The sequence below is a fragment of the Poecilia mexicana genome, unplaced genomic scaffold (assembly GCF_051168715.1).
Source record: "Poecilia mexicana isolate PSO_F unplaced genomic scaffold, ASM5116871v1 scaffold_9, whole genome shotgun sequence".
Lineage (NCBI taxonomy): Eukaryota > Metazoa > Chordata > Actinopteri > Cyprinodontiformes > Poeciliidae > Poecilia > Poecilia mexicana.
Genome location: NW_028263378.1, coordinates 33,195,650 through 33,267,738, shown reverse-complemented (window position 1 = coordinate 33,267,738; position 72,089 = coordinate 33,195,650). Strand labels below are relative to the sequence as shown.

The 72,089-nt window shown below is 40.0% G+C and overlaps 3 protein-coding genes, 1 long non-coding RNA gene and 1 pseudogene across 5 annotated transcripts; 3 read left to right on the top strand and 2 right to left on the bottom strand.

Annotated features, from left to right (window-relative positions):
- Nucleotides 1-521: 521 nt before the first annotated feature.
- On the bottom strand, nucleotides 522-29,365 carry fam151b (family with sequence similarity 151 member B). 2 transcript variants are annotated; one of them, XM_088009168.1, is made up of 6 exons: nucleotides 28,678-29,362; nucleotides 28,476-28,601; nucleotides 27,589-27,748; nucleotides 27,285-27,502; nucleotides 1,581-1,716; nucleotides 522-1,346 (listed from the first exon to the last, which is right to left on the bottom strand). In XM_088009168.1, the coding sequence occupies exons 1-6, from the start codon at nucleotides 28,838-28,840 to the stop codon at nucleotides 1,205-1,207; spliced, it is 945 nt and encodes a 314-aa protein (XP_087865294.1). In that variant the 5' UTR covers nucleotides 28,841-29,362; the 3' UTR covers nucleotides 522-1,204. The 2 variants fall into 2 exon arrangements, with proteins under 2 accessions (XP_087865294.1, XP_087865295.1); XM_088009169.1 differs by lacking the exon at nucleotides 522-1,346 and having other exon boundaries at nucleotides 1,577-1,716; nucleotides 28,678-29,365.
- Nucleotides 29,366-40,193: 10,828 nt separating this feature from the next.
- LOC148157786 (uncharacterized) lies at nucleotides 40,194-41,471 on the top strand (annotated as a pseudogene).
- Nucleotides 41,472-43,626: 2,155 nt separating this feature from the next.
- LOC106911916 (perforin-1-like) lies at nucleotides 43,627-44,752 on the top strand. Its single transcript, XM_014978739.2, has 2 exons — nucleotides 43,627-43,689; nucleotides 44,120-44,752. The coding sequence occupies exon 2, from the start codon at nucleotides 44,133-44,135 to the stop codon at nucleotides 44,517-44,519; it is 387 nt and encodes a 128-aa protein (XP_014834225.1). The 5' UTR covers nucleotides 43,627-43,689; nucleotides 44,120-44,132; the 3' UTR covers nucleotides 44,520-44,752.
- Nucleotides 44,753-49,834: 5,082 nt separating this feature from the next.
- On the bottom strand, nucleotides 49,835-52,464 carry LOC106911918 (uncharacterized). The gene is made up of 2 exons (XR_015764203.1): nucleotides 51,276-52,464; nucleotides 49,835-51,172 (listed from the first exon to the last, which is right to left on the bottom strand). It is a non-coding gene; the product is annotated as an uncharacterized LOC106911918 (long non-coding RNA).
- Nucleotides 52,465-55,753: 3,289 nt separating this feature from the next.
- On the top strand, nucleotides 55,754-59,191 carry LOC106906343 (uncharacterized). The gene is made up of 4 exons (XM_088008489.1): nucleotides 55,754-56,060; nucleotides 56,234-56,388; nucleotides 57,236-57,434; nucleotides 57,597-59,191. The coding sequence occupies exons 1-4, from the start codon at nucleotides 55,754-55,756 to the stop codon at nucleotides 59,189-59,191; spliced, it is 2,256 nt and encodes a 751-aa protein (XP_087864615.1).
- Nucleotides 59,192-72,089: the final 12,898 nt, after the last annotated feature.

The following is a 72,089-nucleotide window of genomic DNA, read 5'->3' as shown; positions in this document are numbered from 1 at the left end:
AGTATATGAGGAGAGCATACTACCAAGTGTGAATAATGTATTGTATTGTACTATATTTCTAACAGGCTGAAAAACGCAATAAAATTGTATTGCATTACTGAAAGTAATCAAAAAGAATCTCAAAATGAGGAAAACTGGCACCATTTCTCTTATGAGTGCCTGCAATTAAAATAGTCTTCTCTAAAATAAATCACATTTTCTCCATGATCCCAGGTAATCTACTCCAGACTTGGATAAAAGTTTGACTGAAGCATCTCAAGACTTTTAGGGACATACAAATCTTCAAGCACGAGTTTTAAAAAAGTACAGTAGTCTTTTTATCTTGCAATAACATATGTGGACAAAAAAAACAAACCATCTATGTTAACAGAAGACACGAACCAGATAAATCTTTTAGCATCATTCAAAAATTCAAATGAGAATATATGCTCTCTGAAAAACATTATCTTCTCTGGTGACCTTCACATTCTGGCAGCCAGGCTCACTGTGAGAAGGTTTGTTCAGCCAGATAAACGAAGAACTGACACTATTTAAAAAAGTTTTATTCACAAGAATAAAACAAAGTTTTACATAAACACTTTTACAGATGTCATCCATATTAGTAAAGTTTATTTGTACAGTATGTTTCAGCAACAGGAATTGCAAAGTACATTACATGATAAAACATGACACAACACTAACTGTAATGTGAATTTTACCCAACTCAGAACAAAAAAAAATTTAACTATTGAGCAGATGTAGTGGGTGGGTTAGTGCTTACGAAAAACTTCAGCTTAGAATAAGGTAGGAGCATCTTCATATCAATTATGGGAAAGCAGCCAGAATGAGCAGCAATAGTTCTTCCTCTGTGCTCCGGAAAACTTTGTTTCATTTTGAAATTTTAATGAAAAATTATTATTATTATTATATATTTATAAATTATTATTATTATTATTTTAATGAAAAAAATAATTAGGAGGATTATGCAACACCTTTTCCAGAGCAAAACGGGATTTGCTCTGGAAAAAGGCTGACATATATCCCTGTGTAACTAGTTTAATAATGCTTCTTTCTACAACAATCTAATGTTGTAGATTGCCCTTCAACACTACAGTGTTGTCCATAAATTTTATTTCATATAATGTGAGCAAAGACAAATGTATCTTCCCTCTCCCAATCTGTACAGAGCAGCAGGCAGTCTGTTGTGAGATTTAGGAAACGGCAGTCATGACATCACCAATAGTTCTGCTATTTGAGAGTTCGGCAGGTCATAATAGATTCTGCTCACATCAAAACTTTTTCTGTATAGCTTTAAGTCCTGTGGAGCAAATTCATCATGTTGGCCTGTCCACACTGTGAGCGTGTACCTGTGCAGGAAAGATGGGTCTTAGCAACATCAGGTGAAGAGTAGCTGGCAGGATTTCTAATGATGTGCAAATAATGAAGATGTTTAAGAAATTTTGTCAGACAAACTTCAGCCACTTTTCCTCCAACTCCTCAGAGCAGAACTTCAGCCTCTGCTTTCAGGCAGACAGCGACAGGTGTACTGGCCAGACTAACCACCAGCTTACCATGTTCTTTGTGTGCGTGCGTGTAGTCACCTGTCTGACTGTTGCAGCAGCCATGATAGCTGGGAGAAGGACTGAGCCAGCAGCGCAGCACGAACCGGGAAGGTGACAGGATGTTTCAGATCTCTGCTCTTCTCCTCCATGGCATGCACCATGTCCCAGCTGTAACCTGGACAATCCCAGCACAAGCAACAAAATTTAATCTCCTGGCCAGAGAGCTAAGTGTGTTTCTAACATCTAATCAAAGCCACAATGAATGTTAAGCACACTGATGAAACAACAATTTAATGGATTTTCTACTTAGCTAAGCTGTCATAACATCAACATGGCCTGAATGTTTTCCTGCAGTTTGTAATCCTCATTCTTTCCCTGTTAAATGTTGACCAAATCTCTTCCTTCAAGACAGAGAAAATAGAGTCTGCCAGAGTCAGGAAAAGATGGAAACATTTTGGAATAATGAACTACATCATACATCAGACAGTTAAATCCAAATTTCAATCAGGTACCAGTACAGGCCTTAAACTTGCTGTATAATGGGACAATAAACATTGTGGTATCTCTGATATCAGCTCAAATATCTCCTCCTTGTAGCTTTGCAGATCTAGTTTAAACAAAGCTTCCATTTAGTTTCTGTTAATAAAAAAGTGGCTGAACTCATCTCAACATTTACTTCCTGACAACAGTGTACCCGTCATACTTCCGTTTCAAACCTCTTTCAATTTCCTGGCTTAAGCTTCTAGGACAGTGTTTCTCAACCTTTTTCGGGCCAGCGCCCCCCTAGCCTTTATCCAGGTCCCTCACCGCCTCCCACTTTTATTTTTCAGTGGAAAAAAAAAAGTTCCAGGTCCTTTTAGTGCCATACAAATATGAGACAGAAACATGTATTATTTCTTTATAATATAATCCATGTTAGACATGTCTATTGATTTATGGATTAATAGTTTTACTGGACAGAAATTACAAAGAACAAATCTGGTTCTTAATCAAATCCTAATGAGTCAAATTTAAAGTGTCATGGAGTCATCAGCCTCATGACATTAACACTGACATGAAAAATAATATTGAAGAAATAAATATATCAAATCTAATTAAAAACATAAATAAGTGATAAGTTCTTTACTATTATGGTCTGTAAGATATATTTATTCTCAGTATTAGATATGGTCTCAACAAACCCATGGCACTTCAACAATATTATTTTACCTTTTATCTGGAAATAGTGTCTGTTTATTTTCACCATACAGTCCTCTACTTTATTTATAAAGCACTTTAAAACAACCACAGCTGATACAAAGTGCTGTACATTAAAACACAACATAACAATAAAAAAATAAACTTACAATTTAAAAACAAACATACAATTTAAAACTAGCTTTCAACTCCCACTGGAGTTGAAAGCCAAGTAAAATAGATGGGTTTTAAGACGAGCTTTAAAAGTGGACAGTGAAGGGGTCTCTCTAACCTGCAAAGGCAAGTCGTTCCATAACTTAGGACCCATGACAGAGAAAGCCCTGTCCCCTCTGAGCTTCCTTCTTGATCTCGGTACCTTCAAGAGCAGCTGATCTGCGGACCTGAGAGACCGATAGGGTATGTAGGGGTGAAGAAGCTCAGAGAGGTAAGCCGGGGCAAGATTATGCAGTGATTTAAAAACAAACATAAGAATTTTAAAATGAATCCTAAAATATCCAGCCAGTGAAGTGGGGCCAGGACAGGGGTCACTTGCTCTCTCTTTTGAGTTCCTGTCAAAAGTCATGCAGCAGCATTCTGAACCAGCTGCAGACGTGAAAGCAGCGACTGACTGACTCCCAGATAAAGTGAGTTACAGTAATCCAATCGAGTCGAAATAAAAGCGTGGATCACTGTTCCAAAATGCTGCCTGGAAAGAAAAGATTTCACTGATGCCAATCGCCTTAAATGATAAAAACTGGACGTAACCACGGCTCTGATTTGGCTGTTCAATTTAAAATCACTGTCCATCTTAAAACCAAGATTAGTAATAACAAGAGGTGTGCCGATCGATCGGTCACCGATCATAATCGGGCCGATTTTCGTGAAAAAGTGCATGATCGGTGATCGGCGATCATTGGCTCTTGTTGCCGATACCGATCATCTCATTTCCCAGCCTGCCTGTGCAGCTGGTCTCCTCTTTCCTTCACACTGCGCAAACGCGCAGCAACAAATCCTAAGCGATGTGGAACTATAACGCACTGAATGAATGGGGAAGTTTGCGTGTTGCGGCGATAAATTGAAGCAGTCAAAATGCATCAACACAACGAAGCTAATACGACATAAAAACAATGCCATACTTGACGGAGATTGGCTACATCGAGGCTCACTGCAGTAAAAAAGACATGCGGAGGATCAGATAGCAGGTAAAGCAGCGCACAGCTACAAACACTCACCCGGATTAGCATGACGGTCAGAAAGCTAAATAAATAACCCGCAAAATTATTTAAGTCTTCGAGCTGCGATGTAAGACGCTGGTTCTGCTCTCCTGTTGAACCGCTGCTACGCTACAGGTAGTAATATCTGACAGACGGAGCTTCGCTTCTGCTCCACCTGGTAGTGACTCTCACCGAACCTCTGATTAAAGCTGCAGCATCTAACCTAAAAAAATCAATTTTACATACGTATTAAAACTTTTGCTGTCCTAACATGAGACAGATAATCTCTGAAAAAATAATCAATCTCCTCCCTGATCTGCATAATTACTCCGCTCAGTCAGAAACAGCCAATCAGAGCTAGCAGTAATCAGCTAGCCGCCATGCTATCAGGAAGTTTTCATTCAGTAACTCTGGATTGTTTATTGTAATGGAACCTGTTTTTGCCTTTGAATGTTAAGTTTTATACTTGAATTTTTTTTGGCAATGTTGAGAGGTTTTATTTTGGCTCTTTGCATTATTTAGAGCCTTCATATGTTATCAGTCTGTTAAAGATAGCATATCAATAGCAGTACAATTTGCACAATGCCTGTTTTGTTTAGTTTTCTTCTTGAAAAAAGTTATTAAAAACAAGTTTTTGTCTAAATTAAGGTGAATTCATAGTTCCTTCTTCCACATAATGTAACCGGTAGTGTTTATGATTAAAAAAAATAATAATAATAATTATGTGATCGGTATCGGTGATCGGCCCTCATGGGTGATCGGTATCGGGAGGAAAAAACCTGATTGGCACATCTTTAGTAATAACAGGTTTAAAATATACCTCCAAGGGTCCCAGGTCAACAGAAGAGGACTCACAGGAGCCACTGGGTGCAAACACCATCACCTCTGTTTTCTTTTCATAAAAATTTTAAAAAGTTCAAGGCCAACCAAACTTTAATATCACCTAGACATGCCAGGAGATGTTTGATGGAATGTACATCCTTCTGCTTCAGGGGCAAATAAATCTGGCAAACGTCAGCATAACAAAACTAGTATTAAGTATTGCTCAAAAGGTCTTGCCATACCAGTTTATTCCTATGTATTTACTTTAGTTGCTTAGTTTATTCTTGCATTTTGTTCTTCATAAATGAATTTAGTCATTGTGTCATTTAGTTTCCTTTGATTAGTATTATCCTCTCTTGGTTTATTGCTATGTCCACTTTAGTTTCTTTCCTCTTGCTAGATTTATTTTATCGTTTATTGATGCTCACCATCATTAATCTTCACTCATCACCTGCTGCGCCGCCTAATCGTCATGTGTTTCACATCATGTGTTGATTTTTCACTGTTCAGCGTCGGATTCTCTGTTTTTGTGCCATAATTCACATCAAGTTCGTCGCTCCGTTTTATGTCCCGCTTCTCCTGTTTCAGAGTTTTGCGCAATGTGCACTTCATTTTTCTTTTGTTTTTTTTTTTAACCCCCTAAGGTGCAGGGTACGGTGGCTGACAGGTGCAAATGCGCAGCAACAGAGAAAACATGCAAACAAAAAAAGAGACGCAAACAAATGAAATGCAGCAAACAAAAAAGAAACGCAACAAAAAAAAGAGCCGCAAAAAAAGGGTCGCAAACAAAAGAAAAGATGCAAACAAAAAGTGCTGAAAATGGAAGTGCTCCAGACCACTAGGGGGAGTCGAACAAAAACGGCTGTGTCCAAATTTAGGGTCTGCATCCTTTAAAACGGGTGTTCAGAAAAGCAGCAATGGCAGCAAAATTATTTGTGCTGTGTTACACTTAAAATTTCACAAAATGATTCTTTTACAAAGTTTTTGGCAAGAATGTAGATGTATAGATCTGAAATATCTGCTCAGTTCAACAGTAAATCACTTAATTACAATATTGCTCCGACATTTTCAGAAATGTCTGATCCCGCTGCATTAACAGCCAGCTCCCTTGCCAGCTGTCAACTGGTCGGGCGCTCCAGGTTCGATAAACCGAGAGAGAACCCATGTCTCCTGGCAAATCGTTTTAAAAACTCCTGCTAGTTTTCCCCTCTGAGTGGAGGTGAAACACAGATATTAAGTCTGGTAATGGCTGTAAATATTTTTGGTTCGCTAAAGTAATTTATTCCTGAGCAAATGGGTTTCACTGACTAAGCCTTCAAACATAATAGTTTTACTTAACTGTAATGTCTTACTTCCTGAGATATGGAGTGTATCTGAAAATGAATAATTTGCGTACATTCCTTGCTATACATGTTTTTTTTTAATAAACATTTTTATTAGTTTTGTTTTCACAAGTAGAGAAAATAGATTATACAATATACTGCTTATAACTTTACATGAGTATGTAAAGAAGAGAAACAGAACAAAGAAAAAAAAAAGGGAAGCCGCCGTACAGTGTCACATTTATGTCAATCATGAATCCAATGGTCAGCATATATTTATAGACATGTACAAAGCCTAATAACACAAACATATCTAGCCGGGTGATAAGAGAAAGGAAAAGAAAGATGCATAGTGATACAAAAGGAGGGTATTCTTTAGTTACGACAAGGTGAGACCTTCCACTTCATAGGATTCTGACCTCTCATCATAAGTTGCGTCAACTCTTGAGGTAGATAGCTAAACACAGGAGACCACATATCAAGGAAATGTTTTTCATTACCCTTAAGAACTGCACTAATCCTTTCATAAGGGAGGACCCTAAATATTTTTCTGTACCATTGTGTGACAATTGGTGGCTTATCCTTAATCCAATTAATTAAAATGCATCTTCTACCCAAAAGCAATAATTTGTCACAAAGTTTGAAGTGTGATTGTGTCAAAGTGACTGATTTTGAAGGGAGGCCAAAAAGGAACAGACCTGGGTCACATCTGATCTTTACATGAAACACATCACTCAGCTCTTTAGTAATTGCACCCCAGAATCTTTTAATCAATTTGCATCGCCAGAAATAATGATAGTACGTTCCAACCTCTCTTCCACATTTGTTGCATAAGGGAGAAAGCTGGTGATCCATCCTATTCAGCAGTGGTCCCCAAACATTTCCCTGTGAGGGCCAAATAACTTTTCCCTTCTCTGGTGGGGAGGCGGAGATTGTTGGGGGGCGGGGGGAGCTTTCTCGATTGATTTTTACCCAGAAAGCACATGGGCAAAACCCATGAGTGAAACGGTCACTGGGACTGACTAGTATATATTCCATTGAGGGAATGTAACTTTAACATATTAATTTCTCATATGTTAACATAAAGGCTCGTTTTGAAGTATAAGCTGCTACTTACAGGCATTGCTTCAAAGAACTCAACCTGGAATGTGGCGTTCATAACAGACACGTTAGGGGTTGCACCAATTAGTCGACTAGTCGACTCGTCGATTCTTTTCTCTGCACTGACTTTTTTCTGGGCCAGTCGACTAGTCGCAATTACATGACTAAACAGATTTTTCCCAGAAAATAAAAGAAGGTGGACTAGGTGAGTTCGTCAGAAAGCTCAAATTGTATAAAAATGTAAATAATTTAATAATTACAAACTGTAAATTACAACATAGGCTACCGCAATAGGGGCGTTGCGCGGCGCGGTGGTTAGCGCGGCGCCCCGCATACAGAGACCTTAGACCGCGGTAATCAGGAGTCCGACTCCCGTCCTCCATTCGCTGGGCCCATGTCTCTCTCCGCTCTCTCTGTCCCCTTACAGTCAGATCGTTGTCAAATAAACTAGTGCCGAAAAAATCCTTAAAAAAATAAATAAATAAAAAAGACTACCGCAGTAATGTGTTACAACGCGTCATGATGTCAGGCTTTTTTATCCATCCAACTGATCAGCGTCACCCTGCGTATTGAAGCTTTTAACCTGGCAGCTTTACGCTCTTATAAAGATATGGTTTGACTACATCTGGAAACTAAGTCCAAGCTTCATCCTGAGGATCTGATAGAGGCGATCTCGGCCGCCGTCTGCATGTCGGTTCAGAGAGCCGCTGCTGAGTCAGCAGAGATCATGCTGCGCATCGGGCGGAGGAGCAGCAGGAGGTTTCGTTATATTCAACTGTAACCAAACGGGATCCGTTCATAATAAGTTTGGTTTGTGATGTTCCAAAAGCACCAGTGGTCAGTGTGATAATTTGACTCCTATACGAGTAACTATCCAGAGATCATCAGCATCAGCCGGTGTTTGGGAAAAAAAAAAAAAAAAAAAAAAGTCATACCCGACTTTGTACAACGAACTTTTCTCCCTGCTCACGAAGAATGATCTGTTTATTGCTCTTTTAATTCTGCATAATAGACTTAGTAAAACCAGGAGAAGGGGAGTGTGTGTGTGTGTCTGGGGGGGGAGGGTCCATACTTGCCGTGAAAATAGCTGATAAAGCCTCCAAGTAGTTGTGAAGGGTTTTTGCGCTTACGTCACTATGACGTCACCGCGACTAGTCGACATCGACTTGACTATTATCATGATGTAGTCGACCTTAAAAAATATGTAGTCGTTCAACCCCTAAGACACGTGTGTTCATCTGCTCTACCGCTAGCAAACAACCATACTGATTAAATAACATAAAAGTCAAGCAGTTCCCTAAAAGTCCAACAGATGGCAGCAATGCGCCCCACAATTTACAGGACACACTTCCTGCTAAAGAGCCCCCTGGTGGTTGAAGAAAAATCCACATATAAACCGGAAAATACAATAAATGAAAAAAAATCTGAATGCTCTCTGGTATTGTTCAGGGGGCCAGACCAAATGTGGAGGCGGGCCGAATCCGGCCCGCGGGCCGTAGTTTGGGGACCCCTGCTATTCAGTATAAAAGGTGTTATATGCAGACGATGTAGTATTTTATGCTGTGTCTCTCTGAGCGTATTGCATATAAAGGTTGAATTAACTACATTGATGGCTTCTTGCCAGTCATCCTCAATGTATACTGTGTCAAGGTCTCCCTCCCATTTCCGCGCAATGTCCCCAGCACCACCTGGGATGAGAGAGTAGAGCACTGCATAGAAGGCAGAAATAAAATGCCTAAGTTTTTTCTGGTCGACAGGGAATTTCTCAATCTCATTGTGTGTGTGACCAAGCCAGAATGACAGAGCCTCATAGAACCAATGAAATGGCGAATTTGAAGATAACCAAAGAAGTGTTCTTTAGGAATACCACATTTTAACTGCAATTGTTGAAATGTCATGAGTACATTCTCTGTAAACATATCTCCAATCACTCTGACTCCTCTGCTATGCCACAGGTAAAAAATGTTGGGCTTAAGGCCTGGGACAAAATCCTGGTTTCCTATGAGAGGTGTCAGGAGTGAGGAGCAAGGCCCACCTTCTGCGTGGTTCCAAATTCTCTGCCACACTCTAATTGTGACATAAATAATTGGATTATGTTTAATATCTCTTGATAGCTTCTTCCTATCTCCAGTGATGAGGCTCCACAAAGAAGCAGGCTGAGAGGCCCACGAATCAAGGCAAGAGTTCGAGTTAAGATGAGCCTGTAACCACTCCCACAAATAACGAGCATGGCAAGCCCAATTGTAATAGTAGATGTTTGGCAAAGCCAAGCCATGTCTGTCAACAGGAAGCTGTAAAGCTTTGATTTTCTGTCATGGTCTCTTGCCATGCCAGATGAATCTGGAGAATGCTCTCTCAATATTCGTAGTGACTTTCTTGGATAGCCAAAGAGGCAACATTTGGAGGGGATATAAAAGCCGTGGAAAAATGTTCATTTTAATTAAACTTATACGCCCCATAAATGATAAAGGAAGATCATGCCACCTTTCTAAGTCCCTCCTTATTTTACTAATTGTTGGAGAGAAATTAAGCTTCCATAGATCTGACAGATTAGGGGATACCGTAATTCCCAGATAACTGAAGCTATGTTGGGAACATCTCAGGGAACAGCTAGAGGGTAGGTCCTGGACAGTAGCAATACCTAATGGCATTGCTTCTGATTTATCAAAATTGATTTTATAACCTGAAAAGGAACCAAACTCATGAATAGTGGATAAGATAGCTGGTATTGAGATGTCAGGTTTTGTTACAAATAACAGAATATCGTCTGCGTATAACGCTATTTTATGGATTTTACCGCTAATCATCACACCATGCACATTTTGTTGTGATCTTATAACCGCTGCTAGGGGCTCCAGCGCAAGAGCGAACAGAAGTGGGGATAGAGGGCAACCCTGTCAGGTTCCCCTATGTATTGTAAAAGATGGAGATTGAACACCATTAGTCATGACACAGGCTGATGGGGAACTGTAAAGTATCTTAATCCATTTCAGAAAGTCACCCCCTATCCCAAATCTCTCCAAAACATTAAATAAGTACTTCCACGCAATCCTGTCAAATCTAAAGATACAGCAAAGGCTCTACAGTTCGTTTGGCTTGAGTACTGAATTACGTTGAGTAATCTCCTCATATTTGTGAAGGAGAAACGATTTTGTATGAACCCAGTCTGATCTGGGTTTATTAAGAAAGTCAGCAACTTCTCCAATCTCGTTGCAAGCAATTTAGAGAGCAGCTTACTATCTACCCCAATAAGACTAATAGGTCTATATGAGCCACAGATGTCTGATGGTTTATCTTTTTTGAGGATAAGGTTGATCTTCGCCAGGTTAAGAGTTGGTGGCAAGCCTCCATGCCCAAACGAGTGCACAAACATTTCAGTAAGTGGTCCTTAGTTAGTGGCTTAGTTTCTTATAGAATTCTGGACAGAAACCATCAGGTCCAGGAGCTTTTCCACCTTTAAGGGAGGCAATGGCCTCTCTGACTTCTACCTGAGAGATTGGAGCACCTAAGACTTCTTGTTGTTCCTCTGTCAGGCGAGGGAGAGTCACACCACTTAAGAATTCCGTTATTCTAACATCAGATGAATTGCATTCAGATGAATACAGTTTTTGATAGAATTCCCTCATAACCCTATTGATATCTGTCGTTTTATGATGTCTGTCCCGGTTGTCGTCTTATAATGATGGAATTGTGTTTGCTTCCATTCTGCCTTTTGTCAGCCTTGTTAGTAGCCGTCCCGGTTTGTTCCCTGACTGATATAATCTGTGTTTAGCAAAGAAAATGGTTGATTCTGCTTGTTTTGTTAGTAATTGATTTAAAGCTGAGTGAGCTGCTTCTAATTTTTTAGACGGTGCTCTAGAGGGTGTATTTTTAAATTGCAACTCTGTTTGTTGTACTATTCCGTCTAAGTGTAATTGTTCTTTGATGGCAGCTTTTTTCTGAGCTGTGGTATATGAAATGACACATCCCCTAATAAAAGCTTTTGCTGCCTCCCAGAGTAACGAAGGGTTGACATCTGGGGTCTTATTAGTATCCATAAAGAAATTCCACTGATCTGTAATATAGTCAACAAAAGATGGGTAGCTCAGTAAAGAGGGATTCATCCTCCAGTGGCGAGAAGCAGGATCAGCATAAGGGGGGCTAATGCATAAAATAACAGGAGATTGATCGGAAATTGTACATGTGCTAATCGAACAGTTTCTAACTCGATCCAATACCATTCTTGAAGATAAAAAGAAATCAATCCGAGAGAACGTTTGATGGGGTTGAGAAAAAGTATAATCTCTCTCTCTAGGGTTAGTGACTCTCCAGGTGTCATATAGTTCTAAGTCTTGGAAAAACTCTCGTAAACTCAGACTTTTTCTTGAAGTTGTAGTAGATCTAGGAGGAGACTGGTCAACGTCTGGGTTGTGAATACAATTAAAATCCCCCACAACTACTATATACGGTGTGTGTACCGAAGCAATGTCCAACAGAAGTTTGGGGAAAAAAGTAGCCTCGTATATATTTGGACCATATATGCAACCTATTAAGATGTGTTCTCCATAAAGATAACCTGAGATAAGAACATATCGACCATCATTGTCGCTCATAGTTTTCTCCAAAGTAAACGGAAGACTCCGATGAATTAGTATGGCAGCTCCTCTACTCTTAGAGTTATGTGATGAGTAAAACACCTGGCCCACCCAATTCCTCCTCAGTTTAAGGTGCTCATTGTCAGTTAAGTGGGTTTCTGACAATAATGCTATTTTTGTGTTTTCCTTTTTCATTAATGTCAGGATCTTTTGTCTTTTTATCACATTATTTATTCCCTTAACATTAAGGGAGACTATTTTGAGATCACTCATAGTAAAGTTGACAATAGTTTGATAAACTGAGAGAGCGTTGTAATAACTACAGTATACCTCCATGGATTTATGGAAAGTAATTGAAAAACCGGCAGTTTTCTGACATGAAAAACAGATAACTTACATTGTATGTTGGTGTAGCTGGGGCATATTGTCTCCCCCGAATGTGTGCTGCTGCGCCCTCTTCCTCTTGCCCATATATGGAAGATGCTGTGACAGAGCGCAGCTGGCTTGTTAGGGAGACAGGTAATCAGCATTTACATTTAAAAGCGGGTAGATCACATGCAGGAGATCAGATGCAGGCTGAGGACTTGTGCACAGGTATGTTTAACATCAATCGTGGAGTGAGTTTAGAATTTGTCTGATTCTGCCACTGATTGTTGTAGGAAACGCACTTTAGAGAGTGACGTCAAGAGCAACATTTCCTGGTTTCACTTTAGAGAAGGTCTTTCTTATGATTTATCTGGCTGGTTAATGTTCTTGTCTAACTTGATTTCTTTTGTGTGTAGGTTGGCCTGCTACTGTTTCAGTTTTTGATTTGTTTTGATTTCAATTTTTCTTTTGTTTCAGTTTACTTATTTTTAGATGTTTATTGTTGATTAAAAAGAACTTTTCGTTTTTGGGGGTTTTTTAGGGAAAGGAACTTCCTACTGCAGCCCGCTCACTTGTTTTAAACTGGGACCTATGCTGTCCCTGGGTCCTATAGGCCGTTTTATTTATATTGAGGAGACTAGTGGAAGGGGAGTTTCTTTTTTTTCTTTTGTATTCACTAAGGATTTTTGTGTGAGTGTGCTTTTGTTGGGGAACACTTAGGTGTATTTAGTTGTATTTGTGTTTTCTTATTATTCCTCCCCCAAACAGTCAAATTTTTATCTAGTTTTAATTATTTTTCAGCTTTAAGGATCCCAGGGCCAGCATAGACTTCCGCCTTTAGTGTGGTCATTTGGTATAATAAAATAAATTGACTATTATTTATTTGAAACATTTGTGAATTCAATAAACTGTTTGTAATCTGCAGCAGTGCCTCTGTCCATCTTTACAAACTTATCTGAGTGATCTGGTAAAAAGAGGATCTAAAGCTGTACCCAAGGTCACTTTGGTATAAACAATAACGAGAAAAAAAACACACATGAACGAAAGAACGGCCATCCCCAAACGATGACCCCAACATTCTCTCTAACCCCCACCCAACGCCCCCCTTTCCCCTGTGCGGGTCTGGACCGCCAACTGCAGTAAAAAAATGAAAACCGGGGCACATGAAACGGAGAAGAGTCGCCGCCGAGAAAAGAATACCAGACATCCTCCCTAAAGCTAAGCCCTCCCCACTCACCCCGAGCCACAACAATTTGAACGTGTTGGTGATAAATCCCATCAACCAGCATGTTTTTTAATCATATCCTATTTACCCATGTGAGGCACGAAATAAACAAAAATCCAAGTCGTGGAACATCTGTCCAACAATTAGCCACATACCTTTACAACATAGTTCTGCACCGAAGAGAAAAGGAAAGAAAAAGAAGAGCATCAGTCTTTAGGCAAAGGTCCAACTTGTGTATCCAACCAAATCATAAGATGGTCTCAGTTCATTTCGTTCAGGAAAGCAAGTGCATCCTTGGGTGATCGAAACGATCGGGTTTTCCCTTCGTGCATAAAAGACAGGACAGCCGGATATTGCATGGAGAATCTCACCTCCTTCTTGATAAGAAGTTCACACACCTCGTTAAACGAATTGGCGCATCTCCTTGACAGCAGCGGTCATATCCTGTCTGATGAAGACCATTTGGCCTTCGTATGTGAGCGGAGCCTGCTTCCTTGCCGCCGCCAGGATCCTGGATGTATCTCTGGAGTGATGTAACTTAATCACAGCACGCGGCCGGTCAGGTCTCGGCGGTCCGAGGCTCCGATGAGCCCGGTCGATCTTAATAACGCCCCGCTTAGACTCCAAGCCAAGGAGAGCAGGGAGCCATCTCTCAAAAAATGAGACTGGTTGTCGGCCCTCCGTGTCTTCTTTGAGGTTGTAGATCAAGATATTATCCCTACGGCTCCGTCCCTCCAGATCGGTACATTTCTCCGTCAGAGTGCGTACTTTCGACTCCAGCTCCTTCAGCCTAGGTCCCCACCGCCGACATGTCGTCCTCCACCGCTGAGATGCGGTGCTCTGCGTCCGTGATGCATTCCGTATTGGCTTTTAATTTAGAAGAGATGTTACCCAAAGTGGTGGAAAACTCCTTAAACTTCATATCAATCAAGAGCCGAAATCCTCTCAATAACGGATTGGGAAATATCTGCGGCTAGAGCGTCAGAGCCGCTAGCAAGTCCCTCGTGCTGCTGAGCTACCTGGGTAGCTTCTTTGCTAGTTAGCGTATTCTTCCTTGTTGGCTCTTCAGTTGGTTTATAAGCGGAAGATTTGACTGTTTTAGGGTTGGGCATGGTGTCGGGATGCTATAAAATAAGTCTACAACTTGTTAGTTTAAGTGAGGATACAAGAATAACCCAAATTGGCTCGAGAGGAGTGGGAGCCCAGCGGGAGCCCAGCGACAAGCGTCTGCATCACGTGACCCCCGCTATACATGTTTAAACATTTTAGAATCTGACAAACAGATTTCTTTTTTACTATGGAACAGCCTTTATTACAAAAGGTGAACAATAATACAGAAATAAAGAGTAAAAAAAACAAACTTCGAGTCCGTTTTTTTTCCTTCACTGCTCTCTGCTTCACCTTGTCACGGTTGCTATGCAACATAACGCCAAGATGGAGGCAAGGCAGCTAGCCGAAGGCTACAGCTTCTCTTTTCTGGTCGTCCATATTCGTAGCTTTCGAAGGACCCTTCTTCCGTAGACCGGGCCGTTTCTCACATAGACATGATAAAAGGACAGACGCCTAATGGCGTCCTCATTAAACAATGATTAATACTGAATAATATTAGGCTATAGAGCTTTGGAACGTGACGTCACTGCTGTAAACGGAGGGACATCAGCGCCATCTTTGGGGTCCTCTATCTGTTAAACATATCATGAATGTATCATTTTAAGGGAAAAATATGTTGTTTCAAACTTTCATGACGTGTCTACAAATCTCAAAAAAGTTGGGAGAGGTATAAGTGGCTGGAAAAAGGAAACTGAACATAGAACAAACAGCTGGAAGACCAATTAATACTAATTAGGTCAATTGACAACATGATTGGGTATAAAATGAGCTTCTTAGAGTGTCTCACCATCTCTCTGAAGCCAAGATGGTGAGGATCACCAATTCCACCATTGTTGCGCAGAAAGATAGTGCAGCAATACCAGAATGGTGTTACCCAGCGTAAAATGACAAAGACTTTTAAGTTATCATCATCAACCGTGCATAACATCATCAAAAGATTCAGAGAATCTGGAACAATCGCTGTGCGTAAGGGTCAAGGCTATAAAACTCTACTGGATGCTCGTGATCTCCGGGCCCTTAAACGTCCCTGCGCCTGCAACAGGAATGCCACTGTCTAGGAAATAAGAGCCTGGGCTCAGGAATACTTCCAGAAAGCATCGTCAGGGAACACAATCCACCGTGCCATCCGCCACTGCAGAGCAAATTCTACAGAGCAAAGAGGAAGCCATTTCTAAGCAGCTCCACAAGCTCAGCCGTTTGCACTGGGCCAGGAGTCATTTAAAATGGAGTGAAGCAAAATGGACGACTGTTTTGTGGTCAGATGAGTCACGATTTGAAGTTCTTTATGAAACACTGGGACGCCATGTCATCCGGACCAGAGAGGACGAGGATAACCCAAGTTGTTATCAACGCTCTGTTCAGAAGCTGCATCACTGATGGTATGGGGTTGGATGAGAGCTGGTGGCCTGGGCAGCTTGCATGTCTGGAAAGGCCCCATTAAAGCAGAGAACTATGTTCAGGTTCTAGAACAACATATGCTCCCATCTAGACGTCATCTCTTTCAGGGAAGACCCTGCATTTTTCAACAAGATAATGCCAGACCACATTCTGCAGCAATCACAACATCATGGCTACGTAGGAGAAGGATCCGGGTACTGAAATGTCCAGCCTGCAGTCCAGATCTCTCACCTATAGAGAACATTTGGCGCATCATAAAGAGGAAGGTGCAATAAAGAAGGCCCAAGACAATTGAACAGTTAGAGGCCTGTATTAGACATGAATGGGAGAGCATTCCTATTTCTAAACTTGAGACACTCGTCTCCTCTGTCCCCAGACGTCTGAATGTTGTAAGAAGAACTCCCCCGTTCTTCTTACAACAGTGCCAAACAGTGGTAAAAATGGCTTTGTCCCAACTTTTTTGAGATTTGTAGACACGTCATGAAAGTTTGAAACAACATATTTTTCCCTTAAAATGATACATTCTCTCAGTTTAAACTTTTAATCTGTGATTTGTGTTCTATTGTGAATAAAATATTAGATGTTGGCACCTCCACATCAGTGCATTTAGTTTTTATTCACAATCCCAACTTTTTTGGAATCCAGTTTGTAATTTGCACATTATTGTTATTATTATTATTATTATTATTATTATCCTAATGCCAGAATTAATAATAAATAATTTGTGGCATTTTGATTTAGTAATGTAATTATATTAGTTGTGTTACCACCCCACGCCACTAGAGGCAGTAGAAAGCCCAAAAAGATGCAAATAAGGACCAGATTTAGAAGTACGCCGAAAACTACAGAATTTGTTTAAAACTGAGGTGCGCTGAAGTAAATAAAAGAGAGAAGTTCAAATACATGCCAACAGTGAAAATTATTCCTAAAATGAAGATATATCACAGATTTAAAAAGAAATTTAGCGCCTCCTTCACTGGGCCAGGACCCCTTGACCTTGTTAGCTGCCCTGACTAATGCCTAAAGAAAATACGAGGTAGAAATCTTAACATTTTGAAAAAAATTTTATTAAAACCACTGATATTGAAAGACCCACATTTTTGTAATATCTAATAAACAATTTGATCATACATGACCTACTTCAGGACTTTTTAATGGCGCAGAAAACAGGCAATAGCAATACAGACCAACGACAAGGACCAACGACATGAACCAACGACAAGGACCAACGACATGAACCAACAGCATGGACCGACGACGTTCAGCACATATGCAGCGAACGCATATGCAACATAGACATATGCAACGTAGACATGTGCAGCGAACACATATGCAACATAGACATATGCAACATCTACATATAAAACATAGACATATGCAACATCTACATATTCAGCAAACACATATGCAGCGAACGCATATGCAACATCTACATATGCATCATCTACATATGCATCATCTACATATGCATCATCTTTATGCAACATAGACCAACGACATAGACCAACAACACATAGCAACGACACATCTAGACATATGACTTCTACTTATTTTTGATACAAATGGAACCCCATACAGACATTTCTATTCTGGTGAGTGTCTAAATTCTCTTTGTTATTGCTGTGTCATAATTTTTTGCTATGGTTTTATCCGAGTGTACTCATGTTCAGTTTCTGTTGAGTTCATTTAAGTGGGTCAACCTTGTTTAGGTCGGGCTTATATTGTTTATGTGGCGTAGTCCGAGTTTTGTCAGTGGACATCGAGGTTCTTACATTATTGTGAAGTAAACTATTTAAGATTTTTTTGTGTTATCAGATTTGCAGTATTAATACTGATGTGTGTTCTGATATGTCCTCTTAAAGGCAAACCGACGTATGAAATGGATGAGCTCAATCCTGACTGGGTTCCAGTGCTGAATATGGGTCACTGCGAGGTAAACGCCACAACATTGGACCGACATGCACGTCAATTAAAGAGGCGATACAGCAAGACCATGGTGGATCAACAAGTTACTTAGACTGTTTTCATTATTTACCCCAGAAGAGGTAAATAATGAAAACAGAGCAGCGGAGGCAACAGAAGAGGAGCAAGTTGGAGAGGCTGAGGAGGAAACCCCAGGAGAGGAGCTCAGGAAGGCTGCAGACTCTGAAGAGGAAAAGGAACCATTTGTGTTGAAATATGTGTACAGTTGGAAGTGGCTGTTTTCTCTCATTTAATAATTTAATGCATTAAACATTCATGAATCGTTTGATTCAAGCACTTCAACTTGCATGTAAACAGGTGAATCACATTTTAAGTAAAAATTTGATATTTAAATATTTCAGGTAATAAATGTACACGTAATGAAATATTTTTAAATAAATATTTTATTTGATTAAAGTAAACAATTATATAATCAGACATCTGTCAGGACACTGGGTTTTTGGGTTTGTTTTGCTTTTCATTTTATTTAGCTTCATGTTTTAATTCACTAATTTAGCCCTTAATGGTCCTTTTGACATTATTAGAGGTATTTAGTGTAGTTAGAATTATATTATTGCTTTTTCTTTGTCTGAGTCCATGTCAAGCCTTCTTTAATGACTATAGTTTAATTCTATTGTATCCCTCTAGTTCTTATTTCAGCCTCCCTGCAGGGTTTCTAGTAATGTTTATTTCTTAATTTGATCACCATAGGTTCAGTTATTTTTCCATGTCTGAGTTTGTATCTTTCTTTAGTAATTCTAGTTGGGTTATTTCTTTGTTTAGATCTTCTAGTTTCTCTTGCTCTGTGTTCCTTAGTTCTTATTGTTAGATCAGCCTTGTTTCTATTTAGGTTCAGTTATATCTTTCTCTCCTAGTTCATCAGGTTTTCTTTACTCTTAGTGTCTTTTGTATTAGAAGTATTTTTCAGTTCCCTGTTTCCTCCCGTTTGTGTTCCCAGCAGATCTCCTTAGTTTCCCTGTACCACCTTCTCCCCAGCCCTCAGCCAGCTCCTGTGCCAAATTACTCACACCTTCTTCTTCTTCTAGTTGAATTTTATTGGCGGTTGGCAAGAAATGTTAGGTAATCATTACCGCCACCAACTAGTAAGGAGTGTGGACCACATGACAAAAAAAACAAAAACAAAACTATATCCTATTAAACGACTTACACTGTTTTAAAAAATTAAATAAGGCCTCATATCCTCTACTTCCTGAATCTTTTTGCAATAAATCAACAATATCAAATTTCATTTTCATGCTACTAAGATTTCTAATTAACTTATTTCTTTGCATCAAATAATTCCTACAACTCAAAATAACATGTTCCACTGTCTCTTCTTCCCCGCATTCACATTTCCCTGTCTGATGTTTCCCCATCAGAAATAATGACCTATTTAGTCCAGTATGTCCAATTCTAAACCGTGAAATAATTATCTCTTCTCTCCTGATTCTTTCTGTTCTTCTCATTTGACCAATATTCTTTTGAATTTTAAACCACCTTCCTTTCTTTTCTTCTTCCCATAACTTTTGCCATCTCTCTCTTGTTTTTTGTTTAATTATACCCTTTATTTCTGTTATACTAAAACTAACAATATCTATCCTCACCCGGTTAGTACTCTCTTTAGCCATTCTGTCTGCCATTTCATTCCCCTTAATCCCGTGATGTACTGGAACCCAAACAAAATTTACTGTTAGCCCCATCATATTAGTATCCAAGGTGGAACTGCAGATAATGGAACTGTCTGACATATCTAACTGATTTAAATTAATTTCATTAACTTTAGAGTTTATTATCCATCCAAAGCTCTTTAATTGTTTCTTTTCCTTTTCCCAGCCATGTTTAAGCACCTCTAATGTTGGATGATCAATTCTTTGTCCCTGTAAATTTGACCAATAATTTAAGAAATGCCTCTTAAACTTCTAAGTTTAAGAGGAATTTCTCCCATTTCAACCTGTAATGCTGCTGTTGAAGATGTTTTAAAAGCACCGGTACATAGTCTTAAAGCCTGATGTTGAATAATATTTAACTTATGGAGGTTTGATTCTGCTGCTGAATTATAAACTATACATCCATAATCCAGGACTGACCTAATTAACCCAGTGTAAATTGCTTTTAATGATTTGATCAGCTCCCCACTCTGTTCCAACTAAACACCTAATTATATTTAATACTTTCCTACATTTATCTATTATTTTCTTAATATGCCTTCCCTATCCTCACTTGTATTTTTCTTCCCTCTAGAAAATTTTTGATCCATCTAAACATATAACCATTTATACCCATTCTTCTAATTTTAATTAATAACCCCTCCCTACACATCAGATCATATGCTCGCTCAAGATCAAAAAATATTGCCACAACACTCTCTTTATTCACTTGAGCCTTCCTAATTTCATGCTCTAAACATAAAACTGGATCCATTGTACTTCTCCCTCTCCTGAAACTACTCTGATAAGATGATATAAGTCCCTTCTTTTCCATATAATATATTAATCTTTCATTTATCATTCTCTCCATTATCTTACATAAGTTGGATGTTAACGCTATCGGCTGATAATTTTCTGGTCTGGATTAATCTTTCCCTGGTTTTCGGATTGGAATAATCACTGCTTCCTTCCAACTTTTTGGTAGTTCCCCATCCTCCCATATCCTGTTGTACATTTCTAATAAAATATTTTCAGAAGATTCACTTAAATTACTAACCATAACATAACAAATTTGATCTTTTCCTGGAGCTGATAACTTAAATTTTTTAAGTGCCCTATTTAGTTCATTTATTGTAAAATACATATTCAATGGATCATTTGTATCTTCCATTTGCTGCAATAAATTCTTGTTCTCCAATATTGTCTTTTGCCTTCCTTTTTTCCCTTCTTCACTAATATTTTCAGAACTATGGATTTTAACAAAAGTATTTACTAACATTTTTGCCTTTTCTCTGTCAGTAACTGCTGTTATTTCTCCATCATTTAGTATTGGATATCCACTCACTCTCTTAATCCCATTCATCCTTTTAATTATTGCCCAGACCTTGGAAATATCTGTCTCTTTCCCTATTGAATTACAAAAACTCCTCCAATAATCTCTTTTTGCATTTTTAATAACCCTTCTTACATTTGCTTGTATTCATTCAGATTCTGAAAATTATGATTTCTTTTTAATAATTTGAAAGCTTTATTTTGTTTCTTTATAACTTTAGTACATTCTGATGTCCACCATGGCACCAACCTTCTGTCCCTTTCCCCGCCTTCCTTCCTTATAGCCTGATCAGCTGCTTCAAGGATGGCATTTCATATAGAATAATTTAAATCCTCAATACTACTGTTCATGTCTACTTTTAACATTTTTGTTTCACTACTTTTCCTAAATTTTCCCCAGTCTGCGGACCTAAAAGATCACTTCTTTATCCCTTTTACACAATACCTCTCTATATTTAACTTTATTTCAGTCCTAATTCCTATTACTTCCTATAGTTGTTTAATTGAAAACTTGCCATAAACAAACACCTGCTAAAGAATTTGAAACTAATGTTAAATCAATTGCTTACTCTGTGTTATCTCTAAAATTAATTCTGGTCCCACTTCCATCATTTAAACATACCAAATTTTTAACATCCATTATTTCTTCTATTATATCCCCATTTTGATCATTATGATGACTCCACAAAGAGCTATGCCCATTAAAGTCCCCACACCAAATAACTTTACCCTCTAAATATACCCCAATTTCCTCCATTAAATCTAATGAAAGTCTTTTACATGGATTATAAAAGTTGATTATTTTAAATTGTCCATTTACTGTCCAAATTTCAATAGCAATATATTCTAACTCTCTTCCTTTAGCTAATAATCTAAACTGAATTCCTTATTTAATAAATGTTATCCACTCTCCTCCAGATCCTCCCTCTCTGTCTCTTCTAATGCCTTCATATCCTTTTATAACAAAATCAAGATTTGGTTTAAGCCATGTTTCTTGAATACATATAATATCTAGATCATCTTTACAATCTCTAATAAATCCTTTAAACTCCTGTCCATTTGCAATAAGGCTTCTAGCGTTCAATTGTAGGATGATCAGTTTTTATCTTCCTGACCTCCTGCCTTTCCTTCTGCCCCTAACCTCTTATTTATGTGTTCCCAAGATATGTCCTTAATACCAAAAAACCTCTCTGCCCCTTTCACAATTATTTTTGATTTTTTTCTGTTTTGTGCTTAACTTGATCTGTACAATTAATTACATATGCAATGAACAGAATCTTTTCAACTGTTAACCCAGTTTTAGTCCCACTCTGTCTCTGTTCTGTTGTTGAATTTGGTTGAACTTTCCTTATAACTTCCTTAGGTTTCACTCTTTTAACAGCTTCAGCATAACTTATATTAGTAGTAACTTTGACTTGTTCGATTTCCATTGCTTTCCTTCTGACTTCACATCCTCCATAAGTCACCCTATGTTGCCCTCCACAATTACAGCAATTATCCTTCCCATTTTTACATTCATCATAATTATGCTCTCCTCCACACTTTGGACATCTTTGTTTTCCCCTACATACTGCTGCAATGTGTCCATATCTCTGACATAACACCTGAGAGGAGGAGGGATATGTGGCCTTACAGGAAAGCACATACACCCGACTCTTACCCTTTCAGGAAGAACTTGTGTTTGAAACTCCAACATTACCGAGAGACTTTCCACTCTTTCACCTTCAACTGTTCTCATCAATCTTTTGATTTTACTTACTTCACCTCCATTAATACTGTGTCTGAGTTTTTCTAGATCTTCACCCACTGGAATACCTGTGATCACCCCTCTTACTACTTTATCCTCTCCCAAAATCTTTACCTCAGTAACCAGTTTTTTACAAATACTGTGGGCGTTCATCACTTTGTTTTTCTGTTCTTCATTCCTTACTGTGATCAACAGATTCCCATCTCTAAGAGTCTTAGCAAGTGTCAGTTCTCCAAACTTCTTTTTTAATTCTCTTGACAGAGCTAGCGGACTAAGTTGTATTCCTTCATCCTCCTTCCTAAACTTTATGATCAACTTAGTTTCCTGCCCAACAATCCTCTTGCAAACTGTATTATTTTCATCCGAATTATTTTCTTCTAGACTCCATTTGCTACTTTGTGTCTCCAACAACCTTTCTTCTTTTCTACTTCGTTCTCTTCCTGATCCTCTAATACCACGTACTGGAGTCCAGTCACCAAAATCCATTTCATCATCTCCCTCATCCTCAACTTGAGTCGCCATAGCAGTCCAGTCACAAACCAGTTTATGCCAACCGCCACGATCAGCTATTTTTGTGTCAATCCTGCTCTGTCAACTCCGCCATCTTCTGGCGTTCCCGTCTTCTTACTCACACTCTTCTCATTTAGGCTATTGTCCCACTACTACGACTGAAAAAGCTCCTCTTTTTCAGTCACAACTCACCAGTCCAACTTGTTATCCTGCTCACCTGGAGGCCTTAACACAGGCCTCCAGGTTCTGTGTTAAGGCCCTGCGTTTGTTGTTGGAGCGCAGCGCACAGCACTCCTGCTGCCGCTCCACAACTTGGATAGATCCTTCTGCACAGATTTGTTACATTTATCTTAATATTAATTAGTATAATGGTGCTTAGTTGCACAACTTTATGGATACGTCCATTTGTGGCTGTTTTCACGTTTATTGCGCTGTTCATATTACCATATTTTCCGGACTATAAGGCGCACCGGATTATAAGATGCATGCTAAAACATACAGTCAACAAAAAAAAGGTAATGGAAACAAAGCAGTAAGTTTAGTTGAACTTTATTCTATGTAACAATGCACTCATGTTATGTTTTATTCTTCTTCCACAAATCCATCAAAGTCCTCCTCTTATGTATCTGAATTGAACAGCTGGGCAATTTCGCCATCAAACATGCCAGGTTCCCCCTCATCATTTTTGGAGTCAGACTCGTTGCCAGGTGGCTGTTCAGCAATGATGCCGGCTTTTGTGAAAGCTCGGACAACAGTTAAGGCAGATACATTAGCCCAGGGATCCATAATCCATTCATACAAGGTGGCGTAACTCGCCCGGCGCTGCCTCCCCGTCTTAGTAAACGTGTGTTCGCAGTCTGTCATCCATCACTCCCACGCCACTCGCAACTTCTTTTTGAACGCCCTGTTTACACCAATGTCCACCGGTTGGAGTTCTTCTGTTAATCTTCCCGGAATGACGGCTAGCTCTGAATTAGTTTGCTTCACTAGGGTTAAGGTTAGGGTTTGCTTCACCGACGTCCAACGCGTTAGTGGACGTCGGACCACAAACGCAATGCGTTAGTGGTCTGACGTCAGTTACTTTGTAACACATTACTGCATAGGTGTAAGTTCCCGAAGGACAGTCCCCACCGATATTTCCTTCTCCTTTTTTTCTTCATGTACCAGCACCTATGTGCGGACAGTAACTCAGCAGCAGCTGCGTGCTGTAACAGCCAGTTAATGCTTTGTGAAAAGTAATTCCTTTGTAAAACGTAAATGGCAAGTCCGCTCATTGATCTAGTGGATTGGACATAGAGACTTGCAGTGTGCCACGTGCGCTATTGTTTTACATTGAATCAGGAATATCAGGGGTGGAGAAATGACACAATCAAGCAAAGAATCTGAAAAAGGGACAAATAGTTTTGATATTAATTGTCAACACTATGACAGCAAGATAACAAGGTCCAAGGGGATCACATTTCACCGGTCAGTAAAAAGCTTTAATTAAAATATCAATAAAGTGGTTAGCTATGCTAGTTTAACTTTTATCACTTTAACATGTACTCTTGCTACGCAGTTCAGAATATTTCGGTTCAATTAACACAAAAATAAGGCGACCTACATTTTCTGACAGATAGGAGAGCAGGTGTTTAAATTAGCTAATTTAACCACCATGAGTGTTCGTAATGATCGCAAAATGAAAATTCAAAAACAAACATGCAACAGACAGAATGTTCTGTTTGGTGTTTTTGCATACTTTTTTGCTTGGGAAATGTTTTTGTGTTTTTTTTTTTAAGTTTCATTTCCTGATGCACTTAAACGTAATCTTTACTCTGCGCTCCCAGGGCTGTTTATTGGTTGCCATGGCAACAACTCTGCAAGTGACATTAAATTGACCGACTGAGAGAAAAATAATACAGCCACCCGTTTTTCTACATTTTTCCCCTGGACAAATTGCATTGTTTGTACGTAAAATGTGGCGATATTCAGAGCAATCATCAAATAGAAATATTTCATAAAGCATATAGGAGCCAAAGTTTGTTAAATTTTAAACCATGACTCAAACAACAATTAAGTAAAATTTTATTATTGGCCAATACAGGTCCTTCTCAAAAATTAGCATAAACTGTCATATATTTTAGATTCATTGCACACCACCTGAAATATTTCAGGTCTTTTATTGTCTTAATACTGATGATTTTGGCATACAGCTCATGAAAACCCAAAATTCCTGTCTCAAAAAATTTGCATATTTCGTCCGACCAATAAAAGAAAAGTGTTTTAATACCATAAAAGTTAACCTTCAAATAATTATGTTCAGTTATGCACTCAATACTTGGTCGGGAATCCTTTTGCAGAAATGACTGCTTCATTGTGGCGTGGCATGGAGGCAATCAGCCTGTGGCACTGCTGAGGTGTTATGGAGGCCAAGGATGCTTCGATAGTGGAAATAAGGTCAACTAGAGTGTTGGATCTCTCAACTTTCTCTTCACAATATCCCACATGTTCTCTATGGGGTTCAGGTCAGGAGAGTTGGCAGGCCAATTGGTCAGTAAACCATTTACCATTGGTTCTGGCACTGTAACCAGGTGCCAGGTAGTGCTGAAAAATGAATCTTCATCTCCATAAAGCTTTTCAGCAGATGGAAGCATGAAGTGCTCCAAAATCTCCTGATAGCTGCTGCATTGACCCTGCCCTTGATAAAACACAGTGGACCAACTCCAGCAGCTGACATGGCTCCCCAGACCATCACTGACTGTGGGTAGTTGACACTGGACTTCTGGCATTTTGGCATTTCCTTCTCCCCAGTCTTCCTCCAGACTCTGGCACCTTGATTTCCGAATGACATGCAAAATTTGCTTTCATCAGAAAAAAGTATTTTGGACCACTGAGCAACATTCCAGTGCTGCTTCTCTGTAGCCCAGATCAGGCGCTTCTGCTGCTGTTTCTGGTTCAAAAGTGGCTTGACCTGGGGAATGCGCCACCTGTAGCCCATTTCCTGCACACACCTGTGGATGTTTCTACTCCAGACTCAGTCCACTGCTTCCGGAGGTCCCCCAAGGTCTGGAATCGGCCCTTCTCCACAATCTTCCTCAGGGTCCGGTCACCTCTTCTCGTTGTGCAGCATTTTCTGCCACACTTTTTCCTTCCCACAAACTTCCCACTGAGGTGCCTTGATACAGCACTCTGGGAACAGCCTATTTGTTCAGAAATTTCTTTCTGTGTCTTACCCTCTTGCTTGAGGGCGTCAATGATGGCCTTCTGGACAGCAGTCAGGTCATCAGTCTTACCCATGATTCCGGTTTTGAGTAACGAACCAGGCTGGGAGTTTTTAAAAGCCTCAGGAATCTTTTTCAGGTGTTTAGAGTTACTTCGTTGATTCAGATGATGAGGTTACTTCCTCGTTCAGAGAACCTTTTCATGATATGCTAATTTTTTGAGATAGAGATTTTGGGTTTTCATGAGATATTTGCCAAAATCATCAGTATTAAAACAATAAAAGACCTGAAATATTTCAGTTGGTGTGCAATGAATCTAAAATATATGACAGTTTAATTGTTATCATTACATTATGGAAAATAATGAACTTTTTCACAATATGCTAATTTTTTTAGAAGGACCTGTATAAAAGAGAAATTCGCTTTGTTCTCTTGTATCTGTACAGAACTGACAAAAACCAAACTGTGTAGATTTACAAACAGATAATATAAATCAATTTTTTCACCTCTTTATTTTCTATATTAAAGCAAATATAGAAATATAGAATTAGATATATTCTAATTCACTCATTCCGTGAATTAGAATATGACTGAAAAGTTCCTTTGTAATTCCATCACCAAGTGAAAGACATTATATAGATTGCTTATATTACTTCAGTTTGAACATGTTTACATTTGGCAGTATGTTTAATAGGTTATTTTTGAAAGTTACTATTAATCTGACAGGCCTGATCAGGACGTATATACTAATTTTATCATTATTCTTAGCAGTAAAAAAAGAAAAGGCCTTCCAGTAACTGGGTGCATGACTGCCACCCCCCACCAACTTGCAACACAAAGTTACACCCTTGCGTTACTGACATCACTGCTCATAGGTAACACATGAACAGAATCATGCTTGACCTTTAATAACCCTGCACCTGCCATACCTGATATTTCTATTTTCATACTGCCCCAGAAATATTGTATTGCATGATCAGAATGACCTTTCTTTTAGTTTTCAACACAGAGACACACACAGTGTCCTACTGACTTCACCTGGGTTATTAGTTCCCACAGTCCATCCTGTTGTCCAGCCAAGAGAAAGCACAGTCTGAGCAGGAAGACCTGAGACAAGAGAGAGGAAAGCCTGGAAGTCCACAGGTGCGGTCCATCCATTGGGTCCACTGAGGACATCTGCATTGATCCACAGTGGACGGTCTGGTTCAGCCAGCAGGTCCTCCAGCAGAGCCAGGGATGGAGACACAGCCTCCAAGCTGGATGGAGGCAGCCCTCAGGATTAGAATCACACACATACACACACACACAATATTAAGGAGAACCCAAGGAAAACAGCTCTCACCTCTTAAAGTCCAGTTTTATTCCTTTGCTGTTCATTTTCACTTTCTCTAGCCACTCTTTCAGTGTGATGTCACTATCTGTGTCAGGGGGGTGAGCCATGATTGGCTCCATGGGATCATGAGCTCTCATGATGACATCAGCTTCAATCATATGAGAGGGACCTGAGGATACAATCACAGCCCACACCACTTCATCCATTGTCACGCTTATGCTTTCAGAGCCACAAGGGGGCTGTTGCCTATCTCCAGCTGACACACACTCCTAAGGAGAATTTAGAGAGACCAATTAATCTGACAGTCATGTTTTTGGGCTGTGGGAGGAAGCCGGAGTTCCTGGAAGAACCCACGCATGCACAGGGAGAACATACAAACTTCATACCGAAAGACACAGGTTGGCACTGGAACCCTCAAGCTGATACAAGGCAACAGTGCTACCAAGGACAATGTGCAGCCCACAGAACTTCAGTTTGAACCTTTACCAATAATTGAATCAGGATTGCCTTTTATAGCCAATAAGAGAGATAGGTTTCCATAACGTGAGGTTATTAAGGTCATGGGTATCTAGAAAACATAAAAACCTGGATGACTTTAACTTTCTGCTGTTAAGCTTGGTGTAATCACTGACCTGGCCTGTAGATCCAGGCCAGTGATTATAACATTCTCTCTTTTGATTAGTGATCAGAGAAAAGTCTTGTTTTCTTCTAGAACCAGTGACTGGGCTTTTTGTAAATTCTCGCTGTCTCTTGGCAGTCCCAGTAGTTCATGCTGGCCGGGTACTAACGCTCCATAAGCAGTTTCCATCCTACTGTTTTACAAGGACACTCGGTAGCTTAGGCCCTACAAAGCTACAATGCATTTGTGAATGGAGCATGATGTAGTGTAGACGTACCGCTGAGAGCCTGAGCAAGCGCGTTCCTGCTGTTCACCGCGTGCGACCACTTGAGCTGGACAGCGTCGCTTCCTGTAAGCAGGCTGCGGCTCCTGAAGTACTGTAGTGTTGTGTCCCACATGGTTCCTGCAGAGATATCAACCTCCTTCGTCAGTAAAATGTCACTGCGCTGTTGATAGACTCATTAGAGACTGAAGAATACCTGTCTGAGCGCCCCTAGACTTCAACTGCTTCTCAGCTCTCTCACTGTTTGAATTATGCAACACACAAACCGCTAAACAGACGATTAAAACCAAAGAAAAACCGAGAAGGTAAAATAAAAACGAGATGTCAGTCTTTCTAGACCGTTTCCAAAATGAAGACATTAAGACAAGAAGAAGAAGAAGAAGAAGAAGTCAATTTCTTGTTTGCGGCTGTGTACACCCCGCTAGTGTAATACCGCCACCTTCTGTTATGTGTTGGCTTTATAGCAGCATGCACACACACCAAAAACAACCCCTCTGTCCCTACATATACTGTATATGACACGTCACATAAAAAGTTCTCCTTTATTGTGTTAGGCTGCTGCAAGACATAACTGACCAACCTTCCCCAGTCTTCTGCCTGTACTTTAGAAAAGGTACATATAAAAAAAAAAAAAAAAACTGTTGGAAAAAAAATATTTGTGACTGCTTTAACTTTTGAAAGTTAACATTACATATAGACTCATAAATTAGCTTATACTTTTAACTTTTGTGACTATGGCTTGAAGAGGATAATTTATTTTTCAGGCACATAGTGCCATTTTAATATGTCACCTTCAGTTGTTTATTCAAAGACGACTAAAACGAAATTTGATTTTGTAATTTGACAACTTGAAATTGGGCTTCTGTCTGTTTAAGAAGCCCCTACCTTTCCGACACACCTTCAGCACCTCATCACAATTGTGCTTCTCCATTATGCCGTTTCCAGCCCTGGACTGAGGCCATGTTTACACAGGACCGCTGTCTGAACATATTGTTTTTGGATGTAGATTAGACTAAAAACTGAAGTGCTTGGATTAATAAATACAAAATATAGATTAAGCACAAACATTTCTTTATTTATATCAAACAAAGTTGTCAATATTTTTCTGAATAACAATAAGATCCTTATATTATTGGACCATATGTAATTGCATATGAATTAAACTGGAAAGAGTTGGATTGCATGGAATTAGACTTTAAAGGGGAGTATTATGTAAAATCAACTTTATTGAGCTTTACATCTTTCTATTATATTATTTTCTCATCAAAAACATATCTGTACTGTTACTTAGATTTTTTTTATGCATCAATGAGACATCATAGAATCTCCCATGGCAACCATTCCGGGGATGCCTAAATGCTTGCTCTCACAAACACCGCCTATTTCCACAAAGCTCCTCCTTGAAACTGCCATTTCCAACCAAGATTCCACCTCACAGAGCACCCCTCCCTATTGCCTTCCGTACTCAACTCCACAGACTAGCTACATCAGCAATTAGCAACCACCTGGTGGAACTTCGAATATGCTGAGCTCATCATATAAACTACTTCTCTGTGAAACACTTCTTACAATGGTTGTCAACGGAATAATGAACTAACATTGTTGTGATGGTGTGCTGAAGTTGGAGTTGGAGTGCTTCTTAAAGCAGCAGTATGTAACTTTTACTACAAAAAAGTTTTTTTTTTTTTTTACATTTTTGTTTAAACTATCAGTATGTTGTGACCAGGGGCGTGGTAAAGGGATGAAAAGTGATGACGATTCTAGGGGCTCTGACCAGCAGGGGGCCCTCTACAATTTAATTATTTATATTTTGTTCATAGACATAAAATAAAAAAAATTGGGTCCTGTCAAATACAAAATTAATCATATTGTATTTTCAAAGATTGTTTTTAGCTGTAAAAGTTTAATTTTACCCCTCCCAGACCCAAAAACACACAGCGTTTTTGCCCTGAACCCCCCTATCTGCGTTAAATGGTTCGTTCCTGCTTGGAACGCTTGGCTGTGACTTATGCAGCTACAGTCCTACTGGCTGCACCTGAATACAGCGGTGACTGTGGCAGTTACTATGCTGCTCAGAAAAGTTATAAAATCAGGTTTTCACAAACTAAATAGAGAGAGGGAGAGAAAAAGGCAAGAATGTTAATTTATAACCCAGTTTTTCTCCAAGAGAGACTGTGTGAGATTATCAACCATTAGCATAATTAGCTCAGCTACAGACTACTGTTTGCCTCCATTCCACTAGCATTTAATGAATTAAGGAAAAAAATTACCAACATATTCATATATTTAACTTGTTCCCTGTGCCTTTTACCATTTAACAGATGAGTGAGTGAGCAGAAGCTCTAAAACACGTCCCTCCTGACCCGTCCTCTCCTGAGGGAAATTAAAGCTGCAGTATATAACGTTTATATAAATTTTTTTTTTTTTTAATTTTTTAACTGTTATGTTGTGACAGTATGGTATGAGAGGTAATCTGTGAAAAATCTATTTCCTCTGCCTTCTCCCACTTCTATAAACAACCAGTCGGTGGCAAGAGAGTTTTAGTGCTGTCAATCACAATGTCATGCAGTGCTGCTCATCCTTCCTCCCCCTTGATTTGTGCCATGCTGCAGCTAGCATAGCACAGAGCTGTGCAGATTCAAACTGTGAATGCCCAGTTTAGTTAGCATAGCTACCAATTATGGCAGATAAACAGCTTCTTCTAATGTAGCGGTTCTCAACGTGGGCAGTACCGACCCCGGGGGGCGTTCAGAGGACGGCAGGGGGCGCTGGCAGAAATGTTTACAAAAGCGGGGCGCTGGGATTCCTTTGGGGGGCGTTTGGTCGAAGGTAAACTTTACACCTTAAATACACATCAATACCAGTTTAGACTTTGAGCAACTTGGTAAAACTGTGTTGTGTAACATTAAGTCATGCTTGGCTGCAATTGTATCGATGGCAGCTCTTCTTCTCCTCAGTGTTTGTTAGCTTTTGGCGCAGCTCCTCTCCTGCTTCTGCTAGCTTCACCGCATCAGTTCAGCGTTACAGCGGCTGATGACGTTGCTGTGATTCATTTTGTCTGGTATTTTTGTACATATGTTTTGGCAGTTCTGTGATCATGTCAAAGTAGCAACTTATATTAAAAAGTGTTTTATTTCCGTTTGAAAGCTGCCCGCTTCCATGGAAGGACAACAGAAAATCGCTCTTATAAACATGTAATTACTAAACTCATGATACCCTCACTTTGTATCCCTTTGAAAAATGAACCTATTTAAATAAAGAAATCCCTCCATGGTGATACCACGATAGAGAGCGTTCATTTTATAGCGTTAACATCGGAGTTGTAAGTGGTCCGGTATGAAACGGGGGTGATAGAACAACGGTACCACAGCACTTTTAAATTTCAATAATCAGAATACCGAAATTGTTTCCGTTGTTTTAAAAGGTTTATGTCAGTCTGCCTTTTCCCCATCGATACGCCCTGCACCTTAGGGGGTTAAGAAAAAAAAACCAAAAAAAAAACGACGCACACATTGCACAAAACTCTGAAACAGGAGAACCGGGACATAAAATGGAGCGACGAACTAGATGTGAATTATGGCATAAAAACAGAATCCAACGCTGAACAGTGAAAAATCAACACATGATGTGAAACACATGACGATTAGGCGGCGCAGCAGGTGATGAGTGAAGTTTACTGATGGTGAGCGTCAATAAACGATAAGTGATGGCCCTCCTGAAAGCTCTAGTTTGCACAATAAATGCCATGTGGGTGAAATTTTATGGATGATACTCTGATGTCCTATTCTCCTGAAGGCAGCACAGAGCTGCACCACCAGAAACCGACAGAAACACTGAAGAGAAGAGCTATGATTAATGTAGTTACAGTTCTATCCATGTTTTAATGATTCAGAGCTCAGTCGTTTTGCAAATAGATCAAAGTTTAAACTGGCATGTTGTTCATCTTTTATCTGCTCATTTTGTGGAATATTTAACAACTAGAAAATGGCACAGAACAAGAATATTTTTTCCACTCTGATTGGCTGCTGTTAGGCCTACCGATTTTAACTTGAATTTTCATTGCATTTTTCTTAGACTCCTGTGAAAATAATTTCTATTCAAATGGCTTTTTTGTTCTCTGGGAAATTATTTTTGATGATAAATACAGAAACAAGCATAAAAATCAAAACATCTACAATAGTGATAGTAATATTAATAATAAAATAATAGTCAGTGCAAAGTAGCGTACAAATTCTTTGGTGGGGGCGGTGAGGGACCTGGATAAAGGCTAGGGGGGCGCTGGCCCAAAAAAGGTTGAGAAAAACTGTTCTAATGATAAGTTGTTTCTCCCCCATTAGCACATTTAGCAGTGAGTGAATGAAGTTAATTGACAGAGCTAAGAGCGTCCTACTAGTTCTGATTGGTTGTTTTGGTCAGAACGATGCATTACTTTAACCAGTACACAGCAAATTCAAAAGTGTTAAATGTTTTGGTGTTAGTAGACTTTGTGCAAAAGCAGAGTTAATTTTACTCTAATAGAGTCACTTTCTGTTTATGTAACTCTGAGGTGTATATTATTAGTAGTTAAAATCCAGTGTTAAAACAAAGTGTTTCCGTATCAAATCTAGAGGTGCTAAAATGGAATCAGTAACTCTTGACTTCTGAACTCTGAACTCCACCAGCGGCTCTAACACTGAAGCAGTTCATTCACTGCCTTCCAGAATCACAGGTTCCCACCGAAGCGAAGCGACAGAAGCCAAGTCATTTCAGGACTATTTACTCTCCACATGTCTGAGTTATTTACTGCGCTTGGTAAGTTACTTTTTTTCTGAGATGGTTTATAACTTATTATTTTGAGTTGAGCTCAACCTGTATGATAGACGGCTCGGTGTTAGCATATTTAGCTTAGCATGCCGAATGCTAGCGGAGTATTTGTTGGAAAAATATCGAGCCGGTGAAGATTTAATCAAATTATTGGCGAAATTGAACATATCCGTAATAATCTGGAGTATGTTTTTTTCGTGATGTTGAACGTTTACATGCATATTGGTCAGATTTATCAACCTTTCTGATCGATTTTTTTCCTTTGAACAAATGTAAAAAACGTGCTTTTTCACGTTGAGAGCATTATTCCCGCTGTTGTCTTCTTATCTACGTTTTGCAGCATGTTTTAATCCTTTTATTGCCTTTTTGTATATTAGAACCAGTCTGGTTGAGGATGAATCTCCAGCCTAACCTCCCCCTCCTGACCCCTCCATGGATTCTTCGAAGATTCAAGCTCCAAAAATGATTATGTAAGTGTTAATATTTCTGAAACTCCACATTTCTGTAATGGAGGCTTGTTGTTAGAGTTGTAGTAAAAATGTATTCATTCGCTCCATTCCTTATTGTTCTGTTTTTTGTTTGTTATGATCCAGAGACCGACACTGACTGTAGTACTCAGAGACTGAAGACTGTCTAATGCAGTAGAGGAGCATGTTGGTGTCTCTGGCCAAACGTCACGAACAGCCCAACAACCTGAAGACAATCTGTTAGTGATGGAGATCTCTCTGGTGGAGTGCAGAGAGGAACTGACTCTTATTAACAGAAACAGAAACTGGATAAGAAATGATGGATCTGAATATCAGGTTGGTCTGTTATGTACTGTACATATCTGGAAATCTACCTGTTAAAAGAAAATGTGCTCTATCAAATATTACATGAACTGCATGCATTGATACAGGCTTTACTTTCTCCACCTTGTACTTTGAACAATTTCATGCATATTGTATTGAAGAAAAATGTATTAAGCATGCCTCATTTTGTATTGTCCAGCTGATATGTTAGACCTTTTAAAAAGCAATATGTGAATGAAAGCGACATGTGAAACATGCACATTATTCCACGTTGTAATATGTTTTGTAATTATGGTGCACATTTTGAAATAAATGGATTTGAGAAAATCATTGCCTGTTTATTAAATGTTTATTTTCCAAAGAATTTTTAAAAGTTCAACACAACAAAGTACCTATTTATTATTAATTACAAATAACTCTTAAGAAGTTAAATAAGTACTCTGTGAGAGTTAATATTAAGATCTAACACTGAATTAGTGTCAGTAAGTGTTAAATTATTAACTCCAGCAGATTTGATATTTGACACTTTATAAGAGTTAAGGTACCAATTCTCCAAAAAGAGTTAAATTAACACTTTCTGGTGTGGACCCATATAGACACTTTAAAAGTGTTGAAATCAAATCTGACAGTGTTAATCTGGGCCTCCTGGATTTGCTGTGTTCACCTCCTTCCTGTAACTCCTGAGTTACAGGAAGGAGGTGAAGGAGATTGATTGTTTTCACAGATTATCCATCTCATAACAAACTATGACATCGTAACAACTTTAACAAATATGGAGAAAACATATTTTTTTATTAAAGTTATGTACTGCAGGTTGAATAAAATGCAGCTACATAGCATTTTTAGAAATCTGAATTGCTTTATGTGTAGTCGCACATTACTTTTGACTGTTGCTGTTGGGTGAGACATTTCAGTAATCTAAAACTAAGAAAAAATGTAAGCAACCACTTGCATACTCTATGTGGACTGTTGGATGTTAAATTCATGAGCAGTAAATATTGTGCTAATTATCAGTAATGAACCAAAGAAAGCAAGGCAGATGCAAGCCTTTAAAATTGTGATGCTTTTTATGGGTCAAATAGACTCAAAAAAAATTGTAACAGCAGCTGTGCGGGGGGCCCAAACAAATTTTTTGTCAGGGGGCCCAAGATTTCTGGCAGCACCCCTGGTTGTGAAGGTATGGTATGAGATTATCTGTGAAGAAATTGAGCTCTTCTGCCTTCTCCCAGGGACCTGCTTTTACTTGCAGAAATACACAGTTCTGTCAGAAACAAGCAACCAGAGTCAGGAGGAGAGTCTTGGCGCTATCAATCACCTTCATGTAAGCATTGCTCATAACCTCCTCCTTGTTCTCTGCTACACTACAACTGGTTCACCACAACACAATGTGTCATGAATACTCCAGGCTAGTTAACATAGCCACTGATGACAACAGATGAACACTTTTTCTGGAGCAGTTAGTTGCGTCTCTGCCATTAGCATGCAAGACAGTGCACACATGAGAGTTACTGACAGCACCAAGATCTTCCTCCTGTGTCTAATTGGTTGTTTCTGACTGGAAGCAGCAATATCCTGTCACAACCATCCTTTCACAGATTATCTGTCTTATATTAGACTGTGTCGACATAGTGATAGTTTTAACAAATATGTACAAAACATTTTTGTGTCATGATTGGGGGATGGTGGTGGTGAGGTAGGACGCAGGCAGACCCAGGTAAAGTGATGATGATTTAATGAATTGTCATTAAATCCAAGGGACAGAACAATGGGAGGCTGCTTACCAGCAGCGGGCACGGGGAACTCCGGAGGCGGAGACTGAGGTGCGCGCTGCCACGGCCCGGGGACAGGCGGAGATTGAAGGCGGCGATGATGGCTTGGCCCAGGGGCCGGGACCTCCGGCGGCTCTGGGTGGGTTAGGGTGGCTACAATTACATGGAAAGATTAATTTCACAAGATGTTCAAGGTAATTCAAATATTGTTTTATTACAGACATTTTAAAACGGTCTAATTTTAATCAAGACATTCTAAACTTTACTTAAATTATAAGTTTTCAGGTCAAAATAAGAACACAATGAACATAAAAATTTTAGTGTGACTACAAAACAAGAATATTTCTTTTAAGAACCTAAATAAAAGCACTTTTAAAATTCAAAAACAAAGACCCAAAATAAAAGAACGTTTTAAGTTGAACATCTTGAGTTAGAGTATTTGGTGATGAATCAAAAAAGCAACATTACATTTTATATGTACTCTAGTTAACTTACCAGTTATGGCCTGCACCTTCTTTGGATCCAGTTGTTTCTTTTGTGTTCCCCCTGGAAGAAATTTCCCAGTCAAGGTGGACTGAGCAAGGACCTCTTTTGTGAATACCAGTACCTGCACAAAAATGGTCACCTGTTTATGCGCATGAAAGCCCTCTTGGAAACAGAGACTGGACTTCCAGCCAAGAAGTGCTGTAGGAACTAGAGAGAGGGAAAGGACAAAGGAAATTTAATACTTAGTTTGAGGATTATCTCCCAGTGGGAACCCAAAAAATATATAAAATATGACAACAATTGTCTACAACAATTTTTATCCACTGGGAAAAAGTAATGTACAATATATGGGCCAAGGGATTTGCATACAAATTCAAATTCTCTTAATTGTCTGTTACAATCACTTGTATGGACACTTGTGTATGAAATTAAGAACTTATGCATGTAGGAGTTTTGTGAACCACAGCCACTACAAAGTGTTAGGTCAAATAAACTGACGAATCAGGGTCTGCAGATCCAAAAGTATATAGCACAAATAGGTCACCAAATGTCTGAGAGTCAAGGCAAGTGGGCCAAAACCTTTAGGATTATCATGTATGTATGTACTTACTGAGAGCAAAAGAGAGAGTGATCCCGATCTATATCTACATATAATATGACCTATATCCAGGGATGAAAGTAAGGGGGTACGGTAGGGTACTAAATACCCCTAAAAGATTTAGCGGGGGTACGCAGTTCCTGCAAGAGAGGGGAGCGGCTGTCTGCTGTAAAGAATCAATGGGTTCACTGTGCAGCCGTGAGAGATTAGTTTTTCAAGAACAATCTAAAACACGTCTTAATCAGTAAATAAATAACTTTTTTCCCTTTTCATATTGTTTCGGAGCTGTTCGTGCTTTGCTAGAGCAGGGGTCCAATAATACGTCGATCGTGGAAGGTTTTGAGTCGATCTCGGCATCAGGTGACAAACTGAACGCAGCCAGGACGCTGAGACCAGGACGTCCTCCTTTGATTGGCTTAAAACGTTCGTAACTTTCTTAAAGAACAAAAACAACAACAAACAAACAAACAAACAAAACATGTTCAAATTAATGACCCAATAATAATAATAATCTCAGTGATTATTGTTTCAACAAGGTGTTGCGCAATTCTGTGCGTTTCGGTTCCATTACCAAAATAACGAGCAGAGCAGGAGTTTAAAATTAACTAATCAACCACCGCTGTTTCATGAGAGGCTTATTAATGATCGCAAAATAAATATCAAGCCTGAAAACCTGATATCATAACGGTCTGAATGTTATGTTTTTAACATAATATCTGGTCGGCTTGAGGAGCGCAGGAGGTTGCCATAGCAACGGGTGTGCTTAAACGACAGAGAGAGACGGAGAATAAAATCGTGCGAGTGGTTTAGAGTTGATCACCTGTTCAGGTTGTTTTACCTTTGTTTACCTTTGCTGTGGCTCATTACAGCCTAGTTTCTGAACATTCAATAAACGACAAACTTGGACTAATTACCTCGTTCTTTGTGAGTATACGTCATTTACAACAAACAACAAACACGGTAAATATGTTTCATTTAGTATTTAACAAACAAATGGCTTCTACCATGATAATTATGTGAAATTAAATTAAATGTCTAATATAAAAAAATTGTTTGGTGCTGTTTGGCTCAGGGTCTGAGAGGCTTTTCCTTTATCAAACTTTTTTTTTTTGCCTCTTATTTAGTGGAAATATATATGTTGATGAGATTTTCTCCAAAAATAATAACCTATCATGTTAGGACAGCGAAAATTTTAATACCTATGTAAAATTTATGTTTTATAAGTTATATGCTGCAGCTTCAAACAGGTTCGGTGAGAGTCACTACCAGGTGGAGCAGAAGCGAAGCTCCGTCTGTGAAATATTACTACCTGTAGCGTAGCAGCGGTTCAACAGCGAGAACAGAAACAGTGTCTTACACCGCAGCTCGAAGACTTAAATAATTTTGCGGGTTATTTGTTTAGCTTTCTGACCGTCTTGCTGACATAATTCTGATTCACAAATCCCTTCTTTTCGATTCAGTATAACAATTGTACGGGATATAGGCTATTAGAAATACTGTTTTCTTGTTAGCACTGTCTGTTCAGCACAATTTCAATGTTTAAACAGAAAAAGGACAAAGCTTCCTACAAGAGATTTCTTTTTTGCAGGAATCTGCATTTCCTAGAACATCTGCACACAGAAGAAAAAAATCAGGTAAATGCATGAAAAATGTAAAAATGTTTATGAAATGTTTGACAGCAAGGGGAGGATTATTGCATTTTTTTAAATGTTACAGGCTGTAAGGCTTCAGGCTATGTGGTATAGCCATCCTCTTATAGATACACTTATCTCTGTATCAGGATGGGTTGGCATGATGGTTATTTGATGACCTAGGATTTTTATAGTTTTTATATAAATTGTTATTTTTTTAGATCCACTTGACGATTTCATATTTTTCTCAGATCTGGCTCCCGGACCATAAAGCAGGTAACGTGGAGCAAGATGTTGATGAAGATGAGACGGTTACATGCGTACAAGATGGAACATCAGCAAATTAATCCATTTTTGATGATAGAAAATATGAAGATGAGGAAGACAATGAAAATTTGCAAGATCTTAGAGCAGTGTTTCTCAACCCTGGTCCTCACCGCCCCCCCTGCTCTGCATGTTTTAGATGTGCCTCTATTCCAGAACAGCTGATTCAAATGATTGCATAACCATCAAGTGCTGCAGAAGCCTGTTAATCACCCAGAGATACAATTCAGGTGTGGCAGAAGGGAAACACCTAAAACATGCAGGGCAGGGGGGCGGTAGGACCAGAGTTGAGAAACACTGTCTTAGAGAGAGACATAATTTAAGTGGACAACATGAAGAAAACATGCAAGATGGTGGTAGTGGAGAAGAAGACACAGGGCAAGATGATAGAAGAATACAAGACGAAGGACTTTTAAATGATGAAAGTGCAGAGGACACAGATCAAGATTTTGGAAGTGGATATGAACAGCGATTAGGAGACGGGAAAAGCACAGAAGGAAATGAAGATGTAAACCAAATAAGTGTAAAACCATTTAGTTTGATATTGATGCACTATGATATGGTATTAGAAATTTGTACATGATATGTATTCATAGAAAGACATTGTGAATATTTTGTAATATTTTTAAATTTTCTTTAACTGTCAAATTAATATACGTTGTAATCTAATGTATATATGCCATGATGATGACTCAGTTTACCCTGGTGCTATACTCACTAAAGGACAGAGTCTGCTGTTTGTTACTCATGTCATATGTACTGAGGCACAATTTGACTGGAGTAGCTCTTGAGGATCTTCTTGCAATGTTCAATGAACATTTCCTTGGCATGGTGCCAACAACCACATATCTTTTTAACAAAGCCTATATTGACAGTTTGGCCAGTATGTTCCCCATTTTTATTGTATCGACTGTGAAACCTACATGGGACCAAGTGAAGTAGCTCATAAAAACTGTAACTATTGTGAAGCTGAATTTCATATCAGAAAAAAATTAAGGTTGGGAGAATACTTTCTTGTACTTAGTCTAGAAAAACAAATGGTGGACTCTCTTCAGAAACCTTACATGCATTTAAATAAAACTGAATCAATTCCAGGAATCATTTCAGATATTCAAAATACATAAAAACTCAAGAAGAGTGGACAAGTAGGGCCTGAAGACATGTCAATCATTTGGAACTGCGATGGAATTCCAGAATTCCAGTTTTCAATAGTAAAAACATTCAGCTGTGCCAATTCAGTGTCAAATCATAGAGCTATTCCCAAAAGATTGTCAAAACCTTTGTGTACCATGTTTATGGTTTGGTAAAAGCAAACCAAATATGGTCACGTTGTTAAATGCTTTTGTTTCACAGCTCAGAAAACTGGAAGAAGTTGGAATTAAACGGTTGGACTCTGAAAACATCGAGCATACAAGCAAAGTTCACTTACTACTTTGTTCCTCAGATTCTGTTGCCTGCCCACTCTTGAGGAACACCAAACAGTTCAATGGCAAGTACGGATGTGACTTCTGTCTCCACAAAGGTGGTGGTGCATACATCTGGGAAAACCCAGAACCACCTTTAAGGTCTGAGAGAGATCATTTTCAGCATGCTGTGCTGGCAACACCTGCTAATCCAGTAATGGGAGTGAAAGGCCCATCCCCTTTGATGGAACTAGAGAGCTTCAACATGATCAGTGGATTTGTTCCTGAGTACCAGCACAATGTCTGCCTGGGTGTGACTAAACAGATGACATCTCTGTGGCTTGACACCAAGCATCATGATGAAGATTGGTACCTGGGTTCAAAGGTCAGTGACGTAGACCAGGGATTAATGGCAATTTGTCCACCTGTGAAGGTCACAAGTACACCAAGGTCAGTCAAGGACAGAAAATTCTGGAAGGCATCTGAGCATAGGTCATTTTTTGTTGTTTTATGATTTGCCTGTTTTAAGTGAAATTCTGAAAAAGTACTGGAATCATCTATTTTTATTAGTTTTTGCAATGCACTCTCTGCTACAGGATGCCATCAAAGGGAGCCATGTGGATGTTGCAGAAAAGGTTCTACGAAAGTTTGTAATTAACCTTGAGAAACGATATGGCGCTGTTAATGTTTCTTTTAATATTAATTTGTTAATGCACTTGGCAGCAAGTGTGCGCAACTGGGGCCCTCTGTGGGCAACATCCACATTTCCATTTGAATCATTTAATGGAACATTGCTTAAGTTCTTCAATGGGACAACACATGTGCCAACTCAAATAGTGAAAAGATTTCTTAGGTGGAGAAGTGTCATGCGGTGGTATGGTTGGTGGTGAGGAGAGACGCTGAGACCCAGGTTATGGTGATGAAGAAGATGAATATATTTAATGATGATGCTCACAGTCCAAAAACAGGCAGCACGGCAGAAAGACAAGCACACAGCCAAATACCGGTAGCAACTGATACACAGGACTGAAACGAGAGCTAACGCTATCCAGGACTAAACAGTTCTACTGGAGCGAACCAAAACGTGACACTGACTGACTACAATACATACGACGAGGATCCGACACAGACAAAGACAACAGGTGGGGTTAAATACACAGGGAAAGTAATCAGGGAACGGGATACAGCTGGGCGCAATCAACAGGGAAGACAGATTCACAGGGGAAACTGGACTAACAGAAAAACTACACAGATCCTAACAAGAAGTCTCTCAATAAAGGCAGATATTACTATGGAAACTGCTGATGATAGTGTAAGGAAATTATTTGACAAACTACAAAGTAGCTGTAGCTTCAGACATAAATCAAAGCAGTTTTAAAATAATGTAAGAGGTTTTGGATGCCCTCAAAAAGGTAGGACATTTGTGTTACATAGGATGGCTATTGAACAATACATAGGAGTGAAAGTTCATTCAGGTTTCTTTTTTATGACCATTTCATATGTAGCAGTGTTGTTTATCATTCACATAACAACACTACCCTTAAAAGAGAAATAATTCAGTAGTCCAGCTAATTGATGGAACAATATGTTAAATTATGACCCTTATTGCTTATATACCTGACAATGTGAACTCTTCAGCATCTCCTACAAATGACTTCTGTGTTATGGTTAAAGAGCTAGCTAAGGACAAAGGAAAGGTTTGTAGAGATGTCGAGCTTAACATATCATCCACATTTATAAATGAGGTGTCTCACACCAACAATGTCTTTGCTGTGAATCCTGACTCATTCCAACGTAAATGTGTGGTGGTTAACTTGAGAGACAAAATGTATGTCGTTTCAGCTCCTGTTTTATGACAAATTTAGGTTTTTAAACATTTTGAAAGACACTCACACTTTGATGAAAGTATCTTAAAATATGTAGCTTATGTTTGTTTGCACCGTTTCTTATTTATATTAATAAGAAACGGTGCAAAAAAGAAGTGTTTTTGTAACACTTCTTATGAAGTGTCACAAAAAGTTTATTATCTGTTCTGTACTTGTGAAAGAGCCACACAATTTGATGTTATGTGCTTTATGCATTCTTTTATTTCAATATAAAAAATATAATTACATTAATTTTGGAATTGATTATTCTTTTAATGTATAACATTTATTTTGCATATAATGTAACATGTTACCATCTCATTGGATAATGTTTTAGAGAGGCCACCTGATTAATAACGTTGTTGTTGCACAACTTGGTTTCAATATTTCACATTTTTTTCTGCATGTCTGCATGTACTTTTATTTCCACATTGTGTTAGATTTAGAAATGAAAAAAGGAAATGTGAATTAAAGCTGCAATTGGTGTGCTTCAATTTAATAAATGTTTTACATGGGCTAGGTTTTTGTGCATTAATCAATATTGACATTGAGAAAAAATTGTTTTAATATTTCACTAAACTACAAGCTTACTAAAAAGATACACTGATATTTAAATTAAAACATATTGAAATGTCAATATTTCTAACTGTTTAATTGTAAAGTGTGTTAAGTGAATTTTAAAAAATTCTATTGAGCATATATTTTATATTTTACACAACATGTATTTTAAATATACACTTGAGCAAGTGTACATTTACACTTGGGCAAATACATATTTTGTTAATTTAGAGTATACTTTTATTTAATATATCAAAAGTGTATTTTGGTACAATTATATTTAAGTGTGCTTAAAGTTGTAATTTTGAAATTGGTAAAAGTATACTTTCATTATACTTCGAATATATGTATAGGAATATACACACTTAATACTTACATTTGTTAAAGTACACTAGGTTTAAAGTATACCTTTTTCACCTGGGCTCTTTTGTTTGAGGACAGAAGGGTGATGAGTTTTGACTATGGAATGTACATTGTTCATTACATTGAACATTTCATATGTACAATGTAATTACATATATAGTTGCATATGTAATTTCCTTACTGCATCCCATCACCTGTTTTTTTTCAACAGTTATGTCCTTTCATTGTATATTCACCAAAAATTGGTTAGACGCTGCTGACAGTAAGAAGCTGTGTGGCACACCATGTCAACCAGAGGGCGTAGCAGGATTTTATTCACTTCACAACAAAAAGCATTGTGGCTTTACTTGTAAGGTTGCACTTTACTTGTACCTGTTAACACCTGTTGCAAATCTATATCCCACAAAATGTCCTTTAGAGTTGTAGAAAGCTAATCCATCTGCTAAATCACCTGAAAATCCCACCAGTCTCAGTTATTTTCGTCATGTTACATAATTCTGGGAAAATAGCCGCCTGTGTAATGGGAGGGGTTTTTATCAACCACATCGAAGCTCCACTGGTCTTTAAATATAAGAGCTTCATATGTAGAAATGAGAAACAAGGTGTTCCACCTGAAGGTAAGACATCCCTATTAATGTAGTTTTTGTTTGCTCTCAAAATAATTTTATTTTGGATTCTGGACTAAATCAAATGAACAGAGAATGTGTACACAAGTCCGTAGGAGTGAGATCATGATGATGAAAATAAGCCTTGAATATCACTTGTTTAATTTAGTTTACAAGTCATGTAGATACAAAAGCAATGGCAGCGTAAAAAGAGCATGCTTATATACTCTGAAAAGTACAAGTATTATATTTAGCTGATCTTTGTAATTCAAAGTTTAAACCAAAACAATAGACATCTGATGACGGATTTTTTTTTTCAATCTTATCCTCAAAACTTTGGGTCATAATTACTCTTCCTGGCATGTACCTTTCATTAATCTCGTGTATACTTTTAATTTAAATTGAACCTGGGCTTCAGTCAGAATTTGCTTCTCTTCCTCAGCGACTTTTGAGTCATGGTCTCCAACTTTCCTGTTGCGCTGCTGGTCCTGTGTGCTCTCAGCTTGGCTCAGGCCCAGCTAAGGCTTTTCAATCTTCGGGCCAGCGAGCTTCCCTCTAACCTGCTTGGAACAGCTGACGGTTATGTCAAGGTGTTCTGTGGAGCAACCAGCCTGGGTAAGACTGCTGTTCGTAAAGACACAGCCAACCCCTGGTGGGAAGAGGAGTTCAACTACTTCCATGCTCTGGAAAATGATGAGATGACGCTTGAAGTGTATGACAATGACCTACTCTTTGATGACCTGGTGGGGGTCTGCCAGCGTCAGCTCCAGCCTGGAACCCATCAACATGACTGCTTTCTTAAAAAAGGCGGCACACTTCACTATTCCTACACCCTTGGTTAACACAGCCAGTAGTCTTGTGTAGATATACATGACATTCTGGTACAATATGCTCAACATCCATCATTCCCACTCATGGTATGTATGATGTGATATGGCTCAGTGATTCCATGCCTCATCATGTAATACCAGATTCTTTAGCAAGAAAATACATTCTGGTCCTGTTGTCCAAAAGAATTAATCCTTGTTTCACCTTTTTACCACCAGTGAAAAATAAAAATACTACTGCAACAAAACTCTGCTTGATTATTCAAATTGATGCTGTGCAAAGCTGTTGTAAAAATAGAATTAATAAAAAGTACATTTTGTTAACATGTTTATGTAAAAACACCTAAAAGGGTTGATTGGCCATTCTAACTTACCCTTGCTTTCTATGTGTTAATATGTGTGTGAATAGCTGGAAAAGTTGTCTTTTCCAGTGTAAATCCTGCCACTGACCCACTGCTGGAAGACAGCAGCAGGAACCCCGAAACCTAGAAATAGTGTCGGCATGGAAAATGTATAGATTAATACTTTCTCAGACAGCAGATCTCCTTTTTTTGTTTTAATATACTTTATTTTTATTTGTTTTTAAACATACAAGTTACATTCAATCAAACACGAGGGCTAGGGCAGGAAACAGACAGTCACACTGATGACCATTACAAGTTTATAGACATTTCACTGTATGGAGTCACAAAAAATAAACAGCGGAAAACTCCTAGGTGTCTGGGTGACATGGATCACAAAAATTAATTGTTACACACCTTTGGCTATAAAATGATACCATTTTTCCCAAAGCCTCTCTCCATTCTCCTTCTGTGTATTGTGGATCAGGTTTATAATATTCACAAGAAGCTTCAGAGAAGGGGGTCTAGGTTGGAGCCAACATTTAGTAATCGCCTTCTTGCTTGCAATCATAAATATTTTCAACAGGTCCTTATTACAGAGTCCTTCAGGGAGCATTCTGACCCTGGTGAAAAATTAGTGTACTAAGCAGGGGTGAAAGTAGTTTTAAATTCTTGGGAGTACTATGACAAAAAAAAAAAAAAAAAAAAAAAAAAAAAAAAATATATATATATATATATATATATATATATATATATATATATATATAGCTTCTTTGTGTGCTTTGGAGTTTCTGTGCTGATAAAATTTTTTTGCAAAGCGATAAAAGCTGGGCAGCTCTTGAATTGCTTCAGCCCACTGGCTGCAATGTTGTCACCATGAGATGCCTTGAGACCTAAATTCTGAACATCATGGCACGGAGTGAATCCCAGTTTTCCATGTCTGGCATATAACCATTCATTTTAGCTTTTAAACTGGTTCTATTGATCCTGTGTCCAGACAGAGGGATAATCAAGTAGCCCAGCATCATGACCTGTTTCTTCTGAAGATCCTGCAGCTTCCACTTCTCTTCCTAACATGGCGCCTCCTCACCCTGAGTCTCATACTGATAGGAGGAACCACAGAGCTCTGTTAGGTTAAAGCTCATCTTCTGAAGTTGGGATATTTTTCCTTCAACAGGTTCCAGAGGAAACCTGATGTTGGACTGGATTTTATTTCACTGTCATTTGTGAATGTTAGAGTCTCATTTTCAACAGTGGAGCTATAAAGGTTGAAAAAGGTTATTATTTTGGAGAAAGTCTCATCAACATCAATATTTCCACTAAATAAAAGGAAGAAAAAAAAGTTTGATAAAGGAAAAGCCTCTCAGATTCTGAGCCAGACAGCTCCAAGCTATTTTCTTATATTAGACAATTAATTTAATTTGACATAATTATTGGGTAGAAGCCATTTGTTTGTTAAATACTAAATGAAACATATTTACCGTTTTTGTTGTTTGTTGTAAATGACGTATACTCACAAAGAACGAGGTAATTAGTCCAAGTTTGTCGTTTATTGAATGTTCAGAAACTAGGCTGTAATGAGCCACAGCAAAGGTAAACAAAGGTAAAACAACCTGAACAGGTGATCAACTCTAAACCACTCGCACGTTTTTATTCTCCGTCTCTCTCTGTCGTTTAAGCACACCCGTTGCCATGGCAACCTCCTGCGCTCCTCAAGTCGACCAGAGATTATGTTAAAAACATAACATTCAGTCCGTTATGATATCAGGTTTTCAGGCTTGATATTTATTTTGCAATCATTAATAAGCCTCTCATGAAACAGCGGTGGTTGATTAGTTAATTTTAAACTCCTGCTCTGCTCGTTATTTTGGTAATGGAACCGAAACGCACAGAATTGTGCAACACCTTGTTGAAACAATAATCACTGAGATTATTATTATTGTTGGGCCATTAATTAGAACACGTTTTTTTTTGTTGTTGTTGTTTTTGTTCTTTAAGAAAGTTACGAACGTTTTAAGCCAATCAAAGGAGGACGTCCTGGTCTCAGCGTCCTGGCTGCGTTCAGTTTGTCACCTGATGCCGAGATCGACTCAAAACCTTCCACGATCGACGTATTATTGGACCCCTGCTCTAGCAAAGCACGAACAGCTCCGAAACAATATGAAAAGGGAAAAAAGTTATTTATTTACTGATTAAGACGTGTTTTAGATTGTTCTTGAAAAACTAATCAGTCACGGCTAATTTATGGGTGAACTCACTACTACGGAGCCCTCCAGGGGACATGGGGAAATTTTTTTCTTTGCGTTCCCTCGCAAAACTTTTGCGTTCCCTCCCAATAATCTACTGATCAGTTCATGCGGCATAATTGATACTGTAAGCCTTTTTTACGGTGGCCGCCTTACTTTCTGCTTTAATTCAAGCTTATAAGGTTTTTCCACTTTATTATCACAGGGTAATCAGTCATCTGATTGTGTCTCTATTGTGTTCGTGTCTGAATGGTTAAAGGGCTGTTTTCAGTGCCGTTCCATCTGAGCCTTAACAGACATAAACGTGCAGTAAATAAATCGATTATTTACTTAGTGTACTGTTTTTAATGTACTAAAAACGTCCTTGATTAGTATATTTTGAGTGTACTATTTCAGTAATTGAATTAGATTTAACATATACTTAGAATGTATTTTAAGTATATTGGGAATACATATTTAATATATTAGTAATATTTAATATATTAGTAATGTGATTACAGTAATGTGAGGACAAAGTTGTGGAAGCTGAAAAAGGAAGAATGTTGTGTGAATTTAAAGAAGGAGTTGAGACAAGCTCTGGGTGACCAGAACATGCTTCCAGATGACTGACCAACTACTGTTCATGTTTTCAGGGAGACAGGTAGGAGAGTACTAGGTACTCTCCTACAGCTTTTTATTTCTCTTTTTCACTGTTTACATTTTAATTATGTTTTTTAAATCTCTTTCTCACTGTTTATTACATGCCGTTTTTTATTTTAATTATGTAAAGCACTTTGAAATACCTTGCTGCTGAAATGTGCTGTACAAATAAAATTTGATTGATTGATTGATTGATTGATTGATTGATTGATTGATAGGTATGTCTTCTGAAAGGAAAGTTGACATGGAGACTTGGTGGTGGAATAAGGAAGTGCAAATATGGGTACAGAGAAAGAGAGCAGCCAAAAAGAAGTGGGACAATGTGAGGACTGAAGAGAGTCACCAAGAGTACAGGGAGATGCAGCGCAAAGTGAAGGTAGAGGTTGCTAAGGCCAAACAAGATGCATACACTGACTCGTATAACAGGCTGGAAAGTAAGGAGGGAGAGAAGGACTTATACAGGTTGGCGAGGCAGAGAGATAGAGATGGGAAGGATGTACAACAGGTTAGGGTGATTAAGGACCAAGATGGAACTCTACTAACAGATGCAAAAAGTGTGATAAGAAGATAAAAGGAGTACTTTGAAAAGTTGATGAATGAAGGACATGAGAGAGAACAAAGGGAGAAGAAGCTGCTCCTGTGGATCAGGAAGTAGCAAAGATTAGCAAGGATGAAGTCAGGAAGGCATTGAAAAGGATGAAGAGTGGAAAGGCAGTTGGTCCAGATGACATACCTGTGGAGGTATGGAAGTGCCTAGGAGAGCCAGCAGTAGAGGTTTTGACAAGGCTATTCGATGAGATCCTAGAGAGTGAGAGGATGCCTGAGGAATGGAGGAGAAGTGAGCTGGTACCAATTTTCAAGAACAAGGGAGATGACCAAAATTGTGGCAACTACAGAGGTACAAAGTTGATGAGTCATTCAATGAAGTTGTGGGAAAGAGTTGTTGAAGTCAGACTGAGGTCAGAAGTGGACATCTGTGAGCAGCAGTATGGTTTCATGCCAAGAAAATGCACTACAGATGCAATCTTTGCATTGCAGATGTTGATAGAAAAGTACATAGAATGTCAGAAGGAGCTGCATTGTGTTTTTGTAGACCTAGAGAATATGACATGATTCCAAGAGAGGAGCTGTGGTACTGCATGAGGAAGTCTGGAGTAACAGAGAAATATGTTAGAGTGGTGACTGTAAGACTGTGGTGAGGTGCGCTGTAGGAGTACCAGAGGAGTTCAAGGTAGAAGTGGGACTTCACCAAAGATCAGCTCTGAGCCCTTTCCTATTTGCTGTGGTGATGGACAGGTTGACAGATGAGGTTAGACAGGAATCTCCATGGACTATGATGTTTGCAGATGACATTGTAATCTGTGGTGAGAGCAGAGAACAGGTGGAGGAAAATCTCGAGAGATGGAGGCTTGCCCTTTAAAGGAGAGGAATGAAGGTTAGCCGTAGCAAGACAGAATACATGTGTGTGAATGAGAGAGACCCAAGTGGAGACATGAGGTTACAGGGAACAGAAATAAAGAAAGTGAAAGATTTTAAGTACTTAGGGTCAACAGTCCAGAACAATGGTGAATGTAGAAAAGAAGTGAAGAAAAGTGTCAGGTGTGATGTTTGATAAAAGAGTATCAGTAAGAATGAAGGGAAAAATGTACAAGACAGTAGGTGAGACCAGCAATGCTGATTGGTTTAGAGACGGTGCCAATGACGAAGAGACAGGAGGCAGAGCTGGAGGTAGCAGAGATGAAGATGTTTAGGTTCTCTTTGGGAGTGACAGGGATGGATAAGATCAGAAATGAATACATCAGAGGAACAGCTCATGTCATATGTGTAGGAGATAAAGTCCGGGAAGCCAGATTGAGATGGTTTGGACATGTACAAAGGAGAGACACTGAATAAATCGGTAGAAGGATGCTGAGGATGGACCTGCCAGGAAAGAGACCTAGAGGAAGACCAAAGAGGAGATTTATGGATGGAGTGACAGAGGACATGAAGGTAGTTGGTGCGAGAGAAGAAGATGCGGAAGACAGAGTTACATGGAGATGGATGACTCGCTGTGGCTATCATGATGTGTGGTGGAGACAGTGAAGAGACGCAGGCAGGACCCAGGTTGAGAAGTAAATGGTGAATTTAATGAGGGCAAAGGCAGCTCGAACAGTCCAGAACATAAGCAGCTCGGCAGAGTGGGAACAATAACTCAGCACCGATAGCAACTGATAAGACTGACATGAGAACTAACACCGTCACAGGACTATGCAGTTCTACTGAGACGACAAAGACACGACTGATACTGACGCTGACAAGGACAAAGACAAGGATCCGACAAAGGACAGAGATAACAGGTGGAGTTTAAATACACAGGGAAGGTAATGAGGGAATGAGACACACCGGGGAAGCAATCAACAGGGAAGACACAGAGACTCACAGGGGAACAGGACTAAATGAACACAAAAAACCTCAAAATAAATAAACAGAAAAAACACAGATCATCACAGTGGCGACCCCTAAAGGGAAATAGCCGAAAGGAAAAGAAGAAGTAATGTTATTACATAATGCTGCAATTACACTTTTGGTTTATTATAATTGCTAATGAAGTACACTTTTTAGTTACTTTATGTCTTTTATTATTCTGTTTTGCCACTTTCTACATGAATGCTTCATACACACTACAGTACTGCCAACACATCAGGCTACAGAACACAGAAGGATCAATTACAACACACTTTACAGGTGAAACTAATTGCGTTGTGCTTTCAATATATTACCATTTTGGTAACACTTTATTTGATGGTGTGTGCATAAGACTGACATGACACTGTCATAAACATAAAACCTTTCATCCAACTTTTAAAGCAAATTCTCATTAAAAGTGTCATTCTTTACTGAATGACACTTCATGACACTATTGGTATGTTCCTAACAGAAGTTCTGTCATGTTTATGACAGTATCATATCAGTCTTATACACACCCCGTCAAATAAAGTCTTACCCACATTTTTTCAAGAGCCAATATACTATAACAGAATTGTACAAATTGTCAATACATTTAAAGTTTACAGACAACATGCTTATGAAAATTAGCACAATAAAACAATAGGTACACTTTAGAGGAAATGTGAAAAATGTTTCACCGAGTATTGCTTTAATACAATGTCACAGTATTCCAATATTACTGCAGACAAGCTGACATTTCTCCTTCTGAAGAACAGTGAGGATCAGCAGAATATTCTCATTCACTACACTTTACAGAAACCTACAAAAAAGAACAATAGAGCAATTAAACAGAGAAAGCATTTGTATTTTAAAAAGTACAGAAAAATGGCAACAAAAAAATTAGACTTACAATTTTAAGAAATTGTGGACTCGTTATGCATGTGACATGATCAGAACTGATGATGACTGGGACCAGATGCTTGGGGTGGAAAAAAATTCTGGGTGTCTTCTTTGCCTGTATAAGTTAGAAAAAAATAGTCAGCAATATCATAGAATCAGCTTATGTTGGCATTAACTATGAAGCTGTTTTAAGTGTGGACTTAAGGGAGACAAACTACCTTAAAATCTTTCCATCCATGATCTGAACACACTGATCCTTGCAGGGTGGTGAGGGCGGCTGGTGGTGCCCATCTCCAGCAGTTGTCATAAATAGGGGTTTGGTGTGGTTTTTCGGTGGTGATGATTGACGCAGAGACCCGGATTATGGTGATGATGATGAATTTAATGAAGATAATAACCTCAACAGTCCAGATGACAGGCAGCACGGCAGAGCGGAAACACAGAGGCTCAGCACTGGTAGCAACTGAATACAAAGACTGACATGACGAGCTAATGCCGATACAGGACTTCACAGTTCAACTGTGCCGGCAGACGGACAGACATTAGACAAGGACCCGACAAGAGACAGAGACAACAGGTGGACATAAATACACACGGGGTAATCAAGGGAACGAGACACACCTGGGAACAATCAACGGGGAAGACGCAGAAACAGACTCACAGGACAGAAACTGAACACAGAAAACCCTAAAAATAAATACAGAAAACACGATCATGACAGCAGTCATCAGATGAGAGGCGGGGTTCACCCTGGAAAGGTCACCAGTCCATTACTGGGCCCTGAAAGCCAACAACAAATAAAATGTAGGAAAGAGACATGGTAGATTAACAAGGGGGAAATTTTGTCCAGTTATTTTTAAATCAAATCATGTTTATTAAGCACTGGTAACACACCATAAAAATGTACCTAGCTGGTCAGTAAAAAAAAAAAAAAAAAAGCCTTCCACCATGAAGACGATGTGGAGGTTCATCCTCAGAACAGGTTGTTGTTCTGGTGAAGTCAGAGCCTCTTGTGAGACAGGAAAGTCTTTAGGTTTTCTAATTCCTGATCCCTGGCTTCCTCTTCTATCTTCATATGCTTAGACTGCAAACAGATGTTGAAGATAAAAACATTGATGAACAAGTTATAACAACAACCTCACAATATCAAAGTTTCTTTGTCATACAGTGCTTAATTAAAACCAGGTTAAGTTTATTAAGAGAAGTATATTAAGTTGCAACAAACACAACCTCCATGCAGTTATAACATAAATGATTGTTATAATTGTTATAATCATAAAAGTCACAATAAAATTTATAAAGTAATTATTTCTGAAACCAACATAAGTTTGTTTATGTATTCACTGCACTGTTTATAATTAAACAAATATATTTAATAAGCAAACTTACCACTAGCTTGTAATGTAATGGAACTATTTATGTGTAAGGTTACGTTGGAATAGAACCAGGAAGTGACGTATGCAGCAGAGACGTTAGAGCCGCGAGCACACTGTTCAGCAACCTGAGAATGTGTTAGTGTTATGTTCAACATTAAAGACGTTCAAACGCAATACCGGTGACATCCTTGACTCGACATAACACTACATAGCTAGCAACACGTTAGCAGCCCTTCGTCCCTTCAGGCTACTTTGTGACCCACATTTAATTTCCATCTGGTTCTTGTCCAGTTGTGTTGTCATCTAACTTGGACTAGGACGTCACCAGCTTGAAATTACCAAAATTCCTAACTATTATCTAGGCTCTCTTTACTTTTAAGGCGATATTATGAAAGTAAAAATGGCAAATTTGAACAGTGTCTGTTACTGGCTTTCAAGGCTTTCCTTCCTTTTTAGGTGTTTTTTGAAAAACAAAAAATGAAAGTGTGCAATACCGCCACCATGTGGTCTGGAGTATGAACTGGAGCTACTGCCGTTGACTTATAGATCTTACATTATACATTTGAAAATGGATTGGTTACTTTGTTAAACAACATTATATCAGGATTATCGATTTTTTATTCTTTGCAAATTTAACAAAAATAGTAAAAGATTATTAAGGCACATAGAAAGGTATCTCACAAGTTAAATGTATGAATACGTTGGTAATTTTTTTTCCTTAATTCATTCAATGCTAGTGAAAAAAGGCAAACAGTAGTTTGTAGCTAAGTAGTTTGTAGCTAAGCTAACTATATTAAATGTTTGATAATCTCACAGTCTACTCAACTCTCATGGAGAAAAACTGGGTTGTAAATTAACACTCTTACCTTTTTCTTTCTCTCTCTCTCTCTCTCTCTCTATTTTTTGAAAACCTGATTTTATAACTTTTCTTAGCAGCATAGTGTATCTATACAATACAATGCAGAAGTCCACCGGTCACATCAGCAGTGAAAAAAATTCATCCTGCAGAAGAAAATAAGTTCACAATATGCAGCATGACCCACCCCAACAACACACACAATATTTCCTATACCTATATCCAATCTGTTTTTTTTTTTTGTTTGTTTGTTTTGGCAGCTGAAGGAGGAACAGCTTATCCTGCTCTCTCCCATCCTTACTGATAACTCTGCCTGTGAATTATTTTTAAAGTCACAGTTTTTATGGTTATATTTACATTATCGACATAATAACTGGATTACTTCAGACCTAAGGACTGGGAGATTTTCTCACTTTTATTTTTACCTTACTTTTCTTCACCTCCAAGTTGAGCTAGGGCAAAATGCCCCCGTCCAACCCCAAGGACATTAATAGCATTCTACAACGACTTCAGTTTTTAGAAACGAAGATTCAACGGCTGGAGGTGAACTTTGAGATCAACGCTACCTGTGGAAATGAAACAACTCTTCCTCAAACCAGCGGAGAGGTCGTGCACCCCGCACCAAGCAGCTCACCCTGGATCGCTCAGGGCGCCAAGCCGAAACAAAAGTCTCACACTGCAGATCCCATGAGACGACGAACGGGGAGAACCCCTCACCTGGACGAAACAGCGTGGCCGGCTCTGAGCCGAAACCCACCTTCAACTTCAACACCTGCTCTGCCAAAGAATAGCAAACAAGCAGTTGGAACCAAAACGGCTCCACCGACCCCGCTCCCAAGGACAAAGCGACCAGCCCAAGCCTCAAAACATTCAGACTCCGAGGGAATCCCACTGAAAAACAGATTTTCTGCACTCCAGCCAGAGCCTCTGAGTGAAAACCCACCTTCAAACATCAATAATGAGGCTAAACCAACACATCCACCCCACAAAGCTCCGAAAGACAAAATGACCACCAGGAAAACGAAAGGTATGCCAAGAGTGCTTATTGTTGGAGATGAGACAGTAAATGGAATCAGTCATATTTGCAACCCCAAGAAAACCAGAGTGGTTTCTTTTCTTGGTGACACTGTATCTGATTTGACTCGCAAAATGCTTTCTCTAAATACTGATCAGCCAAACATGGAGACTTTAGTTGTGCATGTTGGAGCCAACGATCTGGCAAAGCAAAAATCGGAGATTCTGAAAAAGGACTTTAATATTCTTCTGGACACTATGGGAAAATTAAAAATGAAGTTATTTCTCAGCGGTCCAATTCCATCGCCTCAATGGGGAGACAAAAAACATTCCAGGCTGGGCATGATAAACAAATGGCTGATTAAAGCCTGCTCTGCCAGCTCAGTGACCTTCATCGATAACCTCTGGATCTACTGGCAGCGCTTTCACCTCTTTGGAAGAGGCAAGACGCAATCTTAACAAACATGGGACAAGGCTGCTCACTGCAAACATTTTTCATTTTATCAACAAGAACAACAATGTGACCTTTGCTTCAGAAGAACAGGCTCAAGGATGTCTGACTAGAATGGAAGCCTCCGCTTATCAGGACCCGAATGTCCCAAAACAAAGTGATAAAACGACTGGGGACAAAATGACTGGTTCCCCTCCTCCTTCCCCCCCCCTCATCTTTCCCCCCTCCCTTCTCCTTCCCTCATCCCTCTCTGCTCCTACACTCACTCACAAGATCAGAGTTTCCCAGGAAGTCAATCACTAAAGAGAGCTGGGCTGCACCTGAGCCGCCTGAAGATACTGGTGGAGGATTTGGGTCAGAAAGGAAGGCGGACAGACTCCTCCTCCTCCCAGCAGGATAGTATGGATCAACAGGCTTGCCTCGGCACGACTCCCCATTGCTCTAACATAGCAGACCTCACTTCATCTAAGCCACCTGCCTCTGACCTCCCTGAGGATCCAGCACTCTGCGTTTCTGAGATCTGAGACCGGGGTCCAGATATTATTTTTACAACCGTCTTCCACCAGAATGTGTCTGGCCCCTGGCACTGCTAAACAGGACATTACCTGTCCGGATCACTACAAGGAAAGTTACAAAAAACAGAAATACAAAAAACAGCAGTCTTAATTCAAACCTCAGACTGATCCCGTGCCTAAAGGAACCTCAGACTGAAGAACGTTCAGCCCCCAAGTCATTTAAACTGGCTCTTTTAAACACCAGATCTCTCTGTGCTAAAGCACATCACCGAGCATAATATTGATGTTTTATTTCTGACAGAAATATGGCTGAATGACAAATGGAGTTAACTTGTTAACTTAGGTTCGGGAGCAGGACCACGCCTCAAACCACACCACCAATTTCCTAAGCAGCCCATATATACCCTGCTCGAGAGCCATTCCATGTCTGTTACATTGTTTGTCAACGACTACGTTGCTCATCAACAAAAAAGTTCTACTTACAATGGAAGACGCTCTTTCTCTCCAGCCCGACCACTCCGACTCGGACGACCTCTTCGTTCCGCCTCCAGCTGCCTCAACCTCTCCTCCCCAGGTCACAAAACAAGCCTCCGGCTCCAAAGGCCTCCGTTCTGTGATCTTCGACCCTCAAACCCAGCTCCACTCCTCACCGTCAGCAGCACCTCGTGCAACCATGGTCCAACCATGGTCCAGCCATCGACGTCACATTCACCCCGCGGCCGAGGGATACGCCGCGGGCCCAGCCGTCGACTTCGTTCTCCCGGTCCCAGACGCCATTTCCAAACGCCGCAGTTCCAGAACACCAACCCGGCTTCATCTCTGCGACCTTCTTCAGGCGTTCTAACTCGCCAGCTCCTCAAAGGCTGGACCATCGCCCGTCTCCACCGCTCATTAAAAGAAAAAGGAATCCCCTTCAGTCGCTCTGACAACAAATTGAGGCTCTTTCAATTGCTCTCCTCCTCAGGTCTGCAGCAAACGTCAGCCCTGCCGTCATCCAAATACCCCGGACGTCCAGGTTTTTCTCCAGCATCCTCTTCCTCCCTCGTCACCTCAGACGTCATCCGGCCCATGCCTTCGAGGCCCCTGCACCTTGCAACAGCTCCCCCTCACGGGAGCCAGGTCGTATCACATCCCCCACCAAATGCACCCTGCCTAGCCGACCTCTCTCAGATGCTATCTTCAGCAATCGCTTCACAGACTCCTCAAATCCCACCATCTCATTCTTCTCTCCACCCCCCCTTCTCCTCCTCAGTTCTCCCCACCCCCATAAACGCCACGACCTCTGGTTCTTCTCAAGTCGCGGCAAATCCAGCTCAGTATAGCGCAGCAGGATTTTCTTCCTCATTCCCCTCTTCACTCTCCTCTAACCTTTTTCCTACCACTTCCTCTCTCTCAAATACCTTACCCCTGCCTCCTCCCCTTTCAAACACTCTCCCCAACATTAATCATAATTTTAATCTCGCTACAGCAGTTCCTCCAGCTCAGTCATCCACTAACGTACCACGGCCCTCCCCCATTTCTCCTCTTCGCCAGCAAATCCTGAATGGTAATTATGTCGATCTAGCACTTCTCCTGCAACCTTCTCTGATCTGTTTTTGTCAACCTAGAGAAATTAATACAAACCAAGGCCCCATGCAACTTAGTAATTCCTTAAGTTCCTGTTCCAAAGACCTCACACCCGTTGAATTCACTCTCGCTTTTTCTCTTTACAGAGACACTATTTGCGCAATCTTTCCAGATTGCAGATCCGAATTCTATCTCTCCATAGTTCTCGACATGGCCCTATGGTTCAGGGGCACCAGGTTTTATCAATATCACATTCTTTTCGCCAATCAAGCAGCAGGTCGCTTGCAACAGTTTAACCTAGGCACTTACTGGGGTTCTCTCGATTCCGAATTATACTGCCGCATTTTTGCCGCCCGCGCTTCTCTCTCCTGCAATCTTTGCGGTGCTCCATCTCACCCAGCCACAGCCTGTACATCGATCATCCCTCTCCGCTCTCACCCTCTTCCTCGCGCTTCTTCTACCTCCAGCCAGTGGTCAGATGACCACCGCCGCCCCCCCACCTCCCCTCATTCCGAAGTCCAGCGAACCTTCTCCCTCCACCAAAACCCTTACGCATAGGGGAACCGACAAAAGAGGTCGCCCCATCCTGTACCAAGGAGGCAGGATGATCTGCAACAACTTCAATGACCTTGGCTGCTCAAGCTCCAGTTGCCGGTTGCTGCATGCCTGCTCCTTCTGCGGCGGAGCCCACGCAAGACACACCTGCCCCCATAATCCTACTTCTTCGGCAGACTGACTAGGCCGCCATCTCTCCACTCCAGTACAGGTGAAAGCTCTCGAAACCACTCTCAAGCATCACCCAGACAGGGAATTCGTTAACTTCCTCATTAATGGTTTCACTCACGGTTTCCACCCAGGCATAGAAATTATTCCAGATTCTACCTACCAGTGTCACAATCTTCAATCCCCTCTCTCAGATCCCGACACAGTCGACTCTCTCCTCGCCGAAGAAGTTAAAAAAGGGTTCGCTTTAGGCCCCTTTTCTAGGTCACCTTTCCCCACTTTTCGCGTCAGCCCCATCGGCATCGCCACTCGCAAATATTCAGGTAAAAAAAGGCTAATCATAGATCTTTCAGCCCCTCACGGCTCTCATGTTCCCAGTATCAATAGCATTATTCCGTTCCCTGACTTCTCCATGCAATACGCAACCATAGATCACGCCATCAAACTCATTCGGTTAGCGGGTCACGGCACCTGGCTCTCCAAAGCCGACATCACCAGCGCTTTCAAAGTTCTACCTATTCACCCCGACTTCTGGCGCTTCTTCGGCGTAGTTTGGAAAGGCGCCTTTTACTTCGCCGTCCGCCTCACGTTTGGGTGCCGTAGCAGCCCCAAAATTTTCGATTCCCTGTCCGAAGCCCTCTGCTGGATCCTTATTAATACCTATAAACTCCCTTATGTCATACATCTTCTGGACGATTTCGTGGTCGTCACTCCTCCATCTTCCCCTCCTCATTCCGGTCTTAACACCCTAACTCATGCCTTTTCCCAGCTGGGAGTTCCCCTCTCAGAGGAGAAAACCGTCGGCCCACAGACCTCCTTAGAGTTCCTAGGCATCACTCTAGACTCTTCATCCTTCCAAGCTTCCCTATCATCCGAAAAGATCAACCGAATCACCTTAATACTGTCTAATTTCTTACTCGCCGACAAATGTTCTAAACAACAGCTGCTCTCTCTCCTCGGCCATCTAAACTACGCTATTTGTATCATTTCGCAGGGTAAATCCTTCATTTCTCGCCTCCTGTCTAAAGCGGCCAGCATTCACTCCCTTCACGGTTCTCTCGCTATCGATCGCTCCTGCAAATTAGAAATGCGCTTGTGGCACTACTTTCTTTCATCCTGGAATGGAATTTCTTCCTTCTACAACGATTTCCTCACCTACCCTGAAGACATCCAATTCTTTACCGACGTAGCTCCCTCAATCGGTTTCGGCGGTTATTACAAAGGGAAATGGTTCGCCGACAAATGGCCGCTCGAGTTTCAGTCTCTCCAGAACGCCTCAGGCTCTCCTTCTTCCGCTCTCTTCGAACTTTACCCCATTGTCATCGCTGCAATCCTTTGGGGTCACGAATGGTCTAAAAAATCCATCCTCATTCATTCAGACAGCACGGCAGTAGTAGAAATCATCAATAAAGGCCGCTCTCGCTCCCCCGAAATCATGCAGTTCATGCGCAGACTTACTTTAGTTTCTGCCCAACATCAGTTTCTCATTCAAGCCGCTCATATTCCCGGATCAAAAAACCGCATCGCTGACGCTCTTTCTCGTTTTTCCTTCCAGAAATTCAGACTCTTGGCCCCAGATGCAGAAGCTCGTTCCACGCCGGCTCCTCCGTTTTCTTCAACCATATTCAACTGAGCCCCCCATTACCTGATCTCCACCGAGCGTCTCAAGATTTAATCCTTAGCAGCCTAGCTCCTCGCTCGCTTTCCGTCTATTTGACCGGCTGGAACCAATTTAAATCTTTCCACACCACTTATAATCTCCTTTTTCCTTCGCTAGACGTTTCCATCCTCTGCCTCTTCATTACATTCTCCCGTTTAGTCCTTAAGATCCGTACCTCCACTATCCAGTCCTATCTAGCAGGCATCAATTTCTTCTTTAAGCTTTCTGCGGGAGTCAACTGCCCCTCCATCTCTCACTGCCACGTAAACATGCTCATAAAGTGTTGCAAGAAGCAAGAACCAAACAGCGTCTCCCCCTCACGTCCGACCTCCTACGCAAATGCATCTCCACTCTCCTTTCCGGTTATTCCTCTAATCTCATAGACAGGACCTTGGAGTCCATGTTCCTACTAGCCTTTTTCGGCTTCCTCCGCTGTTCCGAATTTGCTCCGACTTCCTCCATCCATAATCCTCTCATTCATCCTTGCCTTTCAGATATTTCCATTCTCAGCCACGACATCATGATTTTTACTCTGTGGAAAAGTAAGACCGATCAGCTCGCTGTCTGTTGTCCCATTTATCTTTTCCGCCTTGATTCCTCCCTCAGCCTGTACGAGCCCATTTTCAACTACGTCCAGTCCCGATTCACCGCTAACACTTCTCCTCACAATCCTCTCTTCATTTCTGAACCAGGAAAACAAGCTTCTCGCTTCTGGCTCTCCCGTCATTTCCGCTAGGTTTTATGATTGTCGGGCATTTCACCTGATCATTACTCCGCCCATTCATTCCGCATCGGAGCAGCCTCGTCCGCATCTAGTCAGGGTGTCCCAGACCACACGATCCAAATTCTGGGTCGCTGGTCCTCGCAAGCCTACCATTCGTATATTCGTAACAACCTTAAAGATCTATTTCAAGCTCACTCTCTCCTCAGCTGCATTTATTTTCTGACTCTTTTGGGGATCCTAAGCGAGCCGGGATATACTCAAGATGTGTTTATCCCTGAAGACAAATCCCCACTCAAGTCTTCACTTGCAGGCCCTCCATCATCTTCATCACCGCCCGACTTCATCTAATCCATCCCTCCATCCCTTCATCCCTCCTTTCTTTCTCCCTCACCCCTCCTCCCCTCCCTTCCTCTTATCCTCAATAAATATTTAAATCTGTATTCTGTAGCGTGGTCCTTGCTAGTGAAATGGAGTTAACTTGTTAACTTAGGTTCGGAAACAGGACCACGCCTCAAACCACACCTCCAATTTCCTAAGCAGCCCATATATACCCTGCTCGAGAGCCGTTCCACGTCTGTTACATTGTTTGTCAACCCCACTCCCCCTTACCCTCTTCATATATATATACTGTCAAATTAACACCATGTTTCTCGTTTCTTTACATTACAGGTTCCGCCTGGGGGATCCTAAGCGAGCCGGGATATACTCAAGATGTGTTTATCCCTGAAGACAAATCCCCACTCGAGTCTTCACTTGCAGACCCTCCATCATCTTCATCACCACCTGACTTCATCTAATCCATCCCTCCATCCCTTCATCCCTCCATCCTTTCTCCTTCACCCCTCCTCTCACCTTCCTCCCCTCCCTTCCTCTTATCCTCAATAAATATTTAAATCTGTATTCTGTAGCATGGTCCTTGCTAGTAAATAATGAAGCAATCGTACTAATTGAATCAACGCCTCCTACGTACAATTTTTTAAGTGAGAATAGAAAACAAAAAAAGGAGATGTGGCTTCAACATTTAAGAATACCATAAACTGTAGTAAAATCTCTGGGTAATTTTATGTCTTTTGAATATCTTGGAATTGAGGTAAAAGGCCACAAACGAACTTTGATACTAACTTTATACAAAACTCCATCATATGTGGAAGGTTTCTTTACGGACTTCAATGAGCTTCTATCTCTCATATGCATTGATTACGATTGATAATTGTCGGTGATTTCAACATTCATGTTGACAACCCCCAAGACCAAGGGGCAAAAAAGCTGTTTGATATATTAGAGAGTTTTGGTTTAACACAACATGTCAAACAAGCAACACACACTCATGGACACTATCAAGAAAACTGGCATGAACTTGTGAGATCTCTCTAGGTACACGCAGAAAGCAGGGTAAAGGCCTGAGCAATAACAGTGATCTTGTATATTGATTTATGGATGATTAAAGAAAAGAAATACAAAATACGTATGTGTGTAGTAGTTGGAATGATTGAAGTTTTGTAATTACGATGTCTGTAATGAATAATTGAAATATATAATCTGTATTCTGTATTCATGATTTGTAATAACAGTGACAACTTAATTGTTGTATGATTTCATTTGTATTCATGATCTGTAATAACAGTGACAACTTAATTGTTGTATGATTTCAGATAATGATAAAACAAGTTGATTATGTTTCATGGTACATTATAAGAGGACTGTAGATTTGAGTACATGAGAAGGAGAAAAGAGCTGTTTTGCAAAGCAATACCCTGAGCTGGGCGGAGGCCCCAGAACAAAGCCAGAAAAGGCAATAACTGCCAGATGGCCAACAGAAAAAAAGAGAAGTATTGGAAAGGAGTTGCAGCAGTCAGACAAGAAAAAATTTGGGTATTTCCAAATTCAGGGTGGAGCGAGGTTTGGGGAGGATGGGTACTTTCCGATGAGATACTCGGGAAGGATGAGTCATGAGACCTCTCCCACACACAACCATGAACCAAGAGGGTTTAAAAGCCAGCGAGTTGGGGAGGAAACTGTTCTTTGTCCGCGGCGCTGAGGAGGAGACAACAAAAGGGCGCAGACTGAAGATCAGCAGAGGACCACACCCTGGGACCAAGGGAGAGTTGAAACCTCGCGCCGCAAAGAAGGGACAAGATCCATCAGCCCCCAGCCTTGGTTCCTGATTCGGCTGACCCCTCTGCCTCCACCCAATGATCCGTATTCTACTGTGGCGGACTTGGAGAAAAGACAAAGGTCACTGAGTGATGAAGATCCTGTTCGTTTAATGGACAACGGATTGATCGACTTTGTTTCTTTTCTGAAAAGAGAACTTTGCTCCGTCAGGACAGAGACTCTGACCAAGGACATCTGAGGACCTCAGCTGCCAAGATCAATTTGCCACCGGGTGTGAGTTGAACTGCCCCCAAAAGCCTCGCTTAGTGATACTAGTGACACAGGTTAGGGTTAGGAAAGAGAGTAGGTTATGATAGATTTTGATTTGATTTTATATTGTCACGAATTGTAATCTCTGATAGAAACTCTGCTTGTTATTTACCCCTGCTAAAGCTTGCATAATAAATTACCTATCAAAAATTAATAGAACTTGTGGACATTGAGATTAATTGTGTCGGTTTGAACATTAAGGGTTCTCCTGATAATAAGTAAAATTAACATACATGATTCCAGAGATGTGGTGGCTTCATACTTTCCTTTGGTGAGTGTTAAAATAATGGCCCTGGGACTTAAATCTAAGTCACTAAATCCAATCTAGCCGATAACAAGTGCATGTTATTTTCAGGAGGAAAGCTACCGTTAACAGGAGTGGTTGTTGAAGCTATGCGGCAGTGAGGGCTACTCTGCCGACTGTTTCTCAACTGAAAAGGGCCGTAACTTCTGGATCTGAAGGTAGTTAGAGCTAGACGAGTTTTCTCCGCCGCCAGTTTAAACAGAATTTCTCTAGTGAGCCTATGATAGGGTAAGACCCAGGTTTCAGGGATTTTCCGGACCTGTTAGACAGAGAACTGGTCAGTAGTCAGTCGGTGGTGAGATTAAGGCGTGGCTGGCTATTGCAGAATAACGAACAACACACACTGGACCGGGTTACCAGTAAGGGGTGAATATTTCCAGTGTCTCTGTAACTGATGTCGCCTGTCGGATCACTTTGCTGTTATCTTTGAATGTTCTTTATCCATTAACCCACTTGGACAAACAGCTACTATCACAAAACATACTTTTACAGAAAACACGGCAGAAACGTTTAATCAAATCTACTCTTCTTCCTCACCCTTAAGCTATAATGACATACAGGTGCTGGTCATAAAATTAGAATATTGTGATAAAGTTCATTATTTTCCATAATGTCATGATAAAAATTAAATTGTCATATATTTTAGATTCATTGCACACCAACTGAAATATTTCAGGTCTTTTATTGTTTTAATTTTGATGATTTTGGCAAACAGCTCTTGAAAACCCAAAATCCCTGTCTCAAAAAATTAGAATATTATGAAAAGGTTCTCTGAACGAGCAATAAAAATAATCATCTGAATCAACAAAGTAACTCTAAACACCTGAAAAAGATTCCTGAGGCCTTTAAAAACTCCCAGCCTGGTTCGTTACTCAAAACCGCAATCATGGGTCAGACTGCTGACCTGACTGCTGTCCAGAAGGCCATCACTGACATCCTCAAGCAAGAGGGTGCGAAACGGAAAGAAATTTCTGAACGAATCGGCTGTTTGCAGAGTGTTATATCAAGGCACCTCAGTGGGAAGTCAGTAGGAAGGAAAAAGTGTGTCAGAAAACGCTGCACAACGAGAAGAGGTGACCGGACCCTGAGGAAGATTGTGGAGAAGGGCCGATTCCAGACCAAATTAAATTTTCATCTCCATAAAACTTTTCAGCAGATGGAAGCATGAAGTGCTCCAAAATCTTCTGATAGCTGCTGCATTGATCCTGCCCTTGATAAAACCCAGTGGACCAACACCAGCAGCTGACATGGCACCCAGACCATCACTGACTGTGGGTACTTGACACTGGACTTCTGGCATTTTGGCATTTCCTTCTCCCCAGTCTTCCTCCAGAGTCTGGCACTTTGATTTCCGAATGACATGCAAAGTTTGCTTTCATCCGAAAAAAGTACTTTGGACCACTGAACAACAGTGGTCCAAAGTGCTGCTTCTCTGTAGCCCAGGTCAGGCGCTTCTGCCGCTGTTTCTGGTTCAAAAGTGGCTTGACCTTTGACCTGGGGAATGCGGCACCTGTAGCCCATTTCCTGCACACGCCTGTGCACAGTGGCTCTGGATGTTTCTACTCCAGACTCAGTCCACTGCTTCCCCCAAGGTCTGGAATCGGCCCTTCTCCACAATCTTCCTCAGGGTCCGGTCACCTCTTCTCGTTGTGCAGCGTTTTCTGACACACTTTTTCCTTCCTACTGACTTCCCACTGAGGTGCCTTGATATAACACTCTGCAGACAGCCGATTTGTTCAGAAATTTCTTTCTGTTTCTCACCCTCTTGCTTGAGGATGTCAGTGATGGCCTTCTGGACAGCAGTCAGGTCAGCAGTCTGACCCATGATTGCAGTTTTGAGTAATGAACCAGGCTGGGAGTTTTTAAAGGCCTCAGGAATCTTTTTCAGGTGTTTAGAGTTACTTTGTTGATTCAGATGATTATTTTTATTGCTCGTTCAGAGAACCTTTTCATAATATTCTAATTTTTTGAGACAGGGATTTTGGGTTTTCATGAGCTGTTTGCCAAAATCATCAAAATTAAAACAATAAAAGACCTGAAATATTTCAGTTGGTGTGCAATGAATCTAAAACATATGACAATTTAATTTTTATCATGACATTATGGAAAATAATGAACTTTATCACAATATTCTAATTTTATGACCAGCACCTGTAGATAAGTTGGTAGATGATTTTCAGTGCAAACTTTCAGATATCATTGATTACATTGCCCCCATTAAAGTGAAGGTTGTGTCTGGTAGGACAAAACCTCCATGGATAAATGCACAAACAGTTCTGTCTGCAAGACAACTCTGCCGTAGTGCTGAACAGAAATGGCGTAAAACTCAACTGCATGTTTATTATGACATCTACAAAGAAAGACTACGTAACTATCACACAACACTAAAACATACAAGGGAGGCTTTCTTTGCAGATGTCATAAACGAAAAGACTAACAACGCTCGAGCTTTATTTGCTACTGTTGACAGGCTCACAAATCCTCCAATGACATTTCCACCTGAACTTCAATCTAATGCCGCCTGCAACAAGTTTTCCAGCTTCTTTTCAGAGAAAATTCAAAAGATCAGAGGATTAATCTGCACATCCTCTCCACAGCCAGTACCTATGCTGTGCCCAAACAAAACAAATGCAGGAAAAATGACCCAATTTCAACTACTTAATTATAAAACCCTAGAAGAAATTATAAGTCAATTAAGCTCCAGTTCCTGCTGTCTGGATGTCCTATCCACACATTTCTTTAAGAAAGTCCTGCCTGTCGTTGCTAATGATCTGATCCAAATAGTGAACTCATCGCTGTCTTCAGGTGTTTTCCCCCAGGCTTTGAAAACAGCAGTTATCAAACTTACTGATAAAAAAGAACAATCTAGACAAATCACTACTGCAGAATTACAGGCAGACCTCTGACCTCTGACCTCCCATTCATTAGCAAAATTATTGAAAAAGCAGTTTTTAAACAATTAATGGTAACACTTTATTTGAAGGGGGGTGAATAAGACTGTCATAACACCTGTCATAAACATGTCATAAACACATGTCATGAACATGAATAAGTCTTCATGAATATTTATGACTGTTGTCATAAAGCGTCATTCGGTAAATTATGACACTTTTAATACAAAGTTGACATTATTCTAAATGTCCTTGTTATGACAACTTGACATTAACCAAGAAATCATTACTGATATAAATTTGTTATAAAAGTATTATTGATTGCACTTTAAAAATTAGGTAACTTTATGTTATTAAAGGTAAAGTTTAAACAGTAATGATTTCTTGGTTAATGTCAAGTTGTCATAACAAAGACATTTTGAATCATGTCAACTTTGTATTAAAAGTGTCATAATTTACCGAATGACGCTTTATGACAACAGTCATAAATATTCATTCATGTTCATGACAGGTGTTATGTCATGTTTATGAAAGTGTCATGACAGTCTTATTCAACCCCCTTCAAATAAAGTGTTACCCAATTAACTAACTTCCTAAAAATAACGAATCGCTTTGACTCCTTCCAGTCTGGTTTTCGTGCTCATCACAGCACGGAGACGGCCCTTGTAAAAGTGTTCAATGACATCCATATAAATACAGACAGTGGGAGAACCACAGTGCTGGTTCTGTTGGACCTCAGTGCAGCTTTTGACACTGTTGACCACGACATCTTACTGAATTGACTGGAGAGTAGGGTCGGACTCTCCGGTCCAGTGCTCCACTGGTTTGAATCTTACATAAAAAACAGGGATTTCTTTGTTTCAATCGGAAACTTCTCATCAGAGAGGTCAAAGGTCACATGTGGGGTACCCCAAGGTTCAATCCTAGGACCCCTTCTTTTCAATATTTATATGCTCCCACTGGCTCAGGTTATAGCAGGAAATAAGATCAGCTACCATAACTACGCGGATGATACACAGCTTTACATCACGATGTCACCAGGTGACTCTGAACCCATCCAATCACTGAACAGATGCTTAGAACAGATAAATGTGTGGATGTGCCAAAACTTTCTCCAGCTGAACAGAAACAAAACTGAAGTCATTATCTTTGGGCCTAAAGAGGAGCGAACTAGAATCAATGCACAGTTTCAGTTATTACAACTGAAAACCAGCGATCAGCCCGAAACCTGAGAGTAGTGATGGACTCTGACCTGAACCTTCAGAGCCACATTAAGACAGTCACAAAGTCGGCCTTCTATCACCTGAAGAACATCTCCAGGATTAGAGGACTAATGTCTCACCACGATCTGGAGAAACTCATCCATGCGTTTATCTTTAGCCGCATTCATTACTGCAACAGCGTCTTCACAGGTCTGACTAACAAATCTGCAGCTGCAGCTGATCCAGAACGCTGCTGCTCGCGTTCTGACTAAAACCAGGAAGATAGAGCACATAAGACCAGTTTTAAAGTCCCTACACTGACACCCCTGTAGAGAATAGACTTTAAAATACTGTTAGTTTATAAATCACTGAACGGTTTAGCACCACAATACATTAAAGATCTATTACTGCTGTACCAACCATCTAGACCCCTCAGGTCTTCTGGTTGGTTCTGGTTCTGGTTCTGCTCTGCATCCCCAGAACCAGAACCAAGCGAGGAGAAGCAGCATTCAGTTTCTATGAACCACAAATTTGGAATAAACTTCCAGAAAACTGTAAAACAGCTGAAACACTGGGTGTGTTTAAATCTCAACTTAAAACCCACCTGTTTAGAGTTGCTTATGGCTAAATTAGGATTAGAGTGTGGGTTTTGAAGTCTTCAATGTTTTAGATGTTTTTAATGTTTTTATCTTTTCTTTTTATCTATTTATTAAGTTCTTTTTATTTCTCTTTCTCACTGTCTATGTTTTAATGATGTAAATGTAGAGGGGTGAAAAATGAGCTCTTAGTAAATTAAAACAATAATTAAGAAAATAGGCACCCCAACATAATTTTTATTTTTGTATCTTTAATTTCTCTTTGTACTAAGTTCTGTAGTGTCATTTTAGTTAGTCCTATGCAATTCCGCACACAACCGCTAGGGGCGCTGCCGCGTTGGTGGCATAGAAAAGATTGAGCACACAAGAAGAATAAATCTTCCAGTTGAATGAGAAGGAAGCTCAACGTGTGTGTCTCGTCTTTCCTGTTCCACAGCATCACACGTTGAGGGAAGATCATCTAATACATTACCCTCAGCCATCCTAGGTTGCAGGATAACATAAAGCCCCCTGGAAAACGTCCCAGTTAAACAACGTTTAACTAAATTTCTACAGGGTTTAGAGTCCCAGTTGACGGCGTTTCAACTAAAAACCTAAAGGTTGGAGTCCTTGTCAAACGGTGGTTTTGACTAAAGACCCAGAAGGTTTGAGTCCCAATTAAACGACGTTTAACTGAAGTCCTAAAAGGTGTGCGGGTTTTAATGTTTTTATCTGTTTTAATCTTTTTCAAAATCTCTTTCTCACTGTTTATTCTATGTCACATGCTGTTTGCATTTTAATTATGTAAAGCACTTTGAAATGCCTTGCTGCTGAAATGTGCTATACAAATAAAATTTGATTGATTTTTGATTGATTTTGTTGTTGTTGTTGCTACAATTTTTGCCCTCTGTACTTGGCTTCTGTGGAGCAGTCAGTGGTTGCAGATACGTGTAATAAGTCATCTGTGGGAGTCCCACACTCACCATGTGTGATCTCACAGCTGCAACTTTGGAAACAAAGCCACTTCCCCACCAGAAAGATGTGATGCTATTGGTTGGACTGTGTTTTGCTTTATACACCCCCAGAAGATTTCTGTAGCTGCTAAAAGTCCGAACAACATTTCCACAAAGAGTTGTTGAGCAACATTTCAGATGAATCCTGATTATGTGGGCAAAGTAGCTCTGTGGATGAAGTCATCAGATGTTTGCAACTCAGAATCTGTGGCTCTGCTCTGAGATGGCTGAAAGAACCCCAATTGCCCTATGATTAAATTGCATCATTAGGTCCAGTTGAGGGAATATTTGAGAAATAGTAAATTCTCAACTCTCTGAAGTATAACACCTTATTTTTATTTGTATCCCTTTTCCACACATCTCTTTAATTCAGAAGCCTTAAAAATTCCCTTAATATTGGACCAAAGCATACCTGCACAGAAATCATTCTTGGTTGGTTTCATTTCTTTTAAAATGTGCAAGGCCGTTTAATTGATATTTGGAGACTGCTTAATCCCTCCATGAGGGATTTCATTTTCTACACTGCCATTCACAATACTTGGTCCAGGATCAATTACTTTTTCATGTCAAAATCTATTATATCCTCAGCTATGTCCTGCTCAATTGGTAGTATACTCCTCTCTGGCCATGCCTAAGTTATTTCTTTCTCTTAAACCCACTCAGTAGCTCTCCCAGATCCCTAAAATGGAGGCTAAATTCAAGCTGCAGGACAAAGACTTTCTGAACTCAAATTAACTTATTTATAGAGACTAATCTCCCCTCTCAAATTACCAGCAGCTCCCTCTGCTGGTGTAGCGTGGGAATCTCTAAAAGCATACGTCAGAGGTTTCTTATACAACATGCCTAATACAAAAAGAAAACTACACTTGCCAGACGGCTATCTCTGGAGACAGAGGTTGCTATAGCGGAAGTGTCCTTAAAGACAGAAGCAAGCCCAACAAACCTTATCCGTCTAACAAGATTGAAGTACGAACTCAATCTGCTCCTGAAAGAAAATAATTCTCCATTTTCCACGCTAGGCAAAAACATTTTGATGATGTGGATAAACCTGACAAGTTTCTGGCTAGATATATCAAACAAAAAGAGGAAACCAAAGGAGGCACAGACTATAATAAATGCAGTCAGAAAGCAGTAGTGACTAACCCCACCAAAATGAATGAGGTCTTTAGAAATTACTATATGCAATTCTATTTCTCAAAACTCCAGGTGCTCAGGAGATTGAGAGTTTTCTCTCACAGTTAGATCTCCTAACCCTTTCGGGAGCACAGACTGAACCTTTGGAAACTCCACTTTTAAAGGAAAAGATAATAAATGCAATAAAAACCATGACACCAAATGAAGCACCAGGTTTGGATGGGTTTACAATAGAATTTTGGAGAAATTTTGCTGAGGAACTTTCTCCCTTACTCCTCCAGATGTTTGAAGTGCTCTGAATAGAGGCAGGTTACCAGCAACATTATTGGAGGCAGTTATTACCCTCATCTTATCGAATGACAAAGACCCACTAGCGCACATATGTGTCAAACTCAAGGCCTGTGGGCCAAATCTGGCCCACCATAGCTTTTTATGTGGCCCTCTAGATTCTAAACACATAAACGTGCTTAAAAATTATGTTATCAGTCAAAGGTTTTTATCTGTTTACTTCCAAATTATATCAATTGGTCCCTCCAGTTTCTTCAAAATTCTAATTTATTGTGGAAATTCACGCAAAATCAATAAAACCCAGCACTTTTTTGTGCTAAAAATTGGGAGTTTATTGCAGATTTTTCTCAAAAATTCTCAAAAACTTTCTTACTTGTACTAAACAGCTGCCTCAGCTTTAACTGATGTGAGTTTATAGTCCATGATCTATACAGCGAGTAATAAAAAGTCACATTTACTGTCATAAATAAGTGCAAATATTGCAAGTATTTCTAAAATAGTACCTCAAACACTTAGATTTTTATTGCAAAAAAATCACAAAAAAGAATCAAAATCCTTGGGGGACTGAATATCTAGTTTTAAGAATTCATTGATATTTTAAGTTTTTGAACAGGTTTTATCAGCATATTCTGGCACAACCAGACATTTAAGAGCATTCATGATATTGACTTGGCCCAGAACAAGAATGAGTTTGATATCCCTGCACAAGTCCCTGCACAAGACTGTAAAAGCTACAGGCCAATAAGCCTGACAAATTGCAGTGTTGTGTTCAAGACCACCTAACCCGAGACCAAGACAAGACCAAGACCAGAGTGTATCGAGACCGAGTCAAGACCAAGACCAGCTACAGCTACATGACACAATAAAATGTAAAATATGATCAAAATTGCTTCTCAAAATAATCTGAAAGATCCATATTCCCATAAAAACACCTAGATGTTAAATACTTAATACATTTTACCAATATTAAATATTCAATTTCTGTGCTACAATGTATGATGGTCTCGTGCCATCCCTAAAAACATAACACCCTGGACATTTGCCCATATTGCTCATGTAAGAAACCACCACTGTCTGCACCATTAAACATAGCAATTGAGGCAATGCCCTGACGGTAAATAACGCTCAACTATGAACACTGACCAAGGAGCAACAAGCAAGAAGTAACCAAACAGAAGGCGCTCATCGTGACTGTTTTCACTCTCTATCCCAGTACATGAAGCCAGGTAGTCTGACACCATGGCAGACATTACAGCTGCCACTTTGAACAAAAACAATCAAAGAGCAATGTGCATGCTCTGCGTGCTCTTTCGTTCTTGTGTTTTAGTTATTTGTTAATTTAAATATCAACGTACATAATTAAATTAAATAATGATGCAGTGTACACAGAGCATTACAAGAACAAAGGACGGCTTTTCACTCTAGCCTTGGAACCTCTAGCAGCAAAACAAGTGTTGTGGTACTCGAAGTTGGTCTTGGTCTCGATACCGGTCTTAAGACCATTTTTTGATGGTCTCGGTCTCGTCTCGGACTCGACCGCATTTGGTCTCGGTCTTGTCTCGGGCTCTGAGGACTCGGCATTTTATTTCAAGTCCAGTCGAGACCGCAACTGTGAAAATATCACTAAACGTACAGCATGAGCATACTGTCCACTTTATTTGTTAACATCTTTGTTTTCAGTGGATGCAAAACGCACCGATTAAAATCCAAGCAACTATGTGTTTCTGTTACTCCCCCTTCCCTCCCACCTTCCACTCGCGCGTGGCGCTCTGGGACATGCGCAGTGGTTTTCTCTCAGCGGCAGAAAATGTTTGTCTAATCGTCAGTAATGGAACATCGAAATCCGATGGCCACAGCTAACTCAACATCGCTTCGCTTTCACAGACGGTCGGGACAACGTCTAACTTTTTTCGTCACTTAGAAAAGTAGCTCAAAGAAGGTAAGCTCCGTTAACGTGATGTTAGCAAAGCTAGCTGTACAGAGACACATAAGAATTTGTGATGAAAAAAAGTCACTCACTGCGCTGAATTATTGTGCGGAGGTGTTGACTGACTTGTCGCATATGGGACAACGCTATGTCCAAAAGTCTGCAATTTAGTGATGTGATATTCAGAAACAGTCGATTCTTCTCCACGGCTCTTTACTTATTAGATAGAACTAGAGTGTCACTCACGGAGAGCCGGTGTTCTATCAGATAGCCATACGCTGTCAGGATAGCAAACATGCAGTGAGTACCATGCCTGCGCATGCGCATTAAGAAGTCTGACCGTCAGAGGAGTTGTCAGTTCACCATACGCAGCAAGTTATGACGAAAAT

Coding starts and splice junctions, on each gene's coding strand:
- fam151b (XM_088009168.1), bottom strand. CDS start 28,840: ATGTCTTCATTTTGGAAACGGTCTAGAAAGACTGACATCTCGTTTTTA. Junction 27,503..27,588: donor ATAAAACTGGACTTTAAGAG/GTGAGAGCTGTT, acceptor GCCTCCATCCAG/CTTGGAGGCTGTGTCTCCAT. Junction 1,347..1,580: donor CTGCTGCAACAGTCAGACAG/GTGACTACACGC, acceptor TTTCCTGCACAG/GTACACGCTCACAGTGTGGA.
- LOC106906343 (XM_088008489.1), top strand. CDS start 55,754: ATGGAAGACGCTCTTTCTCTCCAGCCCGACCACTCCGACTCGGACGAC. Junction 56,061..56,233: donor CGCCATTTCCAAACGCCGCA/GTTCCAGAACAC, acceptor TCTCCTCCTCAG/GTCTGCAGCAAACGTCAGCC. Junction 57,435..57,596: donor CCCCATCCTGTACCAAGGAG/GCAGGATGATCT, acceptor TCTCCACTCCAG/TACAGGTGAAAGCTCTCGAA.
- LOC106911916 (XM_014978739.2), top strand. CDS start 44,133: ATGGTCTCCAACTTTCCTGTTGCGCTGCTGGTCCTGTGTGCTCTCAGC.